At 41.3% G+C, this 72,089-nt stretch overlaps 2 protein-coding genes across 3 annotated transcripts; both read left to right on the top strand.

The window, feature by feature from the left end:
- Window positions 1-778: 778 nt before the first annotated feature.
- On the top strand, window positions 779-35,213 carry STX12 (syntaxin 12; the record flags this gene model as incomplete). Its single annotated transcript, XM_079697849.1, has 9 exons — window positions 779-896; window positions 14,225-14,294; window positions 16,065-16,164; window positions 20,314-20,451; window positions 27,219-27,262; window positions 28,582-28,687; window positions 32,167-32,239; window positions 33,520-33,602; window positions 34,886-35,213. 9 exons carry the CDS (start codon window positions 779-781, stop codon window positions 34,976-34,978), a joined length of 825 nt encoding a protein of 274 aa, XP_079553975.1. The 3' UTR covers window positions 34,979-35,213.
- A 5,957-nt stretch (window positions 35,214-41,170) lies between these two features.
- Window positions 41,171-57,877, top strand: PPP1R8 (protein phosphatase 1 regulatory subunit 8; the record flags this gene model as incomplete). 2 transcript variants are annotated; one of them, XM_079724455.1, is made up of 7 exons in its annotated part: window positions 41,171-41,226; window positions 43,127-43,187; window positions 47,807-47,960; window positions 49,266-49,486; window positions 51,063-51,207; window positions 55,745-55,809; window positions 57,524-57,877. In XM_079724455.1, 7 exons carry the CDS (start codon window positions 41,171-41,173, stop codon window positions 57,875-57,877), a joined length of 1,056 nt encoding a protein of 351 aa, XP_079580581.1. The 2 variants fall into 2 exon arrangements, with proteins under 2 accessions (XP_079580581.1, XP_079580582.1); XM_079724456.1 differs by having other exon boundaries at window positions 57,527-57,877.
- Window positions 57,878-72,089: the final 14,212 nt, after the last annotated feature.

A 72,089-nucleotide genomic window follows, 5' to 3' on the forward strand; every position in this document is an offset into this window, starting at 1 on the left:
AATAACGCTTGCTCTGTCGAGTTACTTTACTTCAACATTAAAAAAAATCGATTGTCCGTTATCTAGTCTGAAGGTAAAAATATAGTTAGAACATCGTCCCTTGCTGTGAAAGAGCTTATGAACAACTGAATTGCAGTGAGGGGATCACAAATAATACGTGCTCAAGAAACCTTATTATTACCATTTTATTGTTTAGACTAGAAGAGGGGTGGAGGGAGAAATGAAAGTGATTTGTAAACCATAAAAATGCTCCACAAATCCTAACAAAGCCCTGGAGGATGGAAGCAGAGTGAGGAATTTCAGGAGTTTGGTTACGGATTTGGGTTTCAAGGCTGTCGAATTCTCCATATTTGGGCCTGAGTGCTCAGAATAGAACAGAATAGGATGTTAGGGCTGAGATCATCTGGTACAATTTTATGCTAATCGAAAAATTCTTGCCTTCTGTCACCGTGCCCTGGCGATAAACAACACAGCCACCTCAGATTCTCCAATCCGAGCTCCAGTGGTATGATGTCATCGCCCCGCCCCGCATCCCCAAGCTCCAGGGCGTCACGTCTCTAAGCTACCGTGCCTGCACCAGTTCCAGAGGCGCCTGCGCAATGTGGGGGAGCCAGGGCGGACGTGTGCGCGCTGCGAGGGGGCGGGGCTAGCGCTCACGCAGCTTTATCCCCTTCCCCGCCCTTTCTCTTCCCGGTTTCCCTGTCAGCCTGCTGGTCGGGTCTGGCGGCTGCTTCCGGTAGGAGCGAGGTGCAGGGCGAGTCGGTCTCGGCTCCTCGTCATGTCCTACGGCCCCTTAGATATGTACCGGAACCCGGGGGCCTCGGGGCCCCCGCTCCGGGACTTCAACAGCATCATCCAGACGTGCAGCGGCAACATCCAGCGGATCAGCCAAGCCAGTGAGCCGGGGTACCGGGCTGGGGGGCGGGGGCCGTCCCGGGGACAGGCCCGGGTGAGGCTGCCGGGACGCGGAGCCCGACTAGGGCTACGGCCAGGGCCACACCTGAGGCCGTCTTGGGTGCTCTACTCGGATACGGCGGGCTGCTATCCCCGAGTCTGCCAGGCCCAGGCACCCCGAGGGTCCGGAGCCCCAGCTGCAGCTCGAGTTTCTTCTCAGGAGTTCTGCTCTTACTGTGTTGGGGCCAAGACAGCAGTCCTGACAGCCGCAGGGTGGGAGGGTGTGTGTGTGTCCCCTCCAGAGCAGTGAATGAGTCGACTGGCTCCAGTGGTCAGCCTAGTTTTTCCTGTCATCTGCCTCCCTCCACCCACCTCTCTTTCCTCTTTGGCCAGCTTGGATCGGGAGTTGTTTACTGGTTTAGACTTTACATTCTGCTGAGCTTCTGGCTTCTTGGAAGTCAGAATCTTTCAATTAAGGGAAGTGGAGAGTGCATGTGTTTTGGTGACTTTAATACAGTTCTTCCTGTAAGGAATTTGGAAATCAGATACAATGACTTGTATTCGAGGGGTGAGACGACTTCTACTTTAATAAAGAGAATTCACCAAAAACATTTCAGTTTACATTCTTTTGTCTTTTGTAGCAAAAGATTTGCATGTGGTTTTGGATTTCAAGCCAATGAGGCTTTTGTTTTCCTTCCCCACCTAGTTACTCTTTTGAACAAGCATGATACACAGAGAAGCTCAGGGACATGGCCACAATCACATAACAAGTAAGACATGGTAGAGGTGGTGGTGGATTTCAGAATGTCATTGCTTGTCTTAAAACTCCCTCCCCACCATTAGGATCTGAATGATACTATAGTTGAATGAGTCAAATACACGTTATTTCTTGATGATGCCTGAAAATTAGCTCAGAGCCTTATAAACAGAAGGTCAGAAGCAGCAACTACTTGGAAAGAATGGTATCATGATCCTTGTTGTTTATTATTGTGTTTTTGTGAGCTTGGCTGTACCCTGTTAATAGGTAGAACTAGTTGGTCCTGAATTACAATTATGTTCTATATTTTAAAGAACAATCTATCACTTAGCTTTTAAATTTAAATATATAATGAGAGAGGGAAGTTTCTGATGGAAAGCGTTTGAATCTGGGCAGTTGGGAAGTGGAAAGAAGAATATGTGGTCTGTTAAATCCAGAAATTTGAAACAAAAATTAATGTGACCACTGGCTAGAAAGTATAGTACTTTGTGTTCCAATTTCCTTTTGTGAGGGAGCTGTAATACAGGTTAGATCAGAATAATCTGGTTCAATACTGAAAGTTTCTTATTGAGGCCAAATGTAATTTTAATGTCTATTTGTGAAATTTTCATTCTGGATGTATTTGAGTATGAGGCATGTAGTATGTATAGGAACTGACATGGATTCCTTCAACAGGGAGCCTGTGGCATACATAATGACTGAAAGGGATCGCTACTATAGAAGAGATATAATAAAATTATAGATATTCAGGAGAGAAAGACACCTTTTTCACTTGGGAGAGGCCGGGGGGGGGCATTATTGGCATTTGAGCTAGGTCTGGAAAGATGGTGGAAAGTATTTGAACTTTCGAGAGTAAAGAAGGGAAGAGCATTCCAGGAGGGAGTAAAATGAACTGGTAGTGGGAAAGCATGTGGTGTGTGTAGAAAAGTAGAGTGATTTAATTTGGCTAGACTGGTGGAGTCCAGAAAGTAGTGGAAAGTAGGATTGGAAAGGTAAGTTGGGGCCCAAACATGAAGTGCTTTAAGTGGTACACTAAGGGGGTTTGGATTTAATTCTTTAGAAATGTGTAAATTGAGTTGGAAGGGAGAGAGACTGGAATCAGAGACACCCGTTAGGATCTGAAAATGAAAAGAAGGCAAGGATAGGAGAGGTGTCTGGTGATAGAATTGATAAGGTTTAGCTGTTGATTAGGCATCAGGCTCAAGGGATAGTTGGATTCATTCCATTAATAACATTAATAGCTAACATTTGAGTACATACTGTATGCCAGGCAATATAAGTGCTTTACATGCATTATCTTAATTTTGTAATAACCCTGTGAAGTAAGTACCAATATTATTTCTTTTTATGGGTTAGGAAACAGGCTGAGAAAGGTTAAATAATTACCCAGCTAACAAATGGCAATACCTAAATTTGAAACCAGATCTGTCTCTTATGACCAGCATTCAGCCTTTTTATAATTTTTAATTAATATTACAGTTTTATAGCAGTGAACACTTCAAGTTACAAGTGACTTTTCTTTTTCTTTCTTTTTTTTTTTTTACTCTTCATAGGAAGCTATGGGGAATACCTGAGGCTGTGGAACTTTCTCTTCTTGTGGTGTGTCTGCCTCTCCTGCTAGATTGTTAGTTCCTTTGAAGAAATGGGACATGACTTACTCATCTTTATATTTCTAGTACTTATCTCAGACCCAAGTATATGTTAGATTCATTCATTCACTGTTCAACAGATATTCTATGAGCACCTGCTATGCACTGGGGATGGAGTGATGAGCAAGACAGACAAAACCCTGCCCTGATAGTGTGTGTGTATGTGTGTGTGTTTGTGTTTGTGTACATATACACACGTATGCATACATGCACATGTATAAACAATATTGAGAAATAGTAAGTGCTATGAAGAAAAAAATAAGGGCACAGAGAGTGAGGAGAGCAAGAGGGTGGGTGTGCTATTTTATGTTTTTACATCAGTTGGTCAAGGAAGGCCTCTCTGAGGGGGTGATGTTGGAGTAGACACCTGAATGAAGTGAGGGAGAGAACCTCGTGAGTAACTGGGGGAAGGCATCCTAGGCAGAGGGAATAGCAGGAGCAAAGACCTCAGTGCTTTCAAGAATAGCAAGGAGACTAGTGTGGCTGGACTGCAGTTAGAGAAGGGGAGCATGGTAGGAAAAGAGGCCAGGGAGGAAGCCAGGGATCATATCATTTAGGGTCTTGATGCTTAGTAAATTGTATTTAGTAGATTTGAATGAATGATGTTTCTCTACCATCTTGGAACTCTTCCTGACTCATTTACCTTGTGCTGTGTGGTTCCTACCACATCTTATGACCCTAGTCAGTGTGAGTTGGAATTCTCCCCTTGGGATTGTTTAGTGAGGCACTGGGAATTTGAAATTGGTAGGGTGACATTGCTTCTACCCACTTATCAGGCTGCCTATCCCCCAGACGTGGCCAGCATACCTAAGTATACAGTCTGAATGTGACCTCCCAGACATATGCCCACATCCATATAGTCCTGCAAGGACCTGTATCTATTGAAAATTTGAGAGAATAGCTATTCTTTTTTCTCAACTGTGGGTTTTTTCACATATGTGGGTTTGGAATTGCTGAGCATATCAGCCAGAAATACGGCAGGCCACTGCGTGGGTTGTTATAGGTACAGCTAAGGTTGACTGCCTGGTACAAGGGGCTGTTATCAGTGTGTGTGGGCTACAGAAGAAAACTGCTTGACTCTGCCTATTGTGAAACGAAGGGTCTGGGCAAGTATTGCTGAGGCAGATATAAGGAAATAACCTTAACAGGCGCCAAGTTATCTCTGAAGAGATTAAAGAACATCATTTCTGTTCTTTAACGTTGCTAATTTAAAAAGTAATAATAAATTTATTTATTTATTTATTTATTTATTTATTTATTTTTGGCTGTGTTGGGTCTTTGTTGCTGCACGCGGGCTTTCTCTAGTTGCGGCAAGCGGGGGCTACTCTTCATTGCTGTGTGCGGGCTTCTTATTGTGGTGGCTTCTCTTGTTGCGGAGCACAGGCTCTAGGCGCGCAGGCTTCAGTAGTTGTGGCACGCGGGCTCAGTAGTTGTGGCTCACGGGCTCTAGAGCGCAGGCTTAGTAGTTGTGGCGCATGGGCTTAGTTGCTCTGCAGCATGCGGGATCTTCCTGGACCAGGGCTTGAACCCATGTTCCCAGCATTGACAGGCGGATTCTTTTTTTTTTTTTTTTTTTTTTTTTTTTTTTTTGCGGTATGCGGGCCTCTCACTGTTGTGGCCTCTCCCATTGTGGAGCACAGGCTCCGGACGCGCAGGCTCAACGGCCATGGCTCACGGGCCCAGCCGCTCCGCGGCATGTGGGATCCTCCCGGACCGGAGCACGAACCCGCGTCCCCTGCATCGGCAGGCGGACTCTCAACCACTGCGCCACCAGGGAAGCCCGACAGGCGGATTCTTAACCACTGCACCACCAGGGAAGCCTAGCGTTGCTAATTTATTGATATGATTCTGTTTACTAAAAAAATTAAAAGCAGTTGAACTTTTAAAACTGATTATCGTGTGCAATCCTCTGGGTGGTTCTTTCAAAGTTATTTTCATATTGGCCCCTTGCTCTTTATTTCATTGTCCTCCTCATAAGTCTTCATGATCTCAGCCTCTGTAGTCCAGCAGCACAGTCTCAGTGTCTCTGTTCCCATTCTAGTTCATCCGATAAGGCTATCAGCAGTATGTCTAAAGTCCTGTTTTCATTATACCACTCACCTCCTCAAGAGCCTGTGGCAGCTCTCTGTTGTCTGCTGTGTCAGATCTTAACCTTCCACCTTGCTTTCACTGTCTCTGTCATCTTAACCCAAATTAGCCATATTTTCTACTTCTCTTTGTTACAGGCAGGCTGTTTTTCTTAACATCCCTAAACACAGGGTTTTGCTGCAAGTTTTTGCCCTTTCTGTTCCTCCTTTCTTTAATCTTTCCCTATCTCACTAGCTACCTAAATTATAAAAATCCTTTGAGTTGTGCTTAAATCCTGCCCCTTGTAACTAAGCCTTCCTTTGCTTTTGAAAGAGTGAAGTCAGGAAGAGCCTGGGCCTTAGGCTCAGCAGATCTGTGACTGAGTCCTTGCTCCTCTGTGTTGTACTGTTCACCTTGAGCAGGCTAGTTCCCCTTTCTGTCTGTTACCCCATATGTAAAATGAATGGTGTTGTTAAAGTGGGATGTTTGAAAGTGCCTAGTCTAGTGCCCGGTACATAGTAGACATTCAGTAAATGGTGATATCATTGGTTGAGCCCCCTGCCCCACTATAGTTTAGTAGTTAAGTGAGCAGGCTCAGGAGTCAGACTGCCTGGGTTTGAGTCCTAGATCTGCTTCTTACTAGCTATGTAAACATATTGCTCTACCTCTCTATTTCACAGTTTCCTCATCTATAAGATGGAGTTAATGATAGACTCTACTTCACAGGATTGTGAGAATTAAGTGAGGTAATTTATATAAAGTGCTTAAAGCAGTGCCTGCAACATTGTTTAAGAAATGTTAGCTATCATTTTGTTTTTTTCCTTTGAATTTGCAAGCTTAGCACTTACTTTATTCTGTAGTCTTTAATTCATGCTTTTTGACCTTGTTATTCCAACTGAGAGATTACCATTAGTTTTGTTATGGGGATAGCGATCACGCATTGTACAGCTGTCTTTAGCTTCAGTGCCTGGCACAGCAGTGGATATGTAGTTAGCATTGGATATGTACTTAATTGATTTTATCATTGCTAAGTACATTTTTCTTGGTCTCGAGTTTGATAATAATAGCTATACTTAATTGAGTTCTTTTAAGTGCCAGACACTGTTCTAAATTTAGCTTCATATTATCTTAGATCATCCTCACAACAACCATATGAAGGTTCTCTTGTTTTTCCCATTTTTTAGGTGAGGAAACTGAGGCACAGAGGAATAGAAACTTTTGCTAGGAAGTGGTGGAACCAGGAATAACACACAGCAGTCTTAACTGAGAGTCTGTGCTCTTAACGAGTTCGTGTCCTGTCATGGGTATGGTAAATAGAAGATTATACCTGTGATGTTTAGTATTCGTGTTCAGTTTAGTTTAGAGCTTTACTATTGTAGTATAGCGGCTACTTTTTTAAAATTTTTTTTTTATTTTTTAGCTGCACTGGGTCTTCATTGCTGTGCGCAAGCTTTCCCTAGTTGCGGTGAGCAGGGGCTACTCTTTGTTGCGGTGCGCGGGCTTCTCGTTGCGGTGGCTTCTGTTGTTGCGGAGCACGGGCTGTAGGCACGTGGGCTTCAGTAGTTGTGGCACACGAGCTCAGTAGTTGTGGCTCGTGGGCTCTAGAGCGCAGGCTCAGTAGTTGTGGTGCACGGGCTTAGTTGCTCTGTAGCATATGGGATTTTCCTGGACCAGGGCTCGAACCCATGTCCCCTGTTTTGGCAGGCGGATTCTTTTTTGTTGTTGTTGTTGCTAGAAATCTCTCCTGTTTTAGGAAGTTGACAGATACTTTTTTTTTCCTTGAATTTTATTTTATTTATTTATTTATACAGCAGGTTCTTATTAGTTATCCATTTTATACATATTAGTGTATATATGTCAATCCCAATCTCCCAATTCATCACACCACCACCCCGTGGCAGGCAGATTCTTAACCCCTGCGCCACCAGTGAAGTCCTATAGTGGCTACTTTTAAAAAGTCAGGTCATTTTCATTGTAGCTTTTCAAAAGCAGTGCAAACCTAATTTTCAAAGACACTGAGATGACCTCATTGTAATAATGACCACATAGGCTATCATTTTCTCATTTAATGTAAATAATGCTCTTTCTTTGAATTTATATTTGCTTGTTTAATATACTGAATTAGAGCATTCGAGTCTCTCAGATGAAGAAATTTTTACCTGTATGTTAGTTGCTTTTGCTATGACTAGACATTGATTTGGATTAAGGTTCATTTGGAGATTCACATTCTGCCTAAAGTGATATCAGCTAAAAGCACATGAAGAGTGTTCAGTTTAGAGTAGTTCCTAGTGTGGATGTTAGCTGTAATGTGCAATAAATTGATTTGCTTCGTAGTCTTTTAAAAATTTTAGCCAGGACATGCTTTTAAAAGTGAGAGGTCAGTGATAGGAGAGATTGAGGTCTAGTTTTAAAAATAACAAAATTGCTTACACGGAACTGAGGCCTAGTCATCTGGTTTCCAGGATTATGTAGCATTTCATAGAGGATAGATACCCAATTATTTTCATCTAAAATATTGTGACAAATCAATCTAAAGTAAAACTTTTATTGACTAGAATGCTTAGCAAAGGAGTTTTCTCATTAACCAAGCTGACCAGAAAACCCTTTTAGATGTAGCCCATTTTGATAAAAATTGTTCCAAGAAATATCACTGTACTTTTTGACATTTTAAGTACATTCAAGTGAAAATAAGCATGTATGTAAACATTTACACTATTCTATTTCTTTTTGTGCTTTAGGTTTAAGGGATACAGTTCTTAGTTGTAAAACAGATGGGTCATTAAGTCACTATTTTCAAATAAACCCCTGATGTTGGTGGTTATGGAGGGCGGTATACAAAAAAAATATACTTCCAGTAAATGTAGACACCACTGTCTTTATCATTTGAGTTTTTGATACCCGAGTCTTGCTGAAAATTTTTAGGAAAATATCAATATGCAGGAATTTAGATAGAATTGATGGAGGCTTGGATTCATTCTGGTGCTTAACTAGTAAGTGACCCTATAAAGTCCTCCTCCACCCCACCCCCCATCCCAATTCAGGTAATCTCAGCAAACAAAAGAAGTCAGAAAAGTCTAGATAAATAAAAGTTCTCTGCTGAGAATATACAAAGAACAGCTGATTTTCAATTGATTTTTTCCCCCCATAGTCTGTAAAGTCCCCTTTGCTCTCTAGGGCATTTAATATGGTTTGATAGACGATTAACAACTTGAAACTTTGACATACCTCTAGAGTTTCTAAGGAGAATGCTCTATATAAAGACAGTCAGTAAGATGAAATGTTTCCTTGAACTGCCGTACCAGTAACATTTCCCTTTATATGTCACCCTGTAACCAACTATTTTCTGGAGGGGTATGTATGTGTGTGTGGTTATGCAAATACAAAAATGAGTAGAATGTGGTCAGTGCCATCAGAGGCATATCGTCAGTCCAGTCCCATTTGTACACAGGCAGAGTCTCTCTAAGCCAAACTCTGGCTTAAAAACACTGCTTGGTTACACAGCCTCATTCTGGGACTAGAGTTTCTTCATTATTGCTGAATTTTAGCATTGAACAGTGGTGGGAGTACTTAGAGATCATTTAGTCCTTACATAGTTGTAATAATTTAATGAATAAAAAGCCCCACACAAATAGTAAGTACTGTGACAAATAGTAAGTACTCAATATATGTTAGTTAAACCTGAATATCATATACAATTGGTGAAAGAGACCCAGCAACATGAAATGACTTGTCTGGTGCCATACATCTAGTTAGTGGTCAAATCTGGCTTAAAGTATAGGTCTTATTATTCCTAGCTCATGTTTATTCATATCTTCTGCCTTGAAGGTGGCATGACATAAAACAGAGGCTAACTCAATTAATCAGCAATTACTTATTACCCGCTGGGTGCTGGCACTCTGCTGAACTCTGGTGAGTACACAGGAACCTTCCCAAAGGTGGGGGGGAGTCGGGGAAGGGAGCAGGTTAGAGCAAGGGCATCAGCCTATCTGGCGCAGAGAGCTATTAAGTTAGGAAGCTATCAGATAAGCAGGGTGGGGCGAAGTGGAACACTGGGAAACACTGGAGGCCTGCCCTAAGTCACTACGTTCTGTGTATTTCCTTTAAGCGTCAACCTTTTGAGAGAACCTAGTGTGGCATAAAAAATACAGTTATTGGAATTAGCCCTCCTGGGTTTGAATTCTGGTTTTTATGACACTCTGCTCAGAACCATCAGTGGCCTCACATTTCTTTAAAATTCGAAGTCCTTGCTCTAGTTTACAGGCCCTATGTAATCTGGCTCCCCTCTCTCTCTTACCTCTCTTTTGCTCCCTCTAGGCCTCCTGTGCCTCCATCACGACAAGTGCTCTTGCCTTGTGGATTTTGTGCTTAATGCTCTTTGCTAGAGAGCTCCCCCAGTAATTTCGCATGGCTTGACCTTTCACTTCCTTTAGGTCTCTGCTCTGTGTCACCTTATCAGAGAAGTCTTCTCTGACTGCCCTGTGTAAACTAGTACCCTCTCCCTACCAGCCTTTACCTGAATTTATTTTTCTTTATAGCACTTATCACCACCTGATATATGCTTATTATCTCCTTTCCTTAAAATGTAAGCTTCTTGAGAGCAATATCTTCTAGAGCATATAACAGTGTAGAGTAGGTATTCTAAATGAATGAATGAATGAGTTTTTTTTTTTTTTTTTTTTTTGCATTACGTGGGCTTCTCACTGCTGTGGCCTCTCCCGTTGCGGAGCACAGGCTCTGGACATGCAGGCCCAGCAGCCATGGCTCACGGGCCCAGCCGCTCTGCGGCATGTGGGATCTTCCCAGACCGGGGCACGAACCCGTGTCCCCTGCATCGGCAGGCGGACTCTCAACCACTGCGCCACCAGGGAAGCCCAATGAATGAGTTTTTTAACACTCAGTGTGAGCCTCAGTGTGCCCATCTGTAATAATGCTTATTTAATAAGATAATACTTATCAAGTGTGAAGGAAAAACACTTCTGTGTTTCCTCCACTGTCAATACTTCTGACACCAGATGTGTGGATTTACCACACACCAAGCAATTATCAGATTCTCTGGACTTCAATTGGGTGTCCTCCAATTTAACTAAATTCTGACACTACCTGGAGTTAGCATCAGATTCCACAAATTAAGGGCTTAGTCCCACAAGACTCCCCCCACCCCACCCCCTTCAGATGCCAATCGTAAGTCCAAGTTCTTATCTGTGCTTCTGACCAGTGAGCCATATTGGAGGTTCCCATGAGCCCCTCCTCAGGTTCAGCTAGTTTGCTAGCCCAGCTCACATAACTCAGGAAAACATTTACTTACTAGATTACTGGTTTATTATAAAAGGATATAATTCAGGAGCAGCCAGATAGAAGAGATGCCTAGGGCAAGGTATGTAGGAAGAGCTCAGAACTTGCATGCTCTCTCTGAGCGCTGATACCCTCCCCACATCTCCATGTGTTCACCAGTCCGGAAGCTCATCAAATCTAGTTCAAGAATTTCTAGAGTTTAATCTGCGCTTCCTCACCCCCACCCCCCCACTGCCCTTCCAGAGGTTGGTGGGTGGGACTGAAAGTTCCAACCTGATAATCACTTGGTCTTTCTGGTGACTAACCCCACCCAACCTAAGCCTATCAGGAGCCCTACCCTATGTCACTTCAATAGGTAAACTCAGTATGTTCCAAAGGACCCCTTTATGAATAACGAAAGACACTACTATCACTCCGGAAATTCCAAGGGTTTTAGGAGCTTTATGCCAAGAACTGGGGACAAAGACCAAATATATTTTTTATTATACCACATCAAGTATGTAGCCCAGTGTCTGGCACATGGTGAATGCTCAGTAAATGCTAACGTCTGTCCTCTTTCTTAAATTATTTGTTTGGCCACCCAGTAGATAGCTTTGATTCTGATTCCCATTTGACTTAGGTAAGAAGGACATTATACATCTTAGTGATGAAAAATGATTATTTGTATCTTACATAGTGTTTTTTTTAGCAGAATGCAGTATTTTATAGTGCTTACATTTTCCAATGGAACCAATAAGCTAAAAAGCCTCATTTAAGAGAATAGATATATTTTAGGAAAGTTTGTCAAAAGGCAACTTGTTAATCAAGTGAATTCTATATTTCTGTTGTAAAAGTGGAGTTATAGTTTTACTTAAAAAATGGTCTCAAAATAAGATAAAATCATAATTTGAAGTGTTACAAACCAATATATTCTTGACTTTGCAAAATTTTGCTTTGTTACACCCATGATGACACAGGGATTTGGGCTAGGGAGTGTTGACCTAAAACAAAGAGACTGCCAGATATTTCTCCAGCAAAGAGGGGTTTATTCACGATCAGCAGAGAGTTGCACTTTGGGGTCTGCAATCATGGCTAGCCAAGTGGAAGCCCCCTCCTGGCAAGGGAAGGGGAAAAGGAAGTTGGGAGGGGTATAGCAAACAAAGAGTCCATGGCTTTTCATTGGCTGAGAGGAGTCTTCTTCATAGCAGTTGGGCTTGGCTGTTGTGGCAGGGTGTGCGAGCTCCCCCTTCTGGTCTCCCAACTCTGTTTAACTGAGGTTTCTGTTTATTAATTTTTTACAGGAGAAATAACTTGTACATGCTGCTAAGGACTAGGTTGTTCAGTTTCTACTTAGGAGAAGAGTCACCCAGCAATCACCTAGAAGATTTTGCTTAATTATTGTTTCTTAACAGACTTAGAGGCTATTAACACATCTGTGTTTTTGTAAGGTAATTGGTACTTAATAAACTTCAGCTTGCCTTTTTACTACCCTTGGTGACCGAATTAGGGCCAAGGTTATGACTCTGACCCCCAAATTTTGTTATTTAAGAAGCATCCTATCATAAGGAACAATTAATTTTTATTTTTATTTATTAATTTTTAAAAAAGTATTTATTTATGTATTCATTTAGGTTGCGCTGGGTCTTAGTTGCAGCAGGTGGGCTCCTTAGTTGCAGCTCACGGGCTCCTTAGTTGTGGCACGTGGGCTCCTTAGTTCTGGCGTGCGAACTCTTAGTTGCAGCATGCATGTGGGATCTAGTTCCCTGACCAGGGATCGAACCTGGGCCCCCTGCATTGGGAGCACGGAGCCTTAACCACTGTGCCACCAGGGAAGTCCCAGGAACAATTAATTTTTAAAATTTAAAATTCTAAAAAGTGCAATTTCGTTTTCACTGGACATTGAAGCCTTGTTTATATATTGTTCCTATGAGATATGTACAAATGATACAGTATGCATTGGTTTCCTCCTCTTCTTCCACTAAGCCAGTCATTTAGCAGTCTGGTGTTTCACAGGTGAAACTTGGGCATTAATCCTGAGAGGGTAGGAAAGGCCCTCACAAAGGACAGTGTCTTTTGGCTAGAGGAGCCATATATTACCTATTGTGTTATAGTATCTCTTGAAGTTCTAGTGAAACTTGAAGATAATTAATTGTGTTTCCCCTGGGCAAAAAGTATTCTATTATTGTGTTCCGTATTCCAGCTACTTGCAATAGAAGACAGGGAATGCTCTTAAAATGCAAGCGTGCAAACAAACAAAAAAGTCGTACAATAAAATTCCAAGCTCTGCAAATGAATGAATGAAGGAAGGAAGGAATCTCCATCGTCCTCCCTGCCAACCAGAAAAAGAAAATAGAAAGCAGGACATGGGAAATCAGGGGCTCTGTTCCTGTTGCAGAAGTCAGTGAGGGACAAGGGTGTTCAGATTCCCAGGCAGGCTGGTGTTTCTCCTTATTGAGAGATAATCCATTCCTCTGCTTTCCTAGTCCAGGGTTAGGGGCTTAAACATCTAGGATTCAAACATGACCATTCCAAATCTTAGCACAATATCTAGGTAGAGTAATCTGAACAAAACGATACACTGGTTCTCTACAGACAGCGTAGTTAAAACATAGGCATTGCAGTCTGATGTACCTGGGATTGATTTTTTTGCCCTGCTACTTTTTGTGTGCCCTTATATAAGATATTTAACTTCTTTAAATATATTTCCTCATCTGCACAGTGAAGATACATCTACTTCAGACTGTTGCTATGAAAATTAATAAGATTATGTATACAAAGCTCCTAATATAGTAATTGGCACATAGAGGTGCTCAATTAGTGGTAACTTATTAATAATAAGTGTACATTGTCTTTCCAAAAATGTTTGCCGTATAAAATATTGTGTATTAGTGAATTTAAATTTTTATTGTTGTGAATTGATATTTGGTATCAAGGCCATTCCAAAAGCGATGAACATTTTAACCAGTGCCATGGGAAATCTGGCAAAATGTGGGAGTTCTCTGGGAGTGACGAACAAAACCACCACCCTCTACTTAGTGGCACAGTTACTCTAGAGGAGAAAGGCGGACCTTATAAGTAGGTTTAGATGGGAATATATATGCCAAGGTCTTGATCATAGCATGCTTTCTATTAGTTGTGTGTACTTATTCAGGATGTGGAGAGAGACCAGTGATCTGAGAATTAGGATGCTCGTGATGAATGTATTTTTCTTTTTTAAAAAATTTTATTTATTTTATTTATTTATTTTTGGCTGTGTTGGGTCTTCATTGCTGAGTGGGGGCTACTCTTCGTTGTGGTGCATGGGCTTCTCATTGCGGTGGCTTCTCTGTGGCGGAGCACGGGCTCTAGACGTGTGGGCTTCAGTAGTTGTGGCACACGGGCTTCAGTAGTTGTGGCTCACGGGCTCTAGAGCGCAGGCTCAGTAGTTGTGGTGCACGGGCTTAGTTGCTCCGCGGCATGTGGGATCTTCCCGGACCAGGGCTCGAACCTGTGTCCACTGCATTGGCAGGCGGGTTCTTAACCACTGCGCCACCAGGGAAGCCCTGTATTTTTCTTTTCAATAAATCTTTTTTTCTTCTCTCCCCAGCTGCTCAGATAAAGAATTTGATGAGCCAACTAGGAACTAAGCAAGATTCAAGCAAGCTACAGGAAAATCTGTGAGTAGCTTCCTAACAAGGTTGGGATTTGTGAGGGCCTTTTGGGGACACACTTAATACCCTTGCTGCCTGGCAGCTGAGGTTTCAGGCCTGTGAAATCAGAATGAGAGGCAGTGGGATATGAGGTCATAGCTGGATCTAGAAGGGGAGCAACAAAATATATTAATGGGTTGTGATCTCCGTTGCCTCGCAGAGTCCTTGAACGCTGCTTCTTTCCTCCCTTGGGCAGTTTAGCAGAACAATTTAGGGAAGCAGAGAGGGAATCCCTACCACTCTTAAACTACATTCTGCCTAAATGAGCTTCCTTGTTGGCAGAGGCCTCCTGATGATCTACAGCGCTCGGGTAATCTGGTTAGATTTCCATCTGTCTATCATATTAGAAAAATGTATTCAGAATGACCCGAGGAGAGTCTGAGGGAGAGAATAGTGGAATAGATTCTTTTTATTATGTCCTTCTTGACTCCATCTCTGCTTTTAGAAGTTCTAGTTTTCATCTTTAACACACACTGAACAATATTCTTTGTTTCCTGTCCTAGACATTGTGAAGTGAGAGGATGACTTACTACTTTGAGCTTTTTCCAGGGAGATGTGAGATAGCTCTGGGAATGTTAGTACTGTCTGCGATGCTCAGGCTTCTGATTGACTTGCCTCTTGGGGTTTTTTTGCTTGTTTGTTTGTTTTGTCTCCCTCTTGGTTTTGACTCCCTTGTTTTATTTATTTATTTATTTGTTTATATTTTTTTTATCTTGGAGGCCCCTTTGCAGTGAAAAAAATGTTAGTAATTAATGGTGTGGTTTCCCTGTCCTCCCTTAAACCCTTTGTAGAAATGGCCAGATAGTAGAGGAAACCATGACTAAAGGAGCCTTTTTTATATTTCTACTACCTTTCAATCCCACTTAATATAGCACACATCCTTCCCTCTTTAATTTCCTTCCCCCTCTGCTCGTTACATTTTTTTACACAGTATAGGGCTTCTTTGTTTTGGAGGGAAGAGCCAGAAAGTCAGGCCTAAGGGACAGGTAGGGAGCCAAGGATAAATAGGGAGCCAAGGATAAAGCTGAAAAAGCATGAGCTTTAAGCAAGAGCGTGGGAGTAGATCTTTGGAGGTTGTTCCCTAGGGTGGAAGCTGTGCTTCTAATGCACATTTCATCCAACCTCCAGTGCCTGGATTCTGTCACTAGTCAGTGGACTGTGACAGACAGAACCCATGCAGAACTCCTGGGCAAATCAATATGAGAGTTTTGAGAGAGCGTTCAGTGTGTTAAAACTATTAGATTGGGCTTCCCTGGTGGCGCAGTGGTTGAGAGTCTGCCTGCCGATGCAGGGGACATGGGTTCATGCCCCGGTCCGGGACGATCCCACATGCCATGGAGTGGCTGGGCCTGTGAGCCATGGCCACTGAGCCTGCGCTTCCGGAGCCTGTGCTCTACCACAAAAAAAAAAACAAAACTGTTAGACTGAGGTGTGGGGGCAGTTGCTCTTCTTCTATCAGAACTGCTGAGAATGCTTTTCCTTCCTCCCCAAGGAGTTAAAATACCCAGTCAGCAGGTTTCATTGAGGCAGGTTCTTTCTACTCAGTAATATGAAGACGACTTGAGGTGAGTATGACTGGGTAGTATTTCTGGAATTTTGTTATGAACCTGGGCATCTAGGAACCCATTTCTTCAAGTGCCCTTTCATTCCCTGCGTTGTGAGACACTCTGAGAACGAACTGATACCAACAGCTCTCAAGAAGTGAGAATATCCTAAAACATATCTTTTCTCTCTTAGGCAACAGTTACAACACTCTACAAATCAGCTTGCCAAGGAAACAAATGAATTACTGAAGGAATTAGGGTCCTTGCCCCTTCCTTTATCTACTTCAGAACAGGTTGGTATTTTGTGGGGTTTTGGCTTGTTTTTTAATAAGAAAGGACTTTGCTTTTGTGGAGAGGCAGTGTGTGAAACAAAAATAACTTGGCCTTTGGTTCTAGATAGACCTTCTCTGAACCTCAGTTTCCTTTTTCATAAAATGAATAAGTGTCTGTTGTGACAACAGGAAGAATGTACGCACCAGATCTTGCAAAGTGCCTAGCATTTAGTAGGTACTCAATATGGGTAGCGGTTGCTGTTATTAGTAATAATATATTAGTAAAATGGGTTTAACTGGAGAAGAATGTCCATGTTTGCATCTTGTTGGGGTTTGACCTGCAGCTTTATGCTTTCAGGCTTGATCCTAGTTTTCTTGTATCCTGTATCTATAAATTTCAAGCAGACATCTTTTATATTTTGTAGCCACTTTCATGTCACATCATGAATCATTTATAGGTCTCAGGTTGAGGAAATGCTCAGGGAAATAGATTCCTCTATTCAAGTCATTTTCTTCAGTGGCCATTTAAATCCTTTAAAACCACACAATTTTTACTGGAATTCATTGTTCCCTTGATATGCCGTGCCTTTTCTTCAGACGTTCCTGAAGTCAGATGTGCCCCCTCCATTGTGGCTTGACTTTTTAATCTATTATTCATGGTCTGCCTCAGATCCTCTCTCTTCCAGGGCAAAAGCCTTCTCCATCTATCTTAGCCTATTATGATTCTATTTTGCTTTTAGTTTCTGTACCATTCATGGGAGCACTTAACTTACATTTCTTTTTATTATTGAATTCTTTAAATGATGGTATCCTATCTCTGATGGCTCTAAAGATGAAGCCTACCACCTCCCTATCCCGGGTTGTCTGCGCATTGTGGCTATTGGAACATAAAACAATTTTAGTGTGTTGTGATCATCATTTATAAAAATGAAACAAAGTAGAAATATCAGAGTGTGTAACCATGTAATAAGAGTAATACTGTTAGTGAAACTTTCATACATATTTATATATATGGTGCTAGGTCAAGATGTCACATTCTTATTCTGTGTCTCCATCAAAAAAGTTTGAAAATCTTCAGTTTAACCCATTCCTGGCAAGTCGTTTAATGAAGTATATGTTCAGTCTTTGGAGTTTTGGCATCCCCTTGCGCAAAAGAAAAGAACCAAAACTAGGTGCTTTTGTCATCCTGCTACAAAGTAGAAATCTTAATGTAATCACCCTTTGACTATCCACATGTGCTGTTTGTTTTGTTACTCATGCTGATATTTCACCTACGGACCAGTTCCCCCTTGCCATTCATTATCTCAAATTGTTCCCAAATCACCCCTTTCCTCCTCCCAGCTGTGCACTTAGGGAATACACACTTGCAGATAGTTTTAGCAGTAATAAAAAGGGAGTCTAAGAGTCTGATGTAAACAGAGTATTGAAAGTACTTAAGTGTTAAATAGTAGCCTAAGCAAAATATAAAGTTCAATCTGCTTAAAAATAAATCTAATGTATTCCAAAATCAAACAGAATTTATTTTTGGATTATGCATGCTCTTGTTCCCTTACGTTATCTTGGATCATTAAGAACATGAAATAAATTTACAGACATATTCTCTCTGGTGAACTACAAATCCTTGATTCCCTTCCTCCTGTTGTGCTGAATATTCTTTTCCCTTTCAATTATTTCTTTATCTAATTAATCTTAGCCCTGTCACCCATCTTTTTGTTACTGGACTATCAAACCATACATCCTACTCTCAGCATTTTTCTCATACTTATGTGCTATCATCAGTAATCTTCTAGTTGCTAAATCGAGTGGCCTTTTTTGAGTTTATTCACTTTTCTTTGTTTCATTTGATCCTCTTGCCCATCCTGTCTTCACTGAAAATTTCTTCTTTCCATGATCTCTGTAGTAAAGCCTACAAAGTAGTTTTCATGTCTCTCAACTCTGGTGATCCCTTTCTGGCCTATTTTCTCTTACCCCAGGTTGAGTCTCAGCCTCCTTCTCTGACTTTATATCTGCCTAGAAGTGGGTGTGCCCCAAGGCTCTGCCATTGATCCTGTAATTTTATTACTCTATGCTTTCTCCCTCAGGAATCTTTTCTGTTGTACTTTTATGAGCTTCCTCTCACCTTTATGAACATGATCCCCAGATCTTTTTCAAGCCCTAGCCCCTAAACCTCTAAGTATTTGGCCCATATTGCCAATTCCTGCTCTGACATCTCCTCTTGAATATGCTGCCTTCATCTAAAATTTAATGTGTTGTCTTATACTGAATTCCTCCTGTTTCACCCAAACCCCTTAACTAAGCTGATTAACAATGCTTATTGTCATAAAAAAGTTTGTGCCTTTTGACCTAATGTTCCCACTCATGCAAATGTGTCTGCGTTCTAAGAAAAAGAAACCAACTATATACTCCGGAGCCAAATTTCCTGGATTTAAATTCTACCCCTGCCATTTACTGTGTGATCATAGGCAAATTGCTTAACCTCTCTGTGCCTCATTTGTCTGATCTGTAAAATAGGTACAATAAGAGTACCTAATTTATAGGTTGATGTATGGATTAAATGAGTTATTATATAAAGTACTTATAACAGTACTGGTACATGATAAGCACTGTATAAATATTAGCTGTTACAATGGGGCTCACTTTAGTTTTATTTATACTGGTTAAAAATGGAACAGTCTAGAAGGAATGTTTACCTAAAATTTACTAGATCAACTTGATGGAGTATTATATAACAAAGACCATAATTGTGAAGAGTACGGTAACATGGAAAACGTTAATGATATACTTAAAAGATAGTATTTTTGTATAGTGAGATTGGGGAGTGATGGGTTTTTTTCTCCCTATTGTTATAATGTTTATGTAAAAATTAAAATACAAGAAAAGGGATAAAAAGTCCCTTATCTGAATTTGCTTTCAGTATTACCATCACTCTCCCAGGTGTGAAATTTGGCTCATCCCTTGACTTTATACCCCTTTCCCCACAGCCAGTCACATAATATTTCTTAGGTTCATTTCTTTGTGTTCCCATTACTGATACCACGTCTTTCTAACCTTAAATCTAGATTATTGTAGTCATCTTTTTGACTTGTTTCTTTTTCCCATTCCATCACCATCACGGACTAATTTTTCTAAGTTATCATTTTGTACCCATCGTGTTCTCCACACAGAAATCTTCGTTGCTCTATGTTCTGTAGAGGTTGAATCCCAAACTCATTATCTTGGCATTTAAAACCTGCAGTGACCACCCCCTTTCCTGCTTTTCCAATTTTATCTTTTAGCTATGCTCATGAAAAAACCTTTGGTTCCAGCCAAACTATCTTTTTCTAGACCTTCTGCAAATTTCTGCCACCATGCCTTTGCTCACACTGTTCCCTTGCCTGGATTCGCCTTATTACCCCTTCTCTCTGCTCTTCACGCCTTACTCTTCCTTCAGTGCCCACCTCCTCTGGAGGCCTTTTGATCACTTAGATTCTTACTGATTATACTTGCCTCTGTATAATGTGTACAGTACTCTGTATAGTACTAATTGAATATAGCAGTTATTTGTATTGATTTGTTATTTGTATATCTAAATTCTTTATCTCCAAATAGATGATAAGCTGTCTGAGGTCAGGGGTGACTTTTTACTTCTGTGTTCTCAGCACACAGCCAGTGCTCTCAGTATGTGTTTTTTGAGACATAGTATCAGTAAGCTTAGTAAAGGTAGCTTGTAACTCTACAAAGTAGTTTTCAGGTTCTCAAAGATTTTGAACCTCACTACAGTGTGAAGGAAAATGATTCCATGGTTTTCAGGTAAGCTGTGAACTCAGTATAGATGAATACAGTTTTAACATTTTAGCAAGAAAACAATCTCTGTTGGGTATTCTGCTTTTAGATTCTCCTGGGAATGAACATTTTGAATTGTGGTTCCCTCTGAGATTCCCTTACCAGGTAAATGATACCCAATTCCCAGGTTTGTCAGAATGAAAGAAGGAAAACTCTGACTTGGCCTATACTATTAACCAGGGATTTGAGTTAGAAAAGGACAAATTTATTAATTTAAGGAAGAGCCTATTTCATAGTAATTTTCCTAGTTGGAACTCTTTAGGAGGTATAATTTTGCTTTTAATGGGAATTAAAACCAAATGATTCTGGGTGAATGTGAAATTTCAAGTTCTTATTTAATTTCCTTAGCGCCAGCAGAAACTTCAGAAGGAACGTCTCATGAATGACTTCTCTGCAGCCTTAAACAATTTCCAGGCTGTGCAGAGAAGGGTATCTGAAAAGGAAAAGGAGAGTATTGCCAGAGCAAGAGCTGGATCTCGTCTTTCTGTAAGTTTATTTCCAAAAGAAGACCTTTGCAAATTTCAGAATGTTCTTTCCTAAGTTTTTAAAAATTTTTTGACCATTTTCTTTGCTTACTATCCCTCCAAATAATAAACATAGACATTAGCTGCTGTGAAAATGTCAGATTGGTATACCCTTTGTTTAAAAAAAAAAGTATACATATGGTCACTTTGTACACTAGACTAGAAAGGAACGTGTCCAAAGATTTACAAAAGTGACAGGTAGAATTGTGTGTCATTTTCTTTTTCCTTTTTTCTTGTCATGTTGATCTTATGTTAAAAACTTAAAAAAAGAAAAAAGAATACATCTGTTTCTTAGAATATCGCAGGCTAGGTTATTTGGACTAGCCTTCTCTTTGAAAAGAATTAACAAATACTAGATTTTAACAACCCAACTTCTTAAAAATATTAAGAACCATGAAAATATTAAGGTCAAAGTCTAAGAGAAGGTGTGAACCCATAGACATAAGCAGAGCACTGAAGCTGCTTTTCCACTGAGTATATTTACTGAGGGCCAACTTAGATTCAGTTTCGATGTCCTCATGGCATGAAGGGGGACAAAAGTCAAAGCCAGGAGTCCATGCATGGTGGATAATCTAAAAGAAGGTGCCCCTCAAATTAAACTGGGCCCTAAAAAATGAAAAGTAAGCCCTCCTTTCCCCTAGCAGACTGCAAAAAAGATCACATTAGCACTGAGGATGGCAGGAGGGAGGGGAAATCCAGACAGTAAGTTGTACCACAAAGTAACCTTCAGGCAGATTTACTGCCCAAATTCTACCTGAATGGTCCAAAAGCCTAAAGCTTCAAGTAATCCTGGTCTGGTTGAGTACCTACGTGCCAGACAGAAACAAATACAAATCCGCTCTGTTTAGACACCTTAAAGAATACCCTAAAGAATACCCTCAAATAATTTTTGAAGTGTAGTGAGCAGCCCAGGGTACACAAATAAACAAATAACCCTGGACAAAAACTAGTAGAGGGCTTCCCTGGTGGTGCAGTGGTTGAGAGTCTGCCTGCTGATGCAGGGGACACGGGTTCGTGCCCCGGTCTGGGAAGATCCCACATACCACGGAGCGGCTGGGCCTGTGAGCCGTGGCCTCTGGGCCTGCGCGTCCGGAGCCTGTGCTCCGCAACGGGAGAGGCCCGCGTACCGCAAAAAAAAAAAAACTAGTAGAAACAAAAGTGAGGTGAAATAGACCTATAAAGACTTAATATATTAGAATTATAGGATAACTATACTTATTGGGTTTAAAGAAACAGAAGATCTTGAATACATCTGCAGGAAGCAGGAAACTACAAAAAGCTTTGTAAAGAGTCAAAAGATTTTCTAGAATTGAAAAATATAATGTGGAAATTAAAAACTTAACGGGTGTGTGGTTTAACTAGAAAATAGGTTAGAAGATATTATCCAGCATGTAGGACAGAGGGTTAAGAAGTTAAATAGGGAAGAAAGGTTATGAGAAATGGAGACTGAAGTAAAAGGATCTAAAATATATATTTTTTTAATAAATTTATTTATTTATTTATTTATATATATTTGGCTGCGTTGGGTCTTTGTTGCATGCGGGCTTTCTCTAGTTGTGGCGAGTGGGGGCTACTCATTGTGGTGTGCAGGCTTCTCATTGTGGTGGCTTCTCTTGTTGCGGAGCATGGGCTCTAGGCACACAGGCTTCAGTAGTTGTGGCACACGGGCTCAGTAGTTGTGGCTCGCGGGCTCTAGAGCGCAGGCTCAGTAGTTGTGGCGCACGGGCTTAGTTGCTCCGCGGCATGTGGGATCTTACTGGACCAGGGCTCGAACCTGTGTCCCCTGCACTGGCAGGCGGGTTCTTAACCACTGTGCCACCAGGGAAGTCCCTATAATAGTTTTAATTAGAGTTACAGAATGAGGGTAGAGCAGACATAGATCAGAAGTCATATTTGAAGAGATAGTGGCTGGTAATATTTCAGAACTGATGAAAGTCACTAATCTACAGTTTCAAGAACCCCAAGAAGGATAAATTTAAAAACTCTCATTCTAGGTATATCAAAGAGAAACTTCAGAACACCAAAGACAAAGAGAAAATCATAAAAATAGCCAGGGAGGGCTTCCCTGGTGGCGCAGTGGTTGAGAGTCCGACTGCCAATGCAGGGGACACAGGTTCGTGCCCCGGTCCGGGAAGATCCCACATGCCGCGGAGCGGCTGGGCCTGTGAGCCACGGCCGCTGAGCCTGCGCGTCCGGAGCCTGTGCTCCGCAACGGGAGAGGCCACAACAGTGAGAGGCCCGCGTACCGCAAAAAAAAAAAAAAAAAAGTAGCCAGGGAAACAATAGAATATCTTCAAAGGTGCAATAGTTAGACTTCTCAACAGCAACAATTGAAGCCAGTAGAGTGTTGTCTTTAATGTTATGAAGGACGATAATTGACTCCCTAGGATTCTAAACCCAGTGAAAATAGTTAACCAGAATGAGGGCTAATTAAAGACGTTTTCAGTCAAAAGAGAGTTTGCTATCAGCACACCTTACTTAAGAACATTCTAAAGAATGAACTTCAGGCAGAAGGAAGGTGATCCCAGATAGTAAGTCTGAAAAGCAGAAAGGAGTAAGAATGAAGAAAGTGGTAAATATGTGAAAAGACAAATCACAAACAGGGAGAAGATACTGCTCTTTGTACAACTGACAAAAGACTGGTATCGAGAATATATAAAGAATTCTCAGGAATCAATATGAAAAAGACACAATCCAACAGAACAATAGTTTGTTAAACTTTTTGATTTCAGGGCCCCATTATACTCTTAAAAATTATTAAGGACCCCAAAGAGCTTTTGCTTGTATGAAGGATATCTATTGATATATACTGTATTAGAAATTAAAACTGAGAAGTTTATAAAATGTTTATTATTTCATTTACAAATAATAATAAACCCATTACATACTAACATAAAAATATAAATGAGATTTTAATTAATACTACTTTTCCAAAACAATAAAAAAAGTTTTAGTGAGAAGAGTGGCATTGTTTTCATTTTTGCAAATCTTTTTAATATCTGGCTTGACAGAAGGAAGCTAGATATTCATACCTGCTTCTGTATTCAGTCTGTTATGATATGTTGTTTTGGTTGAGGTATCTGAAGAAAATCCAGCCTCACAGAGGTAAGTAACTGGAAAAGGAAGGAGTATTTTAATTAACCTCTTCAGATCATTGTTGATATTTTTCCTTGATACTACATCAAAACTGGACAAAACTTAGTTGCATTGTGGAATCGAAAACCATTGTCAATGACTTGTTCATACTCAGATGCATTAAAATCTTGGTCTGTCTTATGCTTTTATTGGATCTTTTATCCGTGCATGATTTTTATAACATCATGTATTTATCATTTGGAAAATATTGGTTCCATGACTTATGCAGGTCTTCTAAATGTTGATATATTTCATTTTACAATATCAAAAAATCATGTATTATCTTCAGCTTGACCAGAAAAGTCTTTAAATGTTGAGAATCTCTCAAGCTCACAAGCAGTAGATACAAGTTTTCCAGAATTCTTCTTTTTTTTTTTTCTATTTGAAAGCTAAATTTTTATCACTGGCAACAAACACTGTCCATTATTTTCCTTGAAATGACAGGCTCACATTGTTTATTTTGAAGAACTTGTCCTTTGAATACCCATCTGAGGAACCATAGATTGTTAGTTATTCTTTTATATATATCATATATAATATATGCTTGTGTATACATATACATACACAAATTGTATTAAAAGTTTATATATTTTAGAAGTTTTATATATAAGTATAAACTATATTGAATAAGTAAAAATGCTATTCCCTAAAAAAAGTAGCTTGTTCACCCAGCAGCTCAATTACACAAGTGCTTTTCCTGGAGACAAACATCGTATTGCTGTTTGTAGCAGGAGGGCTTTATGTAGACTTCCCATTTCATCATACAGAATAATAAAAAGACATGTACTGAGATTTAGTTAATTAATAAATATAATGGCTTCATTAAGGACGAACTGACTTTTATCCCCCTATGTGTGGTGATAAAGAATAGAAAACTCCTAGTATGGTTTGGTGCCACTGCCTTGATTTGTGTTAAAGTGCAAGTGGTAGTTTTTTCCACCTTTGTTTTTGTCAACACAGTGAAAAAAGCAAATAACATCTTAGTATTGCTTTGAATAATGGTCAAATGGACCATTTTTAGTAGTCATGGAATTACAGATTAAAACCACCCTGAGATACTATTTCATGTCCAAAAGAAGGGCAGAAAAAAAAAAAAGGCAGAAAATTTAAATTCTGTGAACAGGGAGGGTTGTTGCCATGGATATGATGCACAGGAACTTTCCTACCTGGCCAGTGGTAGTATGAATTGGAACAACCACTGGAAAACATTCTGGCTGCAACTTCAGAACACACGCACACCTTATGACCCAGCAGTTCTATGCTAGAGAACACTGTAAGTCTGTACCAGGGTATGTGTACAGGAGTGTTCATAGCAGCATTATTTGTAGTACTCAAAAATCGGAAACATCCAAATGTCGATTAACAGTAGAAGAGATAGGGCTTCCCTGGTCGTGCAGTGGTTAAGAATCCACCTGCCAATGAAGGGAACACGGGTTCAAGTCCTGGTCCAGGAAGATCCCACATGCTGCGGAGCAACTAAGCCCATGCGCCACAATTACTGAGCCTGCGCTCTAGAGCCTGTGAACCGCAACTACTGAAGCCCACACGCCTAGCGCCCATGCTTTGCAACAAGAGAAGTCACTGCAATGAGAAGCCTGTGCATGCAACGAAGACCCAACGCAGCCAAAAATAAATAAATAAATAAATAAATAAATAAAATCTATTAAAAAAAAAACACTAGAAGAGATAAATACATTGTGGTACTATAATATCTTACTACCGAGAAGATGAACCACAGTTACATTCAGCATCAGGGATGGATCTGGCATAATCTAAAGTGATCCAATCAAAGCATGTAAGAATACAAACAGTATAATTCTATTCATATAAAGTTCAAAATCAGGTAAAATGATATTAAATAAGGACACATATCACTGTTTTAAAAATACAAGGGACTTCTCTGGTGGCGCAGTGGTTAAGAATCTGCCTGACAACGCAGGGGACACAGGTTCGAGCCCTGGTCCAGGAAGATCCCACAGGCTTCGGAGCAACTAAGCCCGTGTGCCACAACTACTGAGCCTGCGTTCTAGAACCTGCGAGCCACAACTACTGAAACCCACGTGCCTAGAGCCCATGCTCTGCAACAAGAGGAGCCATCACAATGAGAAGCCCGCGCACTGCAATGAAGAGTAGCCCCTGCTCGCCGCAGCTAGAGAAAGCTCGTTGCACAACAACGCAGACCCAAGGCAACCAAAAATAAATAAATACATTAATTAATTTTAAAAAACATATAAAAAATACAAGAAAATGATGATCACAAAGTCAAGATGATGGTTACTCTAAAGGAGAGGGAGGTGGTTGTAACTGGAGAAGGGCACATAGGTAGGCTTTAGGACACTAGCAGTGTTTCTTTTTCTTTTTTTAAATTTATTAAATTTATTTATTTTTGGCTGCATTGGGTCTTTGTTGCTGCGCATGGGCTTTCTCTAATTGTGGCGAGTTGGGGCTACTCTTCATTGCTGTGTGCAGGCTTCTCATTGCGGTGGCTTCTCTTGTTGCGGAGCACGGGCTCTAGGCTTGCAGGCTTCAGTAGTTGTGGCACGCAGGCTCAGTAGTTGTGGCTTGTGGGCTCTAGAGCTCAGGCTCAGTAGTTGTGGCGCACGGGCTTAGTTGCTCCACGGCATGTGGGATCTTCCCGGACCAGTGTCCCCTGCCTTGGCAGGCGGATTCTTTTTTTTTTTTTTTTTTTCTGTATGTGGGCCTCTCACTGTTGTGGCTTCTCCCATTGCGGAGCACAGGCTCCGGACGCGCAGGCTCAGCGGCCATGGCTCACGGGCCCAGGCGCTCCGCGGCGTGTGGGATTCTCCCAGACCGGGGCATGAACCCGTGTCCCCTGCATCGGCAGGCAGACTCTCAACCACTGAGGCACCAGGGAAGCCCGGCAGGCGGATTCTTAACCATTGTGCCACCAGGGAAGCCCTTGTTTTGTTTTTTGATATGGGGAAAGAGTAAAAATGTTTTTTAAAAAAACCCACAGTGTTCCTCTGGGCAGGTAGAATTTTGAAATTTTCTTTATTTTGCTTATCTTTTTAATTATTGTTATCATAAAAAGGGACGGCTTTTTAAAAATGGGAAAATATTGCTCTTTTAACATTTTTTCTTAGTTTGTTGTTAAATTACAAAAGTAATACATAATTAGACTGATTTTTTTAAGTCAGTTTGCCACTTTAGTACCTAATATGCTTTAAATGTCCATTTAAAAAAGTCTTCACATGTTCTGAAAATTTGTTTCCTTGCAAATTTTCAACTCCTTCCCTTAATCCACCTGCCTCCAAATTTTAAGATAGGTTATCATTATTATTAATTTTTATTCCTTTCTCCTATCCATGTTTTCTCCGTCCTATTTAGTGTGTTTTCTGTTCTGAATCCAAATTGGAATGCAGATTTGCTTTCAACTGCTTCACACCCATTTCCTGGTCCAGTCAGATTGCCAGAGCCCTGTGTCATCTTACAGAGTCTGTTGGAGCCAAGGGATGTTACTTCTTTATCCTGTAGCTAAAGGAAGCCATTGTGTGTGTGTGTGTGTGTGTGTGTGTGTGTCTGTCTGTGACATGTTTCTGGATAACAGCAGCAATAATGCCATCTGCTTTCTAGGTGGAGGAGAGGCAAAGAGAGGAGCAGCTCGTCTCATTTGACAGGTAAAGGAATTATTCTAATGTAGAGAGTTGAGATGGGATTTTATACTTTATACTTACTTTTAATTTTAAAAATCAATGAGAAAAAAGGAGGAAAATGAAAGGGAGCCCTGGAGTAGGCAATTTATAATCCATCAAATAAAAAAGTCAAAACTCTGGGCTTTTCCAAGATCTTTGAATTATGGAAGGAATAATTTCAAAGTGAATAAAAAACTTTCAAGAAATCTCTGATGTCTGTGTGTTGGGGAGAGGATGTGGCTCAATAAGAATAAGTATGAGCCCCCAAATCTACAGATTTGGAGGTCTAAATAATTTTACCTCGAATTCAGATTTAAATTCTTCAAAGTTCTTGGGTCTCTGTTTACTCATCCCTAAAATGTAGGCAACCCATCCTTCTGGAGTATTAAAATAAAAAGCAAATAATTTGTATCTGAAAAACATCTCCTTTCTTAACTTCTCCAAACTGAATTAACTAATTCCATAAAAATGTACTGATGGTATTAGTTGAGAACATAAAATGTTTTCTTATAGGTATGTATCTATCTCCGCCCCACTATACTGTGAGCACCTCAAAGGCCTGGGGTGCTGTCTTATTCAGTTTTGTATCTTCATCACATGGAGGAAATTCTTTAAATATTGTGGAGATGATTTGTGATTTATGTGTACTGTTGGAAAATGCTTAATACTGAATTTTCGAAGTGTTTCATTTCTAGTATAAGATGTCATATGCGTTTCTTTAAATATGGTGCCTGAAAAGAAGAGTTATAACATCTCACTAGCTTTTTACTTTGGTTTTCTGTCAAGAGACATTTAACCTAAAGCATAACCTCAAAGAGATTCTTGAAAACCAGGGGATGTGATTCTATCGGACTAATCGGTGAAGCACTGACAGGTCACTTAACCTGCTCTCCTCCACCTGTCTAGTACCTGAGATACCAACACAGCTTGCACTTTGAGAGTACCCTGGGAGAGAATGGGCCAGTGTACTTTGTTGATTTCAAATCTCTGCCCACTTCTGTCTAGCAAGTCCTAGCAAGATTGTAGAGTGTACCCCTGAAGGGAAACAGCAAGGAGTCCCATCCCCCATAATTCTGCTTCCTCTTAGTTTTGCCCAGGAAAGCTGAGACTTTGTTTTCTTGGTATTACCAACTCTTTGCCTCTGGATGTGAAGAATGTGGCCTCCGACACTTGTATTGATACCAGAGGTGTTGGAACCCTGGTACTGTCTTTGGGCAGGCTCTGCTGGCAGCAGAGGTGATGAAGATATGTCTTATGCACACCTTAGAGAGGAGGAATCAACTAGTGTGCTTGTCTCCCTGCAGCCATGAGGAGTGGAACCAGATGCAGAGCCAGGAGGATGAGGTAGCCATCACTGAACAGGATTTGGAACTTATTAAAGAGAGGGAAACGGCAATTCGGCAGCTGGAGGTGAGAGCTAAGTCATGTTTTTTGTTTGACTCAATGTAGATGCAATCTCTTAATTCACCTGGTTTTTCTCGCAGTGATTATGAAAAAGGATGAAATGAGTTGTTGTATGGCTAATGAGACATATTATGTCTCAGCGTAATCACGGTGAATTTGAACTACTCTTATGTTGGTATTGACCATGGCGCCTGAGAACACCCGACTCCTCTCCTCAGTTACTATATCTTATATGGTCTCCATGAGACTATGCACAGAGAACAGAGCAAGGCCAACAAATATTTTATTGCTCATTAAGACTTTGTCCCCAGACCTCAATGCCAACCTCTAGGTTAGGTAGGGCTCTATGGAGAGCCCTTTGCTTAGTCTGAATAGCCCAGAATAAAGATAGGCCAAAAAGGTTTGCTCCATTTTTGTGTATCCCAAAGTCCACTCCCAAGTTTTGGATATCACGTCAGTGAGTCAGAGAAATAGGAAGGGTTTTTGAGGTGGGGGTTGAGAGAGCAGTCTCGAGGCCTCTCTTACCTGAGTTCCCAACTTTAATCTTGCACAGTGACCAGTAAGATATCCTTAAACCTGAGTACTTTTCTCCTCCATGGAGATAGAAAACTGCCATCCCTGGGGCAGTGGGGAGGGGAGGGTTGTAGAGAGGAGAAACTTTGAGCTCCTCTTGACCTTCATCTGTGGCAGTCGTTCTTAACCATGACTGCACTTTAGAATCACTTGGAGATTTTTTTTTTAATTCCCCAGCTCCTCCTCCACTACCAATTACTATGTTTGGACTATATGATTTTCCTATTTTTCATAGATTAAAAATGGGCAAACATCCACAAGAGGCCCTGGCTGTGGACACTTTTTTCCTTACAGACTTCTCAGGTGATTACAATGTGCAGTCGAGGTTGAACCCCACTGCCCTAGAGCCCATCAGTGTCTGTTTTTGTTTTTTTTTTTTGCGGTACGCGGGCCTCTCACTGTTGTGGCCTCTCCCGTTGCGGAGCACAGGCTCCAGACGCGCAGGCTTAGCGGCCATGGCTCACGGGCCCAGCCGCTCGGCGGCATGTGGGATCTTCCCGGACCGGGGCACGAACCCGTGTTCCCTGCATCGGCAGTCGGATTCTCAACCACTGCGCCACCAGGGAAGCCCCAGTGTCTGTTTTTTTGATGGGACAGCTCATCCTCAAGTTTGATTATTACCTTCAAAAATGTCATGTCTTTTCTCTGTTTCACCTTCAAAAATGTCATGTCTTTTCTCTGTTTCACCTATTGCTACTAATCATTGACTTGGTTCTTTAACATGAGAAATCCTGTTATAGCAGGGAGTAGAGTGAGATATATGGAGCTAAGGAGAAGAATGTAATGTAGTAGATGTCAGGAGTGTAATGGGCACTTCACATTCAACAGAACTAAGGCCAAATTCCTTAGCTGGGGCTGGATTTTCATATCCAGTCATTTCCTGCATCTAACATACAAACCCCATTCTAATGGTGAAGCATCACACTCCTGTGTGTCTCTTCTACTCTCACACTACACTTCTGACACTTCTGGCCCCCAGATGTGTGGGCTTTTTCCCACATCAAGCAGTTCTGCCACACCATCGGGATGTCCTACAATTCAACTCAATTCTGACACTATCTCCCTGGAGTTAGCCTCAGATCCCACAAGACTGACCCCCCTCCCTGTGACTTCAGATGCCACTCGCAAATGCAGGTCGTCACCTGTGCTTCTGATTGACAGGCTGGAAACTGGAGGTTCTCATGACCCCGTCCTTGGGTTTGATTAATTTGCTAGAGCTGCTCACAGAACTCAAGAAAACAGTTTACTCACTAGATTACCGGTTTATTATAAAAGGATACAGCTCAGGAACAGCCATATGGAAGAGATGTATGGGGCAAAGTATGTGGGAAGGGGTACAGAGCTTCCATGCCCTCTCCAGGTACACCACTCTCCCCAAATCTCCATGTGTTCACCAATCAAGAAGCTCTCTGAACCCTGTGGTTACATGGGTATGATTGATTAAATAATTGGCCCTTGGTGGTTGATTTAACCTTGAGCCCTCCTCCCCTCCCCAGAGGTCAGGATTGGGGCTGAAAGTTCCAACCATCTAATCACCAAGTTGGTTCCCCTGGCAACCAGCCCCCATCCTTAGGGGTTTTCCAAAAGTCAAGTCATTAACATAAACTTAGGAGTGGTTGAAAAGGGCTTGTTATGAATAAAAAAAGACATCTTTATCTCTTTTATCACTTAGAAAATTCTAAAGTTTTTAGAAGCTCTGTGCTGGGAATGGGACAAAGACCAAATACATATTTCTTATTATGAATCACAGTATCACACCTTATGTTATAGCCAAACTGGGCTCTTTGTTCTTTAACCCAGTTACCTTTCTGTGTATATGGCTTCTCTTTTGCTGTAAGGCACAACTCAAGTCCTACCTCTTCTGCCATAGTCTTCCTCCTCTGCTAGACTTCCTATACCATTTATTAGTCATTTACCATGTAACACCCTTTCTTCTTATTTATCTTATTGTATACTGATCCCTCCCCGCCCCCCCCCCATTAGCTATTATTAAGCCTTTTTATATTCACAGCAATTAGCAGACTCTCCCAGCTATAGTAGACTCTTAGCAAGTAATTGAGGTTCTGGCAAGAACTATTCTTGCAAGTTATGATTAGGAAGTCATTGCTTTGAAGGCATCATTTTGTATTATAGCATTCTGAGAGGCAGTACACTACAATTGAAAGAGCGTGGGCTTCAGGGATATAATCCTGGCTGCAATGCTTAGTTTCCTCACTGACGAGTTGTATGACTAGACAAGTTACATAACCTCTCTGAGCCTCATCATCCTCAAAGATACTTAATTCATAGAGTTACTGAATGATTAATTCAAGTATCAAGGAGGCATAGTAACAAAAGATCATGAACTTTTAATTCTTAGTTCTGCCACTTGCTAGCTGTGAGACCTTGGGACAAGTCATTAAACCTCTTTGAGCCGTGATTTTCTCTTCTGTAGAATGGGGATAATACATGTCTCATTGGGTTGTCATGAGGACCAATTAAGTAATAGTTAATAATAGCTGACCCTTATGAAGTGGTTATTTCACAGTTCTAAGAACTTTTTATTTAGTACTTCTGAAAATCCTATGAGATGGGTACTGTCATTGTCCACATTTTAGAAGGGAGGTCCAGAGAAGTTCTTAATTTAAGGTTGGACAACAAGACTGTGGAGGATTAACAGTCCTCTGTAGCTGACAGTCAGGCTCCAAGAGACTGTGCTTTTAATTACCTACCTGGTATAGTACTTGGCACACAGTAGTCATTTAGTAAATGTTAATAATTAACTTTTTTTTTCATTTTCTGTTTATGGAGAAAACGTGATTTATAAGCTTTAAAAACACATGTGTTGTTACTAGACAAAACTTTAGGTAAGTAAGAGGAAATGAATCTTCTAACATGTTGCTTAACGTTAATTGTTTTTTTGTGTTCCTTAGGCTGATATTTTGGATGTCAATCAGATATTTAAAGATTTGGCAATGATGATCCATGACCAAGGTGATCTCATTGGTATGTATTATTGATACCTTTAACATGAAGGTGAGTTGACAGTATTTGTGTGCAAAGAAGTCAGTAAGATGTGTCTTAGGAATTTTGGAATACCATTTAAAAATCATTAAATTCATTTTCTTAGCAATTTTCTTATGTTGTCAAATGTGTAAGTAAAATGAGGCTTCCATGAATAGTCAGCTCCATTTACTTGCCATAGCCTCTTCGTAAGTCTTTGGCTGTTTAGGGAAATATTAGCTGTCAGCTTCCCAGTTTTTATCTCCAGAAACTTGCACAACTATGGGCTTAGAAACACTTTTTTAAAGCTTTTTATTTGGAAATAGTTTCAAGTTTATAAAAAATTGCAAAAATGAAAATAATAAGGAACTCCTTGGGCTTCCCTGGTGGCTCAGTGGTTAAGAATCCGCCTGCCAATGCAGGGGACATGGGTTCGAGTCCTTGTCTGGGAAGATCCCATGTGCTGTGGAGCAGCTAAGCCCGTGTGCCACAACTACTGAGCCTGCGCTCTAGAGCCCGCGAGCCACAACTACTGAGCCCACGAGCCACAACTACTGAAGCCCACGTGCCTAGAGCCCCTGCTCCGCAACAAGAGAAGCCACTGCAGTGAGAAGCTGGCACAACGAGGAGTAGCCCTCGCTTGCCACAATTAGGGAAAGCCTGTGTGCAGCAACGAAGACCCAACACAGCCAAAAATAATTAAATTAAATAAATAAAAAATAAGGAACTCCTTTATAAACTTTACCCAGATTTACCTCTTGTTAACGTTCTACCCCACTTGCTTTTTATTTGCGCTCACTCTTTCTCACTCTATGTATATACCTGATTTTTTTTCGGAACCATTTGTGGGTGAGTTATATACTTCATAACCCTCCACCCCAGTATTTATTTCCAAAGAATAGGGCTATTCTCTTATGGAGTTAGTAACTTTTTTTTTTTTTTTTTTTTGCCGTACGCGGGCCTCTTACCGCTGTGGCCTCTCCCGTTGTGGAGCACAGGCTCCGGACGCGCAGGCTCAGCAGCCATGGCTCACGGGCCCAGCCGCTCCGCGGCATGTGGGATCTTCCCGGACCGGGGCACGAACCCGCGTCCCCTGCATTGGCAGGCGGACTCTCAACCACTGCGCCACCAGGGAAGCCCTGGAGTTAGTAACTTTTGATTTCATGCCTGGATAGTTGGAGTGATAGTGGTGAACCAGGACCCATAGCATCATAATTGTCTTCAGTTTGCAGTCTCGAGACATCTGAGTGTGGTAAAACATCCACTGCCCTTCTTTTTTGCAGACAGCATAGAAGCCAATGTGGAAAGCTCAGAGGTGCATGTAGAAAGAGCCACTGATCAGTTACAGCGAGCTGCTTACTATCAGGTAAAAGCAGGTACAAAAGAAAGTCACTCTGTGCTGTAGACTTTTGCTTAGACTTAAGCTGGAGACAGATAGTCATAATTGCAGTCCCAGCTCCATTTTTAGTATTTTTCTTTGCAGAGAGATCTACAAAAAGGCATCAAACTTTGAATAAACTGACATAGAAGCCTCTTAGCTACAAAGCTAACCATGTAAGCTAGCATGATACCTAATCTGGTATAAGGCCACGTTTATAACCTAAACAGCTGAAGTTTGTTTCAATTAGGATAGTTAATAGGTACAAAGTAGAACTTCGCAGATACTTTATGTTGACTGTTGCCACAGAGGATGGACAAAGAATCAACTCCGACGGCTATTTATGAATTAATAGGGACTTATCATTTTGGGGTTATTGCGTATGAATAAATAGGGGTTAACCATTCCACTTTCTGTAAAGTGATATTTTTCTACATATGAGATGAAACTCTAGTTTTATGACTTTTATCTGGGTCTTTACCTCAGTTTACAAATATTGTGAATGAGGTCCCTCTCATTTCTCCTCAATTTGGTGTTGCATGGCTTTTTATAAATAAATAGCATTCAGTCAGTCACCATGTTCCTAAGATAGCTCTATTTCACCTGGGACTGTTCTTAAAGAAATTCATATTTAATAATAGTGTTTTCTTTTAAAACTGAGTGATGACTTTAATATCCAACAGTAAAGGAACAATTAAGTAAATTATGTACATCCACTCAATGTTATGTGGGAATTAAAAGAGATGTTTATGAAGAGTTTATAATATCAAAAATTTTATGCTAAAATATTAAGTGATAAAAACATCAAACATCATACAGTATGGTCCCAATTATGTCACATAACAATATGCATAGATAAAAGATCAGAAGGAAATACAATCAAAATGTCAACTGTTTTATTATCTGTGGGTGATTATTTTCTCTTTTGCTTGTGTGTATTTTTTACAGTGAACATAAAATTTTATACTAGGTATAAAACCTTTATTAAAATACACATGTACAGATAACTTATTTTATTGCAAATAATGCCTAGCAACATAGGTATAAACAGTTTCTTTGCAAAATTGTATTTGGGAGCCTGGAATTAGAACTTGCGCTGCTGCCTAGCACTGGTAACTTGAGATTTTTGAGAAGGTGTCCGCATAGTCATACATGGATAGAGTTAATTTTGAATTACCAGGAGGCAGATTGATGAAGCACTCTTGGAGTCTTAGATTGAAACATTTTTTACTTGTTTCATGAGTGTCTTCTTTACATATTTCTCTCCTCAGAAAAAATCTCGCAAGAAGATCTGTATCCTGGTGCTTGTCCTGTCAGTGATTATTGTAATCTTGGGACTTATTTTGTGGCTAGTTAATAAATGAAGTGATTGCCTCCGAGCCTTCTCCTGCTGAGCTGTTCTCAAGGGCAAGTGCTTGCTGGAGTTTTGCCAGAACAAACTGATCACAAGAAGACAGAATACACCAGAATGTCCTGTAATAATTTAGTTAGAAACTAACTGCTAACTAGTCCTTGGAATTAGTGACCTGTGGAGACAGTATTTATCAATTTATGTATACATTTTATTGATTTCTCAAATTAAGAATTAATTTATGTGGATTTTGCTTTCTCTTATATTCTGATTGCCCTTCGTCCCAAGTGTTTACTGAAAATTACATTCTAGATATTCTTGTTTTGGTAGGTAACACTATAGTCTTGTAATATTGTCTTTCTATGTACATACAAGATTTACCTTTTTACTAGCAACTGAGATAGAATTACTTTCCGTCACCCAGCATATTGGAGTCTATCAGAAACTGTATAATAAGCCAGCAATTTTTATTATTTAATATTTTAGTTTGAATTTCTAAGAAGCCTGCCCCCTATATGCTTTGAAAGATTTTGGCAATGTATTTAACTAGAGAATTAAAAATTGCACAGGTGATCCAGATTAAATGAGAAGTAACTAGTTGAGCTGGTCAGCTGTTGGGGTGTGTGTTCATCTGGGTTTAAGTTTATTATCTGCTAGTGTCATCGACTGCAGTTCATCCATATATACACTAAACCATCTTGTTCACTTTTTGAAGAGTTTAATTTAATTAACATTATGATTCTCTGTGGGGTTCCTCTCCCACCTGTCTGTATAGAAGGGGAGAATTAGACAAAGCGTTCTTCTGGAGAGCAAATAGGAATTGTTTGGAATGATTTAATCTTTTGTTGTTGTTGCTCAGTTGTGGTTCTGCATTCCTGGTAAATGATGAATGTTGCCATCAAAAGGCTGCCCCCTACCCTAATAAAGTTTGCTGGGCATTTGATGGCAGGAAGATTTTAAAAGCTAGACTGAAGTTGGTTTAAAATTTAGTCCTGTGAACCTGGCAATAAAGCAAAGGTTCTTTTTTGTAAATAATACTGGTTTGGAATAGTGCTGTTAGACTTATCCTAACTTATGAACAAGAGATTAATCTCTCCATGCATAGTTTTAGACAAAAAATGTTTCAATAAAAGATTGCTGTCTTGTAACATAAATGTTGTCCACTCCCCTTTTTCACAAGTTTAGGGAAGTTAAAGGGAAAGTAATTTCTCTAGGCTCTCACATAAATGTGAATTGGGCCAACAATTTCAGTTCATCCTTTAGTGAATCAGAGGATCTCACTACCCTGGATATATTTATACTTATTTCTTCCATTCCCTTTAATGTTACTTAATCTTCTTTTACTAAACTAATGTGAACAGCAGGGAAACAGGGCTAAATGCATAAGTTTCTTTGCACTCTTGCAGCATTCCACCCACATAAGACAAATAAACATTTGAAAAGCTTTTGTAGTAAGTTTTTATGAGTTAACATCCTAATGCAGTAGATATTGGGTAATGTGCTGTCCAGAGAAAAATTGAGACCTGCAAGAAGACTGGAGATCAGGTGAGGATTGGTTTAGGGGTGGAATAGGTCCTTTCCTTAAGGAACAGGATAGAGCTATTGGGGCGTCACAGTGGCCCCAGCAGCAGCTTCAGAGGTAATTCCTTGGTTATACAATCACTGTCCCTTCAGCTCTAAATTACAGTTGGACTTGAATACATCATTTGTAACATTCCAGGCAAGAAAAAAGTCTTGACTGTAAAAAAAATACCAAACAAAAAAAAAACACGAAACCTTTCAGTTTGGGTAAAATGAAGCCACCATAGTTCTGTTCTGTGTTATCCAATGGTGGTAATAGTAGTCATGGGTAGCAAATATGACCTTGGCCTAGAATTTCAATGGCCTGGAATTTGTAGTAGTCACCAAGAGGTTCTGCTAAGTGGTCCTAACAAACCTGTTCACAGAATCCTCCTTGACTGTGCTTTGTCCACCTTTAGGGCACCATGGTCTAGGGCAGTGGCTCTTAACCATGGGTTCACATTATAAACTAAAAAAATACTGATACGTAGGTGACCATGCCACAAGATTCTAATTTAGTTAGTTTGGGTTATAGCCTGGGTATAGAGACTTCTAAAAGCTCCAGATAATTCTCAGGTATAACCATGGTTGAAAACCATTGGTTTGGAGGTCAAAAACTAGACTGGGGTACAGAAGGCCTGGGGAATCTTAGCTCTGTCATTAACTTGCTGTAGGTATTTGGACAAGTTATTTAACCCATAGGCCCCTAGTTTCCTCAGTAGTTCTCTTAAAGCTATAAAATTCTTTGATTATAAAGACCATAGGGATGTGGTCTGAACATACCAACTGTATGTTTGTCTCTGTATTCCCTTCCTTTTCTCTTTCTTTCTCCTTTCTTTATAGAATGTTTTCTCTTCAAGTGAATTAAAACAGTAGTACTGTAGTATAGGGTAAAGTAGAGGTGTCATGCTGGCCACTTCCTCTGCAAATGTTCCAGAACAAGAACTTGCTAGCTGCTAGACCAATGCTCCCTGGGTAGGTTTTGTTTTGTTTTGTTAAGGGGTGGTGATACACTGCTTTGCACCACTGGGAAAAAAATATCAAAATGAAATCATGCTTCAGTCAGTGCAAACTAAAACATACCGAGCCTCCTCCATTCATTTTTTTTGTTTTTTGGGTTTTTTCCCCCTTCTTCTGTTCAGAGGCAGTTCTCAGTCATGGGAATGAAGCTTTTGCTTTTGGTCACTAAATGCAGACCAGAACCTAACTCAGACTTCATTCTATCCTGTTTCCTAGGGCTAGAAATCACCTGCTTCCTCCCTTCTTTTCTAAGCATGTTTAGCGTATCCCTAGGTTTCAAGGAATTTTTCAGTATTGCTTTCCAGTACTATGAATTACATCTACTTTAGAATCTCCATTTACCCAGGAAATAGCTTGAAAGGTTTTTATTAACCCTTGATCCTGCTTTTAGGCCAACTGAGTAGTTCATTTTAATACTTACCCAAAATGAAATTTGATTAACAATATACTACTTAATTTTTAAAAGATAAACTTGAAATAATAGAATTTTTAATGTGGGACTCTGATTAAGGACCAAGTTTTTACAGTCCATGGAGAAATGAGAAAAATAACATAGTGGGCTTTTTAAAGTACCATCTTTGAATCTGAGCTAATGGCCTTCTCACTTTTTAAAAAGATTATAAAAATGAAAAGGTGGTGATGTTAGGTGACAGTCTTCATTTAAAAATCTCCTCAGTTGGCAAAATAAAAGTTGACACCCCTATAATACTTATTTTCCCCTGGTCCGTGACATCTCAAATATCTGAACCACTCACCTAGACTAGCTCCATCGCTTTACAACTGAAGAAGCTGAGGCCAGGAATGGCAGTCTACTGCAGGAACTTAGAGGCTTGAGGGAGTGCTCTGTATGTGAATGGTCATTTGTGGGGTAATGCTGGAGCCCTTACTACAAGCAATTTACTATGCTGAATGTTTTACATTTTACATTTATCATCTTACACTCACAAAACTATCGAGGAGATATATTTTTCTAGTCCTCTTTTTATGGATTAGGAAACTGAGGCATAGTAAGTAAGCGACCTGGCCAAGGGCACCCAGTTTAGGAGCAGTGGAGCCAGGATTTGATCTCAAGCACACAGACTTCAAAACCACACCTTTAGACACTATACACTGTCTCCATTCATCACTGATAGAAACTATCCTGCTCACCACGTCTTTCATGAAGCTTTAACAATGCGGAGTAATGGCAATTTCTGTTCAGTTTTCATGAATATCTTTTCTTTTGTTGGCACCTTGTAAACTTTTCATTCACCACCCTGCTAAATGAAGTCTCCTGCTGTACCATCTCTACACAAACACAATTTTTTTCAGTGTCTCCATTTGATCACTCATCTATAAAAGATGTTCTAAGAAGTTTTTTGATATCAATATGCTCTTTATGTCTTTAGATTCTATTCTAAGGAAGTCTCAAAGTCTAAGAAATTAATCTGTCTTTGTTGAGATACCAAAATCCAAAGGCAGCTAGCCCATCAGTCTTTACATTTCAAAAGGTTCATGTCCTAGACTACTGTCCTCCAGTTTGCTGATCTCTACTGACATCATTGGTGCCCAAAGAGCATTTTGCTTTATAAGGCCCAGGAAAGTGTAAGGTGCCATTACATCAGAGGTCAGTGTGAATATCAGCTGTGCTGGAAACAGGGAACATGGCCAAGGAATAAAGAATTATAAGGGTAAGAATATAGCTTAGGTTTCTTGGGTGTACATTCAGCATTATAAGGGATTAAATAATAGAACACCCACAGAAGCTGAGAAATTGAAAGGCAAAGCTGACCTAAGATGGTTTTAGGTCCCTGATAGTTAGACGTGGCTTCAATACCTCTTCATGCCTGAAAAGGGCATGGGACCTCAAATGCCCACACAATCTCTGTAGATACAAGCACCTTGCTCTTTTCTGTTACACTCAAAACACTTGAAACTATTTAATTCTTTCTTAAGAATCAAGTCCTTGTGCTCAAAGGAGGGAGCTATAGCCTGTTTTCCTGAAACCAAGTTTAGAGCTATCAGCCTAGTCTATTTTTGGAATCACAAAGCTGGAAAGTAGGATATTAACCAGTTCATGTGATAAGTGATCTGAGGGAATTCCCTGGCAGTCCAGTGGTTAGGACTCGGGGCTTTTCACTGCCGAGGGCTGGGTTCAATCACTGGTCAGGGAACAAAGATCTTGCAAGCCCCGAGGCACAGCCAAAAAAAAAAAAAAAAAAGTGATCTGATCAGTTAACATCCTTGCTGGATGAGTTTACTGTGCATTTGAAGACCAGGGGAAAATGTGATTCTCCTGCCTAAGAGTTGATAATTTTAAATTCTAAGTTAATATTATGCTGCAGCTAAATCTTGATGCCTAGAGATGTCACCAAGGGCAAACTCTTTTGAACAGGCTGATGTTCGATTTAAAATCTAGAGGACCAGTAGCAGGCAATCAAGAAAAGAAATAACTCCACCACAGAAGGAGATAACTTGCTGTGCAGTGCCTCTTTATGGGTGAACAATAATTTTGCATTCGGTTTCCTTAAAAGAAAGAAAAAAAAAAAGTCAGATAATCCTCCCATGTTTTCTACAAAAGTGAAAAAGTGTTGGGCTTTAGTTGCATGCTAATATCACACCAACATCAAAGTGTGACAGATAGCAATGATTAAAGAGCATGGCCTTTGGCATCACACTGATTTAGATTTGAATCCCACTCACCACTTGTTCTAGGGTGAGGCTGGGCAGCTCAATCTCTCTGACCCACTCCTCAGGAATCATAATACCTATTTCAAGAGAGTTGTGAGAATTAAATGAGATGATTCATATAAACTATATACTTGCCCAGATAAGTAAGCACTCAATAGACTTAAGCCATTACAACCAGAGGACCTGCTGCTGGTCTCTTTCACCCAGCTGTTGGCCTAAAGCAGGCCTGAATCCTAATTCTTCCTTGCACTATCTAGTCACTATGACCAAAATTTTAAAATCCAAAGGGGCCTCAACTTGATTAACCATTTCATTCATGCACACTGAAGATCTGGATGCCTGCCATCTGGTTGGATCCGTCCCTGGCTCCTGTTTGTCCAGAGTTTAGATGACCCCCAAAGGTAGCTTCCCAGATAATCTACAGAAGCCTCAAGTGCCGGATTTGGGTTACAATGGGGAAGGGAGTACGGTGCATGCAGCTCTACGCAGAAGGCCCGGAAGAAGAGAAACAGAAAAGTTGGAGTTTTTCCAATCTCTGAGCTCTACCCTCTAGCTTCTCTCCAGACTGGGGTCGAAAGGCTGACGGTGCAGGCCCAGAGCAAGGGTGGAGTCGCAACATTTTAGAGCCTGGGAGCGTGTGTGCAAAAAGAACGTAGAGGGAAACCGAACCCCTCCTTACGAGCGCATTTTCCTCAAACAACTCCCGGCCAAGGAAAGCCCTGACCTCTGTAAAAAGCGAACTCTCAAGCACTGAAAAAGACCTCAAAACCCAATCCCAGTCTCCACCGCTACTAGAAGATCCCTCTGCGTCTGCGCGTCCATGCGTGCGTGGGTGGGCGCGCGCGCGCGGGCGCGCGCGCATACGCACAGGCTGCTGGGAAGCCGCCTCTCTCCTCTGGGTCTTCCAGTTTCCCGGCGTGCTTCAGGCCCGCCAAATGGGAGGGGGAGAAGCAAGATGGCGGCAGCCGCGAACTCCGGCTCCAGCCTCCCGCTGTTTGACTGCCCGACCTGGTGAGTGGCTGGGCGACCAGCGCTGGAGTGGCCTGGCCTACGCTGGCCAGGGCTGGCCGGGCGGCTCATTTCTCGCAGCGAGCCGAGCGGCCCAAAGACCCTGGGACTGACTGAGGGAGAACTGTCTGTCAGGCCGGGCGGCGTGTGGAGGAACCGGGAACCCGGAGCCCGGGCCCAGGAACTGAGGAAACCCAGAGTTGGGGGCTCTGAGGCGCTCGCTTAGGCAGCCCCTCGGGCAATCAGCTGGTTGCCGGGGCGCTTCGGGGCCTTGACCGCGAACTTATCCCGACTCCTGGCTGTCTGATGCTCTTGTGGAGCACCGTATCTACTCCCCTGCTCTCTGTCCCGAGCGCGCACGAGCTAGCTTCCCGGCCCCGGCGCCCCCCTCAGAGCCCCGCATCCCGCGGTTGTTGCTGCAGCCTGGGTGCGGCACTTGCCTGTCTCTCGCAGACTGGGAGCTCCCTGAGGGCAGGAACGGCTCTGACCTACCCCCGCGCTCGCCTCAGCGACCAGCGCGAAGCCGGGCACCAGAGGGCATCCTTGCTTGTTAGGATGAACCCCTTTCCTCCTTTCGCAAGTTCTTGGGAATAATGGAATAATTTTAGTCTTTGAGTAGAGTGCATGATGAATACATATGAATTGCCTTGCAAGGAGACCCATCCGGAGGTGGGGCTATTTCTGCTCATCACAGTGTATTGTTTGTGTTACTCTCTGGCCCCCGTTATATAGATACTCAAGGGCAAGGGCTGCCTAACGCATCTTTATATTCCCAGTTCCTAGAGTTCCTAGGCCTGAGCCTGGCACATAGTAGGAGTTCAGAAAGCATGTTTTGGACGTAACTTGGCTTTCCCTGTTTTCCAGACAAAATGGGCTTTTGTCCAATGCACTTGTCTTACTGGCAACCTCCATAGAGAAGTTGGGTCAGGATTGTGAGATGACTGTGTTGCATCTTAAGTTAGATGTAAACAGATGCATTTTTCTGTGTGCACATGTAGGGACTCTGGCAAGATTGTTCATCCTTCAAACTTCAAAGGAGCAAACACAGGAAGCAAGTGAATGTGTGGCTGTTTTCTGGGTCCCTCTGCACTTTTGTAACACCCAGTTGCTTCAGTCTACAAATTCTGTGTCCATTTTGGTTCCTTGCTGCACTGATTTCAGAAGTTGGGCCAGGACAGTAAACGTATAGTTAGAAGAGACTGTATAAGATCACCTACCATTTCCTCAGCGTCTATTAGGCACCAGGCACTGTGTTAGGTGCTTTGACATACATGTATCTCCCTTGGATGGTGTGGTTACAGGAGTGTAGAGAAAAGTCCCCTTAACCATGCCATTGTAGAATGACCTGTTCAAGGTTAACAAATATGTCTTGTATTTATTGGTACCTGGTTTCATGGGCATAGTTTTGGATTGCCCTAGCTCCCTAATTACACTTCTCTGATTTGGACTCAGAGCTCAGGACAGTACCCTCTGCTTATTCTGTGATGAGGCTAGTCTTGATCAGCCCCAGACACCAACTGATTTATTCTGCCTTTATATGGTATTAATGGTAGCGGCAAATCTTAGATTCAGACTCCAAGTGAGCAGACAACCCCAGCTATAGTACTTGCAGTCTTTGTGCTGCTTTCTCTCCAAGGTGGATAATCCAGTGTTAAAACATGGGTTTCTTTGGTGCTGCTCTAAATACAGATCCACTAAAATATGTTTCAGAGCAGTTGAATCACTGGGGAAGTAAGTGTCAAATGTAGAAAGGAGCTATAATAACAGTGAAGTAGATGGCATTTCTGCTTGAACGTGAGCTAATTATAGGCTAGTAAGAGAGCTACAGTGTTGAATGGGATAATGATTGTAAATGGCATCTACAAACTCATCCTGAAAATGTTTTTTCACACTTATTTTTCAGGGCAGGTAAACCCCCTCCTGGTTTACATCTGGATGTAGTCAAAGGAGACAAGCTAATTGAGGTATGGAAGTACACGTCTTCCCTTTTTTTCCCACCACACTAAAGATTTTTGCCAGTGACTCACTTTTCCACCTCCTCTCCTGTGCTTTGTTTTACAGAAATTCTACTTTCGTTCATCCTGATTTTTTTTTCTATTAAAAGCACATGGTGATATAACACATTAAAACCATGTATCTCCACAGACACTCAGTCTTTTGTGACTCCTCTCACGTTCCAAATGAAAGGTTTTAATAGATCATGGGCTTGTAGGTCTCAGTCAAACCGGATGCTCTATAACTTGGTGAATTCCTTCTCTCTCAGTATGTGGAGTTGTATGGAAGGTGCAAGATCTGTAGTAATTGAAGAAGAAAGTGAATGATGTAGATTGAATTTAACTTTTAAGTTTCTTTTATGAGATTCAAGCCAAAACTCTTCAAAGAAGATAGTAAACTAAGGTACTTGCTCAAAAAAGAGAATGGAAATGGTGACAAAATTCATTCATTCATTCAAAACATTTACTGAGTACTTATTATGTGCCAGTCATTGTGCTCGGCATAGGACTATAGCAGTGAACAGAAGAAACGTGGCTCCTATACTCAAAGAAATCATCTGATGGGAACAACAGAATCAGACAAAAATTTGCATGATTCTAATTGAAATAAGTACTATAAAGGACAAGTAGAGCAGAATTCCAGCTTTTCTACAAGTCTCTAGAATGAAAACCACATAGAACTTCAAGAGAACATGAATTTTGATTAGCTGTTAGGTTGTGTACTTTTTTTTAATCCTTATGTTACCATTTATTTACCAAGAGATGGAGATTAAGCTCACTCTGACTGTGGAGTTGTGAGTCTCTGTGTCTTCAACCAATTTTATGTTTGCTTGCTCAGATAGAATTTAAGTTCAAGGCCCTATTATTGAGTGCAGTTATTTTTCTTTGGTATATATGGTAAAAACATTGCACTCCATAATGAAAAGCTATCTTTGAGGTCTCCTGCAGGATGTTCTATAAATACACTGTTTTCACTTTCAGGATGTTGTAGAGATACCCACGTATTTTGCAAAGTATTAAGGCATGAGTTGTGATGAATTCTCTTATTAATTCATCAAGCCCTGAACCAGTCACTTAGAGCCCCTTTGTCATGTGTTCTTCTATCTTAAAGGTTACAGAGTACCAAGATTATTCAAAGGAATAAGTTAGCTACAATGTTTTTTGTTTTGTTTTGTTTTGTTACACTGTAGACTGTTTCACACATATAAAATATTGTTGCTAAATAGACATATAGGAGTCTTTTATTTTTAAAACCAGAATTTAGTAAATCTTTAGTTTACTACAGGAAGAAACAGACAAGGAGGGCTAGCTTTAATGATAATGTCATATTCCTCTGCGAAATAATTTATATTTTCAAAGCACTCTGACTTGTCAAACATCCTTCTAATTACTGGTTTCCATTAAGTGATAATGTTCTCTTTCAGTGCTCTTAGGTGTGCTGAGTTGCCACAAAACTGTCATGTTACAATACTTAGACATCACTGTATTGTTTCTGAGAGGAATAGACTGGAGATGTGCTTATTTTTTAAGGATTTAGGCAGCACTTGATACTAACCGAGCTATCTATGTCCTAGCCTTGTGTCAGAGGCTTGTGACGTGTTGTGATAGCTGGGTTTAAAAAGTGCAATATTAAAACAAAAGCCATGAGTCTTTTAAGCCCAGTGTGTAAAGGTACACTCTGAGTTATAACTCAGAGGCACAACTGAATAATGGTACTAGCCATAGCTAGTTAAGAAATTGTGACTTAGTGGCTATTGAAAGACCAATGCATTATTTCATTCACTTGGACAGAAGAAGCATATTGTCCAAGAATTCACACATTTTCTTGCTTCTGAGGCATACTGTTTTTTTCCCTACATTTTCACATTTCTATAATTGAGATGCCTTTAATAGTGAATGTATATAGTTAATTTGGAGGCTCTTTCTTTTTTTTCCCCTCTAAACACCTAAATTGCTGGTACTGGCAGCTTAGAATCATGGAAATGTGGTCAGTTTTATATTAGAGCCCAAGTGCTGGTGATCTTATGTGCTGTTTCTTTAAGTCTAGCCTATGAACACTGTGGTTAGCAAATTTAAGCTTATGAGGACATAATCTATGTGCATATAAATATGAATGAGAAATGCAGTGAGATTCAACCTGCATAGATATTATCTAGAGAGAATAAGATGCTGAAATTTCAGGGCTCTCTCAATTCTGAAGCAATGTCTTATTTTTAACCCAAGTCTTAATACTTGGGTCTGAGCAGACATGGGGATGCTTGTGTGACTGAGCTGTCAGGCTGTTGTTGAATCTTGGTGCTCCCTAGCACTAGGGGCCTGGGACAAGCTCTGCCAGCAGCAGGTGGGCACTGCTGGACAGGGTTTCCCAGAGGTGACCCCCATACCTATTTTGAGCTTTAAAGGCTAAGCTGGAAAGGAACTGGGTAAGTGATTGTTTAAAAAACAATTAAGAGTGTGACCCATAGTACTTGTTCACTCCTTAAAATGTTTTTTGCCATATGGTGGATTTTTTGATGCAGGAAGAGTGAAGAAAATATATAATGTAGTGGTTTAAAAAGCTTAGACTCTGAAGTCAGACAAACCTGAATTTCTAATCCAGTTTATAAATATCTAGCTGTGTGAGCTTGCATATATTAATTAATTTCTTTGTGCCTCACTTTTCCTATCTATAAAAATAGGAATAATAGTGCCTGCCTACTTCACAGAGTGGTTGTAAGGATGAAATGACATAGCATAAAACTCATAGCATAAAACTCATAGCGCATAGGCACATAAGTACTCAGCAGTTGTTAACTGTTATTAGTACGTGAGGTGTATTTCTGGTTTTGTAAGAACACTAAAGCATAGGGGAGAATTGTAGCCCACTGTGAATTCAATGACATAGCCAGGAATGAAATATAAGCCTCTTGATTCCTAGCCTGGTACATCCTAGTTTGACTATACTTCCCTACTCAACTTTGTGCTGTCTTCTCTCAGGGATTTTAGAAGGAGCATAGTGTGAAATGTGAACTAGAGCTTAGTGAGACCTTGTGTTTAAAGGAAAAACAGGGAATTCCCTGGCGGTCCAGTGGTTAGGACTCGGCACTTTCACTGCCGAGGGCACTGGTTCAGTCCTTGGTGGGGGAACTAAAATCCCTGCAAGCCGCGTGGCACAGCCAAAAAAAAAAACCCAAAACTTAAAGGAACAACATAATGTATATGAATGAGGGTTATTCTTCAAGTACTCATATTATAGACTTTAAGAACTGAAACAGTGTTAGTGAAAATTTATCTAGAGTCCTTCATCTATGATGGCCCAGTCTACAACCAGTCTGTGGCAAAGGCTTTACTGATCTAGGACTAAAAGAAAAAGACAGTGTAGTGAGTTTTTCATAAATTCAGCTCAAAGAGTGGTCCTTTATCCTTCTTCTTACTTATTTGTTAAAATGACCTATCTTTCATAAAATGATTATAATACTGATTGGTGACAATTTAAAAAATAGTTCTCATATGGCAAAATAAAAGTTAACAATACTATGTCAGCCCCTACAATTTTTAAAATAATAGATTGCTGGTCTGCGAAATCCTCTTTTCTGCTATTATATTGGGACCTTATACAGTTTTGTTTTTTCCAGTACCACAGCAGTGGCTAGAAACATTTTGGAGCTCTTCTCAGAATTGTTTCAGATCCATGACACTGTTGTTTAGAATGTTAGCATTGCAGGTCATTTCACACCTGAGTTTAAACCCCAGATCTGCTACTTAACCAACTGGACTGCCTTGGATGCGTGGCTTCATCTCTCTGAATCTATTTTCTTATGTTTAACAATAAAGGTGATACTTGGTTCACAGAGTTGTTTTGAGGATTAGATGACATAATACTTAAAAATGCCTAGCAATAATAGTTCTTCAATAAATGTTTAATCCCTACATCCCCTTCCCCCAAACTTGGAAAATCTTTGCCCTGTGAGGTTGTTCCATATTTGGACACAGCAAATACTCATTTAGAGTTAACTTTGAATAATGCTTTTTTGTGGCCAAAATGAAATGGGACGATAAAGTTAGATTTAGAGGCTCATACAATGTTGTCTAATGTAATTCTAGTTTCTAAAGAGGGTTCCAGAAATACTCTGGGTCTCTGGCAGCATGATTAGAATATAGATAGGTGTTTATATCCCCTTCCTTTGTGAACCAATTGATAATCTTCATTTGAATATATATTTTTCTGAAAAGCGGTCTTATTACTTTATAGGCATGCTTTGTGTTTCCTGCTTGACCTAAAATTAAGATTCAGTGAAATCTTAAATTTCCAATGGACAGAAGACAACCACTCTTGCATGCCATTTACACCTAATAGGATTAGGAAAGTTCCTTTCATATCAACACTAAACATTTGACCACTACATTTGGGGAGATTAATTGCCATCCATCCCCCAATGTTAGTAAATTATTCTGAGCTCTTTATCTTGAAGAATAATAGTAAATATAAATATATATATTTCCTTTGACAAGGAATTTTATCTTAAGATGCTCTACTTAGTTTATTGGAAGAATTTTTGCTAAACCCTGTTGAAACAAGCTTTAAGTAATATTTAATTTAATTTGTTTAGAAACTGATTATTGATGAGAAGAAGTATTACTTATTTGGGAGAAACCCTGATTTGTGTGACTTTACCATTGACCACCAGTCTTGCTCTCGGGTCCATGCTGCCTTGGTCTACCACAAGCATCTGAAGAGAGTTTTCCTAATAGATCTCAACAGTAGTAAGTAACTCATATCCCATCCTATTTCATACATTGTCTTTTGGGCAGTGTGAAAATGCTCTTTGGGTTCTTCAGTTTTGAAATTGTGTTTTGTTGCTCATCAAGGAAGTTTATGTTTGGTTTTTAAATTAGTTGTTCTCCATTCCTGTGATATTTCCTATTTTACTGAAATAATTGATGACTGGAGAGAGAAGAGGGTTTTGGGGAGCACTTTCCTGGAGAGAGCAATAGGTATATACAGAGAACAAAAAAAAGCACCCAGGAACTAGGGAATGTGTTTATAGGCCCATGATAGATTGTGGTCCAATTTAAGCAGAAGCTGTGATTAACTCCATTAATGTAGTAGAGTTGTAGTACAGTAGGACATTAAAAAAAAAAAAAAAAAACTTGTTTTGACCAAAAGTTAATTTTTTATAATGGGCTCTTTATCCCAGCTACATTTTGCTGTGACTATTAATAATATCAATTTTAATTCTATGGGCACACTCCAACTAATAAGATTTTCAAGTTTGTCAAAGATAATTCCAGAAATGCAGTTGAGACTTGACTGCATGGGGCCTTGAAATTTGTTCATTTTTGCCTATGTATAATTACAGCTTGAAATGTAAACGATCTGCTTCCTGGGTTGATCGTGTTTTACTCCTTTCCCTGCTCCCCATACACACGCACACATCACCCCAGTATGCTTATATAATGGTTTTGGAGAGCCTTGTCTCATAAGTACTTACTTGCAAATTTATCTCATCTTTTCTCTCCATTTCATAACATGCAGAATGCAGACATGGAAAGATATCCAGACTCTCCAGTAGGATTTTGGCTTGCCTTGCCATTGATATTGCACCTGTTTCAGCCAACCTCATTTCTTACCCTGGGGAAACCCCAAGCATAACTGCCACCAGGCCAGCAATTTCTATGTTCCTTAGACTTGGGGCTGGAGAGGTCAGACCATAGCAATTCCTGTCTCCTGCCTTAGGGGGCATGCCTATTGCTGGGTTGGAGCCATTCCCCCTGGACCCAGAATGGAGCCAAGCCTGTTTGGCAGCAGAGAGCAAGCAGTGGTATTTGTTACGTGGGGTAACAGCAGGTCTGAAGATGTGTAAGAAATCCACTGAAGAGATTCAAGATTCAGTGAAGGAGTTTCCTTTTCATTGTGACCCATGACAAGGGATGCAAAGTGGACCCAGTGCCATTTCCATTTTAAAAAGCAAAACTGATGTGCTGGCAGAAGCTACTGTCCCTTCTACAACTCAGGTTTGTTTGTTTGTTTGTTTTCCTCTCTTACATTTCTGATTTGGTTATTCCCAGCACACGGCACTTTCTTGGGTCACATTCGGTTGGAGCCTCACAAGCCTCAGCAAATTCCCATCGATTCCACGGTCTCATTTGGTGCATCCACAAGGGCATACACTCTGCGAGAGAAGCCTCAGACATTGCCATCGGCTGTGAAAGGAGATGAGAAGATGGGTGGAGAGGATGATGAACTCAAGGGCTTACTGGGGCTTCCAGAGGAGGAAACAGAGCTTGATGTAATTCCATTGTCTATGTCATTGTTATGTCTTTTGGGACTCTGGCTTTTGCAGTATGTAGCTGTTCTGTGTAGTTTGAAATGCCAGTGACTTAGCAACTGGAGGTTTTCTTGAGCCCAGTGATAAGCCTTTGCCACTTTGGCAGTGTGGTGTGGCCCTTGGAGAGCTGTATTGTGTGGCTTTGGTTATGTATAACCAGGGCTAACTAGGAGACTGGGTCTCCTGCCAGTAGACCCTTATGGTTGTCTTGTGCACCTTCAGTGGATGTTAGAAGCCAAGGCTGGGAGTTACATTTCTCTAGAGCTGCACTGTCCAGTGCAGTAGCCACTAAGTACTCAGTAATCACATGTGGCTAGTGACTAACCATATTGAATAGCACTGATAGAAAACATTTCTATCATCCAGAAGGTTTGTTTGAACAACACTAGCTTACAGAGATTGAAGCTTTCATTCATTTATGTAGCTCTTTTTGATATTGTCCAGTCAGCCCTAGAATCTTCTGAGTAGAACTAGATTACTTTTGCTCTGGGCCTGGCTGCCCTGAAGGCCATGAATTTTACAAGATTTAATTTTAATGCCCTAAGGTTTTCTTTTCTAGAGCTGACCCCAGTAGTTTGTGATGTAGCTTTTGTATTCACATGTCTGTCACTGCATTGGTGTGACTGGTCTATCCAGGTAGATCAAACTCCAGCCTGTCCTTAACCACCCACATGCATTTACTATTCTTGTATACCGAGACAGTTTCCCAGCCCTTAGGAAGAAAAGCACAGTAGCAGTCTTACAACTTAGAAGTTATTTTGTTCTAAAGAAGTAGCCTCATAGCCAGGGACCTGGTTGGCAGTCACTCTTGCCCATTCTCTTCCAGGCTGCTCCCATGCCTTCCTGTCCTTTAGTTCAGTATGTTAGGTCATCTCTGGGTCCTTGTTCTCAAGACATTTGGGATGTCTCAAACTGCAGTACAGATTGGAATAAGTCCAGGTGATTGGGAAGAGGCAGGCAGCAGTGATGAGGCCAAGTTAGTCACTGAGATGGATAGATAGTTATGAGTAGAAATGGGGCCAGATGAAGGGATGGGGAGTGACAAAATGTTACTGCCAGATATTCAGTACACTGGTAACGTCCTTACAAGTTTTAAAGGAGAGAGCTACTGGGAAAGAAGCTGTCAATTGTCCTTTCTCATCTCTGTTACTTAAAAACAATTCTTGGATTTCTTCCCAGTTGTATTCCGTTAATTCTCAGCATGAAGACATGATAAACTTTCTTCAAAAAAACCCAAAACCTCAACTCAAGGGTTTTTGCACAGACGACCTGTCTTCAGCCCAAGGTCCTTCACTCCCTTTTGAATATCACTGCTGCACTAGTCAATGAAGATGTTCCACATTCTGTCAAATTGAGGCTTGCTGGTATTAACTGTCTAGGGACGGTAATGAATCTTTTCTGAATGCAGAAAAGAATCTCACCTGTGTGGAGAGGTCAAGGTTAGCTCCTAATACCTTCCTGCCCTTTATTTGGTAATATTCTCCTTCAAATTCCTTGTGTACTTATTCCTGTCTTTCCTGTGTGAACCCTGTCCCAGAACCTGACAGAGTTCAACACTGCCCACAACAAGCGGATTTCCACTCTCACCATTGAGGAGGGGAATCTGGACATTCAGAGACCAAAGAGGAAGAGGAAGAACTCACGGGTGACCTTTAGTGAGGATGATGAGATCATCAACCCAGGTGAGGTATCTTCCTAGTTTTTTCTGATGAAAAAGCTGTGATGTCAGAGAGTAGTGTACACAACCTGTAGGTCAGTTGTAATGTTTCTCTACAAGGTTTAGGATAACAGGTACTATGTTGAGGGGAGATATTTTTGTACAGAACAGGCATACCTTGGAGATATTGTGGGTTCAGTTCAAGCATTGCAATAAAGCAAGTCACACGAATTTTTTAGTTTCCCAGTACATGTAAAAGTTACGTTTACACTACTTCAGTCTGTTAAGTGTGCAATAGCATTATGTCTAAAAAGGACAATGTATGTACCTTAATTTAAAAATACTTTATTGGGGCTTCCCTGGTGGCACAGTGGTTGAGAGTCTGCCTGCTGATGCAGGGGACACGGGTTCATGCCCCGGTCCGGAAAGATCCCACATGCCGCGCAGCGGCTATGCCCGTGAGCCATGGCCGCTGAGCCTTTGCGTCCAGAACCTGTGGTCCGCAATGGGAGAGGCCACAACAGTGAGAGGCCCACGTACCGCAAAAAAAAAAAAAAAAAACTTTATTGCTAAAAGATGCTAACCATGCTAGTCTGAGCCTTCAGTGAGTTGTAATCTTTTTGCAATAGTAACAACAAAGATTGCTGATCACAGAGCACTATTACAACTATAGTAATAATGGAAAAGTTTTAAATATTGTGAGAATTACAGAAATGTAACACAGAGACGCGAAGTGAGCGAATACTGTTGGGAAAATGGCACTGATAGACTTGCTTGATGCAGGGTTTCCACAAACTTTCAATTTATAAAAAACTCAGTATCTGTGAAGTGCAGTAAAACAAGGTATGCCTGTACATTGATGGAGTGCCCTGAAACTCAAGCATTATCCAGTTGCAGTGTGAAAGAAGTAGATGGAGGAAGGCTGTAATTCTCCTTTGCTGATCCAGGTATAATGGAGTTTAAGTATAGGTCAGAGCAGACACTATTGTCATGGGGTTCAATGTATGATTGGCAACTCTATGATTGGAGAACTTTCTGCCACTATTAATCGCATTGAAGACTTGCCTCTGTAAGGTTGTAATTTATAGATAGTTTGTATGGAAACGTCAGCAAGATGAGAGCATCAGTTTCTGGGAAGGCCATTGAGTTTACCCATTTGTTCCATCATTCAACATTCATTTATTGGGCTCATGTTATATCTCAAGTACTCTGGGAGGTGGATGGCATGGAGCTGGGAGGTGCAGTTTATACAGTGAAGATGGAATTGGGATTCCAGAAATCTTGTTTGAAAATAAACCTTCATGGATGGAAACAAGGATCCCAGACTAACAAGTTGCTTTTATATCCCAAATTGAAATGCAGTGAGAATAACTTTCAAGTCCTGCATTTAGTTTCAGAATGTCAATTATTTAAATGGAGAAAATCTGTTCCAGTGACAGCTCATGTTAAAAAAAAAAGTATAAGGATTTTAGTTAGTTAAAAATGCAGTCTAAGTCATCAGGGGGCTGTGGAAACTAATCAAGTACAGTTTAAGATTGGATTAATAGAATAATGGGGGACAGTAACCCGGTGGCCTGTGTTCTGAGCAGAACTCACCCAAATGTGTTACTAAATGCAAGCATGGCCTTAAGTACTAAATGTGTTATGTAGTCTTGAGGGAAGGAGGAGACTCCCAGCTATGGAAAGTGGTCCCTAAATGCTGGGAACTGTGCATGAGGGAGGGTAGGTTGGAGGGAGGCACCCTGAGGTGGATGTTTGCAAGGCTGACCTTCGGGAGGAAGGAGTAGGTGAAACCAGAGCCTGTGAGTAGCAAGTATTTGGCTCAGCATGAAAAGCAACAACAAATCCTTCTTATATTTAGAAGAAGAATTAAAAGAATTCCTGTGAAAGAGATTGGGGCATTCATTCTAGTGACTTTTGTTCACTTTCTGATGATGTGTGAAGTGGAATGAATTACTTCTCAAAGTACTGAATGCCCAAAGGAAATGTTTGGGCAGGAGCTGGATGTCTAATCTGGGAAGTTTATTTCTGAGTGCCAGATAAGAGTTTCTAGGGGTTGGACCTAGACATTTGTAGTTTTAATAAGCTCCTGTTTGTACTGATGAACAGCCAACAGTTTGGGAATCACTGAACTAGATAATTTGTTAAGTCTCTTTCAGGACTCGGGGTCTGATATGTTCTGTTTTTCTCCTTGAAAATTATTGTGGGACTTCCTGGCGATTCAGTGGTTAAAACTCTGCTCTCCCTGGTTGGGGAACGAAGATCCCACATGCCACGCGGCATGCCCAAAAAAAAGGAAAAAGGAAAAAAAAGAAAATTATTGTCCTGCAGCTTTATTAAGGCAGTACATTCAGGCAGAGTATGGCATAGTGTTTAAGAGCGTGGGCTCTGATCAGAGGGCCTAGGTGTGAAATCCACCTCTCCGCTTAGTAGCTCTGTGACCCTGGCCAGTGACATGACTACTGGCCTCAGGATTGGTGGGGAGATTAAATGATTAATATATGTGAAAATACCTCATATCTGTGCTTGGCACTCAGTAGCCCTTGATAAATGTTAGCCATTGTCCTCATCATCATCTGCCACCCCTTTTGCCTTTACCTATGCAGACTTTGCTACACTAGAAGTAGACTTAGCAAGAAACTTCTCGGTAGATCTTCCAGGAGCAGAGATTTCCTGCAATGGGCAGACCCCCTCTCTAGGAGTTGAATGGCTAGAGAATGAGGAGAGGGTGAGAGGCCTGAGCACCATTCAGCCAGCACAGGACAGGGTCCCCCAGATGGCTTAGCCCCCTCTTCTGCAGGCCTCTTGTGTTTGTGGGCCACATACCCCGTTAGCCACACCTCTTGGGCTCCAGTTGCTCTTGCACTTGATTTAGCTTTCCTGAAGGGATGATTGGAGCAGGGCTGTTATGGTAATGAGAGAGAAAATAAGGGTGCCTTCTTTAGAGACCTCCTCTCCTTCCTGATGAGCCTGGATATCTTTTCCTCTTTCTTCTTCCATATAGAAGCTATTCATTCATTGAACATTGATTGTTTGTGAAAATAATTCCAGGGTATATTCCTTAGAAGCATCCTAATATGTGAAAAGCCAGACTTAAAACAAATAAACCAGGGACTAATTATTCAAATTAAATAAGGAATCTTTATATTCCAGAGGGACTCACAAGAGTGTTTCTTTAAATAACAAGTGCCCTCAACGCATTAAAATAAGGTGTACAACATCTGTTAGGGAAACAACTCCTTTCCTACCACTATATTAAGATAAAAGGGCCCTGGAGTAGTTTTTTCTAGTAATGATAATAAGTCTATGTTTGCCTGTTTCCCCACACTCAGTCTTCAGTGAGAAAACTGTCCATTCTAGGTGATCGAGCCCAATCTCCCCTCTGTGCTCCAAGAAAACTATTTTTGCACCACTCTTCAAGCACCTCCATTGTATTCTAGCCTATCTGGCTTTACAACTGTGAACTCCTTACAGGCAGGACGGTGTCTTGCTCTTTATTTCCATGCCTGATGTCCAATAAATGAGAGACTGACTGACTACAAGCATGTCCCTTACTTGGTCTTAGTGCATTCTTCTGGCACAGTGTGAATGAATGAAGCTAGAAGCTTCGTAGGGTGCAATAGTGTGTGTATAAGCTGTGAAAAGGGAGCCGCTGTCCCACCCTGCCTGGACAGGGATTTCAGATCCTTTAGTGAGTCTTAATTGTACAGGCATACCTTGGAGGAATTGTGGGTTTGGTTCCAGACCACTTCAGTAAAGTATCAAAGCTAGTCACACATATTTGGTTTGCCAGTGCATATAAAAGTTACATTTACGTTATATTGTAAACTGTTAAGTGTGCAGTAGCATTATGTCTACAAAAGCAATGTACTTGTTTCTTTACAATGCCTTAATTACAAAATACTTTATTGCTAAAAAATGCTAACCATCATCTGACAATGCACGGTTGCCACCAACCTTCAATTTGTTTTTTTTTTTTTAAAAAAAAACAATATCTGCAAAGCACAGTAAAATGAAACTCAGTAAAACAAGGTATGCCTATATACAGTTGTTCAGGTTGAAAGGCGAAGTTAAGCTAGAAGCCTTGGGTCTGAATCCTAATTTTGTTATTTGCTAATGAGCGGGTGTTAGCAAGGTATGTGGTGTGTGACCTCTTTTTATCACTAACATGAGATTATTGATGTCTTCCCTCAAAAGAGGGAGGTATGTGGAATGGGAAAGAACCTGGGGAAGCCAGTGTAGCACATGGTCCAGAGCACAGACCTGTTTCTGGCTGCTTAGATTTATATCCTGGCTCCTCTCCAGCAAGGTGACTGGGCCGGTCACTTTCCTTCTCCAAGCCTGAGTTTGTTTTCCCATCTATTAAATGTTTATTGTAGTGGTACTTACCTCGTAGGGTTGTTGTGAGGATTTAACACAGTACCCAGTAAACACTTGAAGTGTTAGCTGTATTTTACTGTTTTAATATGAATTATTGTGATTGCTTTATTTGCATTGAGCCCTATAACCTTAATCATCCCAGTTGATTACTGAACTAACCCTGCCCTCGTGTCTTTTTGCAGAGGATGTGGATCCTTCAGTTGGTCGCTTCCGGAACATGGTGCAGACTGCAGTGGTCCCAGTCAAGGTAGGAAGCATGTTGTGACAGTATTTGAAATGTCATATAGTCTGGTTTAAAAACCCACTGTTTTATATGTAGCTAAGTGTGTGCTTAATTTTAAAACATTCTTTGCTCCTTTCCCATTTTTCATACTGTGGAAATCCATTTACCCCATCTGTGTGTAGGGATCCTGGAGTGCCATAGAGAGGCTGCAGGTGACCAGCTAGCTTGATCCTCCATGTAAATTATGGTGTGATGTGGGTCTGTAAATTTACCTCCCAGCAGGGAGCAGAGAGACCCACCTTTCTTTAACCTTCCCTTCTTGACTCAAAGTAAGCTGTTAGGCAAAGAAGAGACATTGTTGCATTTCTGCATGACACCTCTGGCCTTTACCACATCTTTATTTTGTGAATGGGGATGGCACAGATAGGAAAGCCAGCCCACATTGGATTAGGTTTAAAGAGCAGCTATGTTGAAGAACCAAGAGGTGGAAGTTACAGAGATGTTCTGATTGCTCAACATGTGGAGAACCACCTTTGGAGCCGGCTAGGGCTCCAAAAGGGAACCAATGGCCCCTGGAAGTAGATCCCTATTAGTAGAGGTATTCAAAATGTGATTGGAAGATGTTGGTCAGAGATGCTCTAGGGAGTTTTATTTTTTAAAAAATCTTTAGAATATATTAGAATAGATTGATAAAATGTGTCAAGTTCATGCAAAAGGAGTAGAGGGGTGAGGGAGGATCTTTCATTGAACTTTAGTCCAGTGTGAAAAAGTATAAGATGAAATTTTTCCATACAACTCCATAGTATTTGTGTCACATTTCCCCTTGGGGACTTTTCTCTTTTTTCTTCACCCTTTGGAATTTTCTGTTGTCTTTAAAGTATAATTTGAATTTTGACAGATATATACACCTGGGTAACCACCACCGTAATCAAAATACAGATTTCCATCACCCCAGAAAGTTCCCCTGTGTCCCTTTGCTGTCAGTTTCCTCCCACTCCCAGGCAACCAGTAAGCTGCTTTCAGTCACTACAGATTTGTTCTGCTCTCAGATTAATGTTTAAAAATTAGGTGCCCAGGGCTTCCCTGGTGGCGCAGTGGTTGAGAGTCTGCCTGCCGATGCAGGGGACACGGGTTCGTGCCCCGGTCTGGGAAGATCCCACATGCCACCGAGCGGCTAGGCCCGTGAGCCATGGCCGCTGAGCCTGTGCATCCGGAGGCTGTGCTCCGCAACGGGAGAGGCCACAACAGTGAGAGGCCCGCGTACAGAAAAAAAAAAAAAAAAAAAAAAAATTAGGTGCCCAACAGGAAGATACTAACTTTTTATTTTCCCCCCCAAAAAGAAAAATTGAAATACTTACTCCATCTATTATCACCTCTGATTCCTGAAAGGGCATTTTAACATTAAAAAAAAAGAGGGAGGAGTATGACCTTAGGGTAAAGAATGGTCACTTAAACTGGATAAGTCTTACTTTATGAAAAGTTCACACACTAGCCTCATTTTTCTCAGTTTGACGTAGGATGGTGACCACTTTGTGTGGGGCAGTGTTTGGGAGCCATGATGTTAGATGACCACTGTAAGGTCTCTTCAAACCCTGAGATTTCAGGACAGTGAGATGGTTTGTTTAGGAAACAAAACAAGTTAGAGGTTTAGGGGCCTTACCCAGTTTTTCGAGGACTGCAATAGAACAGGCTAACAGCACTCTTGTGTCTCACTTCTTGTCTTCTCTATAAACCACAGAAGAAGCGGGTGGAGGGCCCTGGCTCCCTGGGCCTGGAGGAATCAGGGAACAGGCGCATGCAGAACTTTGCATTCAGTGGAGGACTCTATGGGGGCCTGCCCCCCACGCACAGTGAAGCCGGCTCCCAGCCGCACGGCATCCACGGGACAGCACTCATCGGTGGCTTGCCCATGCCATACCCGAACCTCGCTCCTGACGTGGACTTGACTCCCGTCGTGCCGTCAGCAGTGACCATGAACCCTGCACCAAACCCTGCCGTCTATAACCCTGAAGCTGTCAACGAACCCAAGAAGAAAAAATATGCAAAAGAGGCTTGGCCGGGCAAGAAGCCCACACCTTCCTTACTGATTTGATATTTTTGGTAATGGAGGAGGGTGGGATTGGGTGGGAACAGGGTGGAAGGGTGATGGGGGAGCTAATGAACTAGGGAGAAAAACTTTCCATGTGTGCAGTATCGTCTTTCAGAATGTCTCCTGGGGTCCTAACCATGTAATATTAAAACTGGGGGTGGGGTTGAAGTATCCCAGAAAGACCTGTCTTCAGAACACTTTCATTGAAGAGAAATGTTTCATACATCCTTTTAAATAGACTGCCCTGGCTCTTTTCCACTCTTTCCATTATCTCCTTTTTTCTTTTCTCCCTCTTTCTAGGATCACTTTTTAAAAAATCATTTACCCCAGGGAGAGACTCCAGGCCCTCAGGTTGAATGTAGAGCTGTGGAGGTGACAGTAGCATTGCCAGCCTTGTGGGTTCAGCAGCCTGATTTATATTTACTATCCTGCAAGTCCCAGGTAGCAGAAGGGTTGCCACGGATTCCAGGTTAACAAGAGGGTTTAGAATGCTTCAGTTAAGCTAAGGTTTAAAACAACTCAGAAGTTTTCCTGGGTCAGTGGTTTTGAGGTCCAGTAGTTAGGCTTTTCTCTTTTGTCCTTTCTGTTAGAATGAGAACATTTTGATTTTTCTTCATCTGTGACCAGTGCCATAGACACAGGTTGATAGTTTTAAACTTACAGTATTGTTTGAAGTTTACCTGTTTTTCTTGTCAAACCTGAGTACTCTACTTGCTTAAGTTTCTCATCTGATTCCAGAGTACTGTCCTCTACTCTCTAAGGCATTACTTTCCTTTTCAAGTGTGTTATGAAGGCAATATAAAGGATATGACCAGTTAGAGCAATTTCAATTAAAAAGGAAAAGATTTTACTTTGAAGTAACGGATATCTCGAAGAGGACGTTTTCAGATGTTGATTTGGAGGCTCTCTCCCCCCTCGACCGAGAGCTCTCGTTGTCCAGAGCTCCAAGACTAGACCTGGCTAACAAATATAGGAGACGAAGGTAGGACACATTGATGTGAGCTTTGTACAGAGATTTGTACATTTGTGTAATAGGCCTTTTCACGCTTTATGTGTAGCTTTTTACCTGTAACCTTTATTACATTGTAAATTAAACGTAACTTTTGTCATTCGGGTGCAGTCTGTGATTCAGTCACCATCACCTATTTCTACTGCCATTAGGGAATATTTGTCAGAGGTACAGCTGTCAGGCTTGGGAGGTGATGCTCTGTCCCCATTTTATTACTACAAATAAAGATGCCCCCTGATGAACGTGGAAATTCTAATTAGAGATTCCAGTCCCCAGACTGAAGCCTCAGTGAGCAAAGTGGGTTAAGAAGTGCTTGCTGCCCTTCATCAGGAGGCAGAGCCGCAGGTCTGACGAGGAAGACTGGGCTTTGGGGCCCTTGTCCTGGGTGTAACCATTGCCCTCTGGCTACAGCTGCATGCATTTGCGCTATAGCTCAGGAGGCACAGGAGTGAAAGGAAGCTAAAGATGAGTACATTTAGAAGGGATTTCAGCCAGAGTTTGGATTGGATGGGTGTGTCTTGCATACTAGAACCTCGTGTGCAGGGAGTGCATTTGTGTGTGGTGAGACTTATATATGTGGCTTTGTGGTGAAAATGCCAACTAGGTTCCAGATCCCTTAGATTGAGAGTGTGGACTCACGGCAGGAGCAGCCTGTTAAAGAACAGGGATCTGTAATATCACAGACAAGTTAACTTCTCCACTGGCTTCCGTAACAGTGAATGTCCTCGTCTTTATGAGGGTACCTTCCTCTCATCACAGCGAAGGTTACTGTTAGTGCTGGTTAACTGTCACTCGTTGAGCACCTGCCTACTGTGCCAGCCATCTACGAGCATGTCATTTAATTTTCATAGCCCTAAGAGGAATACTGTTTTTATCCCCATTTCACAGATGAGAAAACAGGCTCAGAGCTAAAGTAAACTTCCTTATGATTTCATGTAGTAAAGTCAGGATTGAAACTGTAGCCTGAATCCAGAGCCTGAGCACAGGTTTACACGGCCTCCGGGATTAGTTAAGGGGAAGGATGTGCCGGTCTTGGGTGGCTCGTCATTGTGCTCCGTAGACTGGAGCTAGGTGTTTGTTCCGAAGTTTAAAAAAAGTATTTTGGGGACTTCCCTGGTGGCACAGTGGTTAAGAATCCGCCTGCCAATGCAGGGAACATGGGTTCGAGCCCTGGTCCGGGAAGATCCCACATGCCGCGGAGCAACTAAGCCCGTGTGCCACGACTACTGAGCCTGCGTGTCACAACTACTGAAGCCTGCGCGCCTAGAGCCTGTGCTCCTCAACAAGAGAAGCCACCACAATGAGAAGCCCACGCACCACAACTAGAGAAAACCCGCGCAAAGCAACGAAGACCCAACGCAGCCAAAGATGAATAAATAAGTAAATAATTTGTTTTTAAAAGGGAAGAAAAAGGTTTTTTTCCAAACTGGAATGACTGATGACTCCAGACAACTTACTAGAAGGTATAATAAGGGATTTGGGTCTAGTTTAGATAATAAAATAAATCCTTCCTGGTGAGAGAGAATAAAATCCTTCCTGGTGAGAGATTATGTCATGCATTATTTGGTTTCAGAATTTGAGTTGCAGAGTAAAACGAATTGGTGTCTCAAAGAAGGCTCAACAGAGAATATCCAAGCCTACAAAGGTCCATTTGCCTTTAGTGGAAGCAGGACTGGCTGAATTTGGTGGTTACACAGCATACGGAGGCATGTGTGTATGGAAACCTGGCTTCCCTGGCACCAGATTTCTGATTTATTCCAATCATGTTTTAGTGCCCCTCAAAGATGAACAGTGCAGGAAGGGGCTCAGCTGCCTCTCGCCCCTAATGCAGCTCTAGACGATGACCGTGGGTAGGTAAGCCCCTGCTGTTCACCACCAGGATCAGCAAATGGTCTCTATCGCTCAGGTGAGCACAGTGCTGCTGAGGAATGCAGGGATGAGGAGCAACTGTTGGTTTCCCCAGAGTCCTATGCCCCTAATAGGCCACCTGCTAAGGAGGGAGGGGATGACTCTTCCCCTTCCCCAGGGTGGGAGAGGGTGATGAACCCCATGGAGATGGACCTATTGACAAAGCAATAGGTGATCACAGCTCAAGATCAGCTGTTTGGTGACTGCTTGCCTAAAATACGCTCATCATTATCAACTCAGAATTTTAGAGTCTAGAAGGGTTTGTAAGATCCTGCCTGGATTCCTCATTTTGCTTGCAAGCAAACCATGGCAGCGGGGACTTCTTTCAACTAACATGGATTGAACATGTGTGAGTAGAGATGAGTGAAACCTGGGGTGTCAGGGAGGCTTCTAGGGAGATGATGTTTGAGCTGAGCATTGAAGATCAAGGAGGGATTTGCTGCGTGAAGGAGTGTGGGCCATGGTTCTCCAGGCAGAAGAACCAGTGTGAGAGAGGCATGGAAGGAGGACGAGGGGATGGCTAGGGGGTGGCAGGAGGGAGGAATCAGAAAGGCAGAGTCCAGGTCCCACACGGTGAGCTCTGCTGGGGAATTTGAAGCTACCAGGGAGCCAATGAAGGATTTGTTTTCCTTACTTAAAAAAAAATATATATATACAGACATTCTTATACAGCAATATTGGAAAATCCAGAGACACATACCTCATACAGACACGCACCCTCCTCACCCAGAGTGGGGAGACTTCCTCGGGGACATTTCAGACAGGGCAGTGACTGATCGGATTCAGATGTTAGAAAGTCCCTCTGGCAGCAGATGAATGAGGCAGTCTCTGACCTCAGGTGAGTCTTGAAGCAGGGGAGACAGGTGTTCTAGTGTACTCTCACACAGTTTAGCAAACCTAGAGGTAAGTCCGGAAGTTGAGAGAATACGGAAAAGAAAGTTCCTTAGTAGTTCTATCTGTGAGAGGGAGGGGCGCTAAGAGGAGAGGGTCATGGAAAGCTTCAGACCTTTGCTGTTTCCAAATGGCGGAGGTGGGGGCACTCCAAGCAGGGGCAGCTGCAGGAGTAAAGGGGGTTAGGGTGGATTAAAGGCCCTGGCGATGATGTTGGGGGTGGTAAGAAGGCTGGAGTGCTCACCTACCGAATTTGGGTAGTATCTGTAGCCGTGGAATGAAATTGCTGGAGGAATTGTTAATGTGGAGGCTTCTACCTCTGAACTGCGGTAGAGGTGCAGTTCCAGAGTCAGCCAGCAGGCGGGGCCCTGCTCCCATCCTTGCAGCTGCCGTAAGAGCCAGTGTGAAGACCCAGGGTTGTGGGTGGCAGATGATAGGAAGGGAAAGCATCTGGCTCCTTGTCAGGCACCCTGATGGCACTTTACATGTCTTACCTCCCTAAATTCTCCCAACAGCCCCGAGAGGAGGTTGGTTGAGTCCCACTTTATACCTGGAGAGCTTGAGGCTCACAGAGTGCGCAGCGGGCAAGTGATAAACCAACAGTTTGAACCTGGACCTGCTGTTTAGGATGACGAAAAACACAGGGGAGCTCCTGACTCAGGTTGCTGCCCCTGCCTGTGCCTGGGGTCTGTGAGAGACTCTGGATTTTGGTCCCTTTCTGATTTTTCTCTTTCTCAGTTTCCTACCCCTTCCGTCTCCATCTCTGGTCCCTTTTGGGGTCCGTGGAGCTCCAAGTGCTGTCTCCATACCTGGGCCAGGCTGGGTGACTGAAGTCCCCTCCAGACACTATTGCAGTGATGGCCTGGGGACAAGGTACTGACAGGAAGTGCAGGTGAGATGTGTAGAGAGGCTCTCAGGAGAGAACCTCTGATGACCAAGTCCCCCAGCCTGCCTGCCTCGGCCTCCCCTCCACCCCCATCATTACCACGGTCTTCCTCCACAGCCAGGCCGCCACTTGGGCCTGGAGCCTGTTTTTCTGCGGTTATGCCCTCTCCAACTGACACCATCAAGACAGTCTCTCCTCCAGACCTTCCTCAGCAGTGTTCTATGCATCGTCACTGCTCTCAAAGGGAAACAAAACCAAAACCTCTTTAATCCACTTTCTCACCAGGTACCACAGCTTCCTCCTGTTTCTCTGTTCCATGTTGCACTACAACTTCCAGAAAGAATTGTCTCATCTGTGTCTTCACTCTCCTCCACTCGCTTGTGAATCTACTTCAGTCAGGTTTTTGTCCTAACACTCCATCAAAACTGTGCCTGCTGATGACTCCAGTCAGTCGTGTTCACTGCTCTGCTCAGAACGCTCCAGAGGCCCCTCATTTCCTCCAGCCTGAGAGCCAGTCTTTTCACTGCTCTGCACCCCCTCCCATTGCCTCTCTGTCCTCCTACCTCTCTCTCCCTTGCTCATTCTGCTGAAGCCACCACGGGGTCTGGCTGGCCCTTCAGCCCTCAAGGCACACTCCCACCCTGCCCCTGTGGCTGGAACTCTTCTCCCAGATGGCTGCCTCCCTCACTGCCTTCAAGCTGAACAAGAGGAAGGCAGGCCCTGACCTCCAGAGGCTGGCCTGGCTCACACAGCTGAGTCTTGGTGCTCTCCTGCTGAACATATACAGTTTCACAGAACATCAGTGTCAGACAAGGCCACTCTGTGACCACGATGGATCAAGACAAACAGGACCACTCTGTAATGATGTCTGAACACAGACAAAAACGTGAACAATGTCCAAACCACAGAAAGGAATAATTACCTTAAATGTCAATGGACTGAATGCTCCAATCAAAAGACATAGAGTGGCAGACGGGATAAAAAAACAAGAGCCTATGATATCCTTCCTACAAGAGACCCACCTTAGGGCAAAGGACACACATAGATTGAAAGTGAGGTAATGGAAAAAGATATTTCATGCAAATGGAAATGAAAAGAAATCAGGAGTTGCAATACTCATATCAGACAAAATAGGCTTTAAAGCAAAGTCTATAAAGAAGGACACTATATAATGATAAAAGGATCAATACAAGAAGAGGATTGTATACTCGTCAACATATATGAACGTAATTTAGAAGCACCCAAGTGCATAAAACAAATACTAACAGACATAAAGGTAGAAATTGACGGGAATTCAATAATAGTAGGAGACTTTAACACCCCACTTACATAAATGAACAGATCTTCTAGACAGAAAATCAACAAGGCAACAGCGATCCTAAATGATACAATAGAACAGTTAGACTTAATTGATATTTTCAGGACATTACATCCAAACCACAAAAAGGACCAGCCATCCCTGTACTGGGTTGACTTGTGGCCCCAAAAGATACATCCACCCAGAACCTCAGAATGTGACCTTATTTGGAATAAGAGTCTTTGCAGATGTATTTAAGGTAAGCATCTTGAGATGCAATCATCCTGGATAAGAGTGGGCCCTAGATCCAATGATGAATGTCCTTGTAAGAGACAGAAAAGGGGGAGACACAGAGACACAGAGGGGAAGCTTGTGAAGAAGGCAACAGAGACTGGAATAACATGTCTATAAGCTCAGGAATGCCAAGGGCTGCCAGCAGCCACCAGAAGCCAGGAGAGAGGCATGGAACAGATGCTCCCTCAGAGCCTCCAAAAGGAACCAACCCTGTCAACACCTTGATATCCAACTTACAGCCTCCAGAATTGTGAGAATAAATTTCTGTTGTTATAAGCCACCAAGTTTGTAGTAACTTGTTATGGCAATCCCCCTAAGCCAGCTAACACAGGAGACTTGCTTTTTGCTAATAACAGTGGTAGCCTTGGTCTGGTCTTCCCTCCTTCTAGCTAAAGATCATTAAGATCCCCAGTCATGAAAGTAAGGGGATGGAAAAAATATTCCTTGCAAATGGAAATCAAAAGAAAGCTGGAGTACCAATTCTCATATCAGACAAAATAAAGACTTTAAAATAAAGACTATTACAAGAGACGAAGAAGGACACTACATAATGATCAAAAGATCAATCCAAGAAGAAGATATAACAATTGTAAATATTTATGCACCCAACATAGGAGAACCTCAATACATAAGGTAAGTGCTAATAGCCATAAAAGGGGAAATGGAAAGTAACACAATCATAGGGGAATTTAACACCCCATTTTCACCAATGGACAGATCATCCAAAATGAAAATAAATAAGGAAACACAAGCTTTAAATGGCACAGTAAACAAGATGGACTTAATTGATATTTATAGGGCATTCCATCCAAAAACAAGAGAATACGCTTTCTTCTCAAGTGCTCATGGAACATTCTCCAGGATAGATAATATCTTGGGTCACAAATCAAGCCTTGGTAAATTTAAGAAAATTGAAATTGTACCAAGTATCTTTTCTGACCACAATGCTATGAGATTAGATATCAATTACAGGAAAAAAAAACAGTAAAAAATACAAACACATGGAGGCCAAACAATTTGCTACTAAATAACCAAGAGACCACTGAAGAATTCAAAGAGGAAATCAAAAAATACCTAGAAACAAATGACAATGAAAACACGATGACCCAAAATCTATGGGATGCAGCAAAAGCTGTTCTAAGAGGGAAGTTTATAGCAATGCAATCCTACCTCAAGAACCTGCTGTATAAAAAAAATAAAATTCAAAAAAAAAAGGATCACTTTTTCTTCTTAAAGAAACATCTTACCTCCAGAAGCCATGGTTTTAGTTTTCTATCCACAAAAAAAGAGAAAGAAACAAGAAAAATATCAAACAACCTAACCTTACACCTAAAGCAATCAGAGAAAGAAGAACAAAAACAAAAAAAGTTAGCAGAAGGAAGGAAATCATAAAGATTAGATCAGAAATAAATGAAAAATAAATGAAGTAGCAACATCCAGCTCTACCCACCACCAGTCCCTGCCATCAGGAGACTTGCGCAAGCTTCTTAGATAGCCTCACCCACCAGAGGGTAGACAGCAGAAGCAGGAAGAACTACAATCCTGCAGCCTGTGAAAGAAAAACCACATTCACAGAAAGATAGACAAGATGGAAAGGCAGAGGGCTATATACCAGATGAAGGAACAAGATAAAGCCCCAGAAAAACAATTAAATGAAGTGGAGATAGGCAACCTTCCAGAAAAAGAATTCAGAATAATGATAGTGAACATGATCCAGAACCTCAGAAAAAGAATGGAGGCAAAGATTGAGAAGATGCAAGAAATGTTTAACAAAGACCAAGAACAATTAAAGAACAAATACCTAGAAAAATTAAAAAACAAACAGAGATGAACAATACAACAACTGAAATGAAAAATACACTAGAAGGAACCAATAGTAGAATAACTGAGGCAGAAGAACGGATAAGTGACCTGGAAGACAGAATGGTGGAATTCACTGCAGCAGAACAGAATAAAGAGAAAAGAATGAAAAGAAATGAAGACAGCCTAAGAGACCTCTGGCACAACATTAAACGCAACAACATTCATATTATAGGGGTCCCAGAAGGAGAAGAGACAGAGAAAGGACCCGAGAAAATATGTGAAGAGATTATAGTCGAAAACTTCCTAACATGGGAAAGGAAATAGCCACCCAAGTCCAGGGAGTGCATAGAGTCCCATACAGGATAAACCCAAGGAGAAACATGCTGAGATACATAGTAATCAAATTGGCAAAAATTAAAGACAAAGAAAAATTATTGAAAGCAGCAAGGGAAAAACGACAAATAACATCAAAAGAACTCCCATAAGGTTAACAGCTGATTTCTCAGCAGAAACTCTACAAGCCAGAAGGCAGTGGCATGATATACTTAAAGTGATGCAAGGGAAGAAACTACAACCAAGATTACTCTACCCAGCAAGGATCTCATTCAGATTCGATGGAGAAATCAAAAGCTTTACAGACAAGCAAAAGCTAAGAGAATTCAGCACCACCAGACCAGCTCTACAACAAATGCTAAAGGAACTTCTCTAAGTGGAAAACACAAGAGAAGAAAATGACCTACAAAAACAAACCCCAAACAATTAAGAAAATGGTCACAGGAACATACACATCTCTAATTACCTTAAACGTGAATGGATTAAAGGCTCCAACCAAAAGACACAGGCTCGCTGAATGGATACAAAAACAAGACCCATATATATGTTGTCTACAAGAGACCCACTTCAGACCTAGGGACACATACAGACTGAAAGTGAGAGGATGGAAAAAGATATTCCATGCAAATGGAAATCAAAAGAAAGCCGGAGTAGCAATACTCATATCAGATAAAACAGACTTTAAAATAAAGAATGTTACAAGAGACAAGGAAGGACACTACATACTGATCAAGGGATGAATCCAAGAGGAAGATATAACAATTATAAATATATATGCACCCAACATAGGAGCACCTCAATACATAAGGCAACTGCTAACAGCTATAAAAGAGGAAATCGACAGTAACACAATAATAGTGGGGGACTTTAACACCTCACTTACACCAATGGACAGATCATCCAAAATGAAAATAAATAAGGAAACAGAAGCATTAAATGACACAATAGACCAGGCAGATTTAATTGATATTTATAGGACATTCCATCCAAAAACAGCAGATTACACTTTCTTCTCAAGTGCACACAGAACATTCTCCAGGAGAGATCACATCTTGGGTCACAAATCAAGCCTCAGTAAATTTAAGAAAATTGAAATCATATCAAGCATCTTTTCTGACCACAACGCTATGAGATTACAAATGAATTACAGGGAAAAAAAACGTAAAAAACACAAACACATGGAGGCTAAACAATACGTTACTAAATAACCAGAGACCACTGAAGAAATCAAAGAAGAAATAAAAAAAATAACTGGAGACAAATGACAATGAAAATATGATGATGCAAAACCTATGGGATGCAGCAAAAGCAGTTCTAAGAGGGAAGTTTATAGCTATACAAGCCTACCTCAAGAAACAAGAAAAATCTCAAATAAACAATCTAATCTTATACCTAAAGGAATGAGAGAAAGAAGTACAAACAAAACCCAAAGTTAGCAGAAGGAAAAAAATCATAAAGATCAGAGCAGAAATAAATGAAATAGAAACAAAGAAAACAATAGCAAAGATCAATAAAACTAAGAGTTGGTTCTTTGAGAAGATACACAAAATTGATAAACCATTAGCCAAACTCATCAAGAAAAAGAGGGAGAGGACTCAAATCAATAAAATTAGAAATGAAAAAGGAGAAGTTACAACAGACACCACAGAAATACAAAGCATCCTAAGAGACTACTACAAGCAACTCTATGCCAATAAAATGGACAACCTGGAAGAAATGGACAGATTCTTAGAAAGGTATAACCTTCCAAGACTGAACCAGGAAGAAATAGAAAATATGAACAGACCAATCACAAGTAGTGAAATTGAAACTGTGATTAAAAATCTTCCAACAAACAAAAGTCCAGGACCAGATGACTTCACAGGTGAATTCTATCAAACATTTAGAGAAGAGCTAACACCCATTCTTCTCAAGCTCTTCCAAAAAATTGCAGAGAAAGGAACACTCCCAAACTCATTCTATGAGACCACCATAACCCTGATACCAAAACCAGACAAAGATACTACAAAAAAAGAAAATTACAGACCAATATCACTCATGAATATAGATGCAAAAATCCTCAACAAAATACTAGCAAACAGAATCCAACAACACATTAAAAGGATCATATACCATGATCAAGTGGGATTTATCCCAGGGATGCAAGGATTCTTCAGTATACACAAGTCAATCAATGTGATACACCAAATTAACAAATTGAAGAATAAAAACCATATGATCATCTCAATACATGCAGAAAAAGCTTTTGACAAAATTCAACACCCAATTATGATAAAAACTCTCCAGAAAGTGGGCATAGAGGGAACCTACCTCAACGTAATAAAGGCTGTATACAACAAACCCACAGCAAACATCATTCTCAATGGTGAAAAACAGAAAGCATTTCCTCTAGGATCAGGAACAAGACAAGGATGTTCACTCTCACCACTATTATTCAAAGTAGTTTTGGAAGTCCTACCCACAGCAATCTGAGAAGAAAAAGAAATAAAAGGAATACAAATTGGAAAAGAAGAAGTAAAACTATCACTGCAGATGACATGATACTATACATAGAGAATCCTAAAAATGCCACCAGAAAACTACTAGGGCTAATCAATGAATTTGGTAAAGTTGCAAGATACAAAATTAATGCACAGAAATCTCTTGCATTCCTATATACTAATGATGAAAAATCTGAAAGAGAAATTAAGGAAACACTCCCATTTACCACTGCAACAAAAAGAATAAAATACCTAGGTATAAACCTGCCTTGGGAGACAAGAGACCTTTATGCAGAAAACTATGACACTGATGAAAGAAATTAAAGACGATACCAACAGATGGAGAGGTATACCATGTTCTTGGATTGGAAGAATCAATATTGTGAAAATGACTATACTACCCAAAGTAATCTACAGATTCAATGCAATCCCTATCAAATTACCAGTGGCATTTTTTACGGAACTAGAACAAAAATCTTAAAATTTGTATGGAGACACAAAAGACCCCAAATAGTCAAAGCGGTCTTGAGGGAAAAAAAAATGGAGCTGGAGGAATCAGACTCCCTGACTTCAGACTATACTACAAAGCTACAGTAATCAAGACAACATGATACTGGCACAAAAACAGACATATAGATCAATGGAACAGGATAGAAAGCCCAGAGATAAGCCCACGCATATATGGTCAGCTTATTTTTGATAAAGGAGGCAAGAATATACAATGGAGAAAAGACAACTTCTTCAATAAGTGGTGCTGGGAAAACTGGACAGGTACATGTAAAAGAATGAAATTAGAACACTCCCTAACACCATACACAGAAATAAACTCAAAATGGATTAAAGACCTAAATGTAAGGCCAGACACTATAAAACTCTTAGAGGAAATCATAGACAGAACACGCTATGACATAAATCACAGCAAGATCCTTTTTGACCCACCTCCATGAGAAATGAAAATAAAAACATAAATAAACAAATGGGACCTAATGAAACTTAAAAGCTTTTGCACAGCAAAGGAAACCATAAACAAGACAAAAAGACAACCCTCAGAATGGGAGAAAATATTTGCAAACAAAGGAACTGACTAAGGATTAATCTCCAAAATATACAAGCAGCTCATGCAGCTCAATATAAAAAAAACAAACAACCCAATCCAAAAATGGGCAGAAAACCTAAATAGACATTTCTCCAAAGAAGATATGCTGATTGTCAACAAACACATGAAAAGATGCTCAACATCACTAATCATTAGAGAAATGCAAATCAAAACCACAATGATGTATCACCTCACACTGGTCAGAATGGGCATCACCAAAAAATCTACAAACAATAAATGCTGGAAAAGGTGTGGAGAAAAGGGAATCCTCTTGCACTGTTGGTGGGAATATAAATTGATACAGCCACTATGGAGAACAGTATGGAGGTTCCTTAAAAAACTAAAAATAAGGGCTTCCCTGGTGGCGCAGTGGTTGAGAATCCGCCTGCCGATGCAGGGGATGCGGGTTCGTGCCCCGGTCCGGGAGGATCCCACATGCCGCGGAGCGGCTAGGCCCGTGAGGCATGGCTGCTGAGCCTGCACGTCCGGAACCTGTGCCTCGCAATGGGAGAGGTCACAGCAGTGAGAGGCCCGCGTACTGCAAAAAAAAAAAAAAAAATAGAACTACCATATGACCCAGCAATCCCAGTACTGGGCATATACCCTGAGAAAACCATAATTCAAAGAGAGACATGTACCACAATGTTCATTGCAGCACTATTTACAATAGCCAGGATGTGGAAGCAACCTAAGTATCCATCGACAGGTGAATGGATAAAGAAGATGTGGCACATATATACAATGGAATATTACTCAGCCATAAAAAGAAATGAAATTGAGTTATTTGTAGTGAGGTGGATGGACCTAGAGTCTGTCATACAGAGTGAAGTAAGTTAGAAAGGGAAAAACACCATATGCTAACACATATATATGAAATCTAAAAAAAAAAAAAGGTTCTTAAGAACCTAGGGGCAGGACAGGAATAACGACGCAGACGTAGAGAATGGACTTGAGGGCACGGGGAGGGGGAGGAGTAAGCTGGGACAAAGCGAGAGAATGGCATGGACATATATACACTACCAAATGTAAAATAGATAGCTAGTGGGAAGCAGCCACATAGCACAGGGAGATCAGCTCGGTGCTGTGTGACCACCTAGAGGTGTGGGATAAGGAGGGTGGGAGGGAGATGCAACAGGGAGGGGATATGGGGATATATGTGTATGTATAGCTGATTCACTTTATTATACAGCAGGTACTAACACAACATTGTAAAGCAATTATACTCCAGTAAAGATGTTAAAAAAAAAGAGATCCCTAGTCATAGAATTACCCCCACTCCTACAGCATCCAATCCAGAGCAAAGTCCTGCTTCCTGAAGCCCTCCCAAATCATCTAACCCAAGTCCAAATCCCATAGTAATTCGTTTCTAGCACCCTCTTACTGAGTGGCCCCACGGTCCCCGTGGAGTACGCTGTCCCTCACTACAAGTCAGAAACTCAACTTGATAACTGCCCTGTCTTTCTGGTGGTTTTTGGCTGGAGGTCCTTCACAAGGTCTTTACCCAGAGGTTACCATCTCCAGTGAAAACTGAAGCCTGCCCCACCCCCAAGGCCTCCCCATTCCCTTGCTCTGTTTCCATCATAACACCCATTGCCTTCTCCCACACTGGATCAATTGCTTATTTGCTCTATATCTTTTGTGGTCTGTCTTGCCCATTCCCAATACCATTTGAATGTGAGCTCCACTGGGGGCATGGATTGTTGTCAGGATTGTTTCAGGATGTATTCAGAATGGCTAGAACAGGGCCTAGCACATCGTAGGCACATGGTAAGTATTTGTTGAATGAATGAACCATTGCTAAGACCGGAGGTCCTAACCAGCTTGGCCATCAGGAAGGCTTCCCTGGAAATGGGATATGAAGGCTGGGATCTGATGGGTAAATAGAGGTGATCCTGCCTGACAGTGGGGAGGAGTGTTTTCAGCATGTGCAAAAGGCCTGGGGAAACGAGGGGGTATTTCATGATTGGGGGATTCCAAGTTCTTTGAGATAGCTCAAGAGGGAGTTCTGGAAGGGGAAGGCAAGAGATGAGGTTGGAGAGTTGTCAGGTGCCAAGAGGGCTGGGTCACTGGGAACTCTGAGTTTACCCTGAGGGCCACCAGGGGCCATGGAAATGCTTAAGCAGAAGGCAGCATTTTAAGAGCAGATGGCAGGAGGGGGACAGTGCCGTGGAAGAGGTGAGGCTGGAGGTGGGAAGACCAGCGGCAAGACTGTAGGAAA

The sequence above is a fragment of the Hyperoodon ampullatus genome (assembly GCF_949752795.1).
Source record: "Hyperoodon ampullatus genome assembly, chromosome: 2".
Taxonomy (NCBI): Eukaryota; Metazoa; Chordata; class Mammalia; order Artiodactyla; family Ziphiidae; genus Hyperoodon; species Hyperoodon ampullatus.